The sequence below is a fragment of the Pristiophorus japonicus genome, chromosome 2 (genome assembly GCF_044704955.1).
Source record: "Pristiophorus japonicus isolate sPriJap1 chromosome 2, sPriJap1.hap1, whole genome shotgun sequence".
In the NCBI taxonomy this organism is placed as follows: Eukaryota; Metazoa; Chordata; class Chondrichthyes; family Pristiophoridae; genus Pristiophorus; species Pristiophorus japonicus.
The window spans coordinates 375,404,767-375,476,855 of record NC_091978.1 but is presented as its reverse complement, the minus strand read 5'-3'; the positions used below and the strand labels follow the sequence as shown (position 1 = coordinate 375,476,855).

Sequence of the window (72,089 nt, the reverse complement as noted above, 5' to 3'; positions counted from 1 at the left end):
CGCTGGGCTCTATCGCCCATTCCACATCACTGGGCTATCGCTTCGCCCATTCCACATCACTGGGCTATCGCCCATTCCACATCGCTGGGCTATCGCCCATTCCACATCGCTGGGCTATCGCCCATTCCACATCGCTGGGCTATCGCGCATTCCACATCGCTGGGCTATCGCCCATTCCACATCACTGGGCTATCGCCCATTCCACATCGCTGGGCTATCGCCCATTCCACATCGCTGGGCTATCGCCCATTCCACATCGCTGGGCTATCGCTTCGCCCATTCCACATCACTGGGTTATCGCCCATTCCACATCACTGGGCTATCGCCCATTCCACATCGCTGGGCTATCGCCCATTCCACATCGCTGGGCTATCGCCCATTCCACATCGCTGGGCTATCACTTCGCCCTTTCCACATCACTGGGCTATCGCCCATTCCACATCGCTGGGCTATCACTTCGTCCATTCCACATCACTGGTCTATCGCCCATTCCACATCGCTGGGCTATCGCCCATTCCGCATCACTGGGCTTTCGCCCATTCCGCATCGCTGGGCTTTCGCCCATTCCGCATCGCTGGGCTATCGCCCATTCGACATCACTGGGCTATCGCCCATTCCACATCACTGGGCTATCACCCATTCCACATCGCTGGGCTATCGCCCATTCCACATCGCTGGGCTATCGCCCATTCCACATCACTGGGCTATCGCCCATTCCACATCACTGGGCTATCGCTTCGCCCATTCCACATCACTGGGCTATCGCCCATTCCACATCGCTGGGCTATCGCCCATTCCACATCACTGGGCTATCACCCATTCCACATCACTGGGCTATCGCCCATTCCACATCGCTGGGCTATCGCCCATTCCACATCGCTGGGCTATCGCCCATTCCACATTGCTGGGCTATCGCCCATTCTACATCACTGGGCTATCGCCCATTCCACATCACTGGGCTATCGCCCATTCTACATCACTGGGCTATCGCCCATTCCACATCGCTGGGCTATTGCTGGGCCCATTCCACATCGCTGGGCTATCGCTTCGCCCATTCCACATCACTGGGCTATCGCCCATTCCACATCACTGGGCTATCGCCCATTCCACATCACTGGGCTATCGCTTCGCCCATTCCACATCACTGGGCTATCGCCCATTCCACATCACTGGGCTGTCGCCCATTCCACATCGCTGGGCTATCGCCCGTTCCACATCGCTGGGCTATCGCCCATTCCACATCACTGGGCTATCGCCCATTCTACATCGCTGGGCTATCGCCCATTCCATATCACTGGGCTATCGCTTCGCCCATTCCACATCACTGGGCTATCGCCCATTCCACATCGCTGGGCTATCGCCCATTCCACATCACTGGGCTATCGCCCATTCCACATCGCTGGGCTATCGCCCATTCCACATCACTGGGCTCTCGCCCATTCTACATCACTGGGCTATCGCCCATTCCACATCACTGGGCTATCGCCCATTCCACATCGCTGGGCTATCGCCCATTCCACATCACTGGGCTATTGCTGGGCCCATTCCACATCACTGGGATATCGCTGGGCCCATTCCACATCACTGGGCTATCGCTTCACCCATTCCACATCACTGGGCTATCGCCCATTCCACATCGCTGGGCTATCACTTCGCCCGTTCCACATCACTGGGCTATCGCCCATTCCACATCGCTGGGCTATCGCCCATTCCACATCGCTGGGCTCTATCGCCCATTCCACATCGCTGGGCTCTATCGCCCATTCCACATCGCTGGGCTATCGCTTCGCCCGTTCCACATCACTGGGCTATCGCCCATTCCACATCACTGGGCTATCGCCCATTCCACATCACTGGGCTATCGCCCATTCCACATCGCTGGGCTATCGCCCATTCCACATCACTGGGCTATCGCCCATTCCACATCACTGGGCTATCGCCCATTCCACATCGCTGGGCTCTATCGCCCATTCCACATCACTGGGCTATCGCTTCGCCCATTCCACATCACTGGGCTATCGCCCATTCCACATCGCTGGGCTATCGCCCATTCCACATCGCTGGGCTATCGCCCATTCCACATCGCTGGGCTATCGCCCATTCCACATCGCTGGGCTATCGCTTCGCCCATTCCACATCACTGGGTTATCGCCCATTCCACATCACTGGGCTATCGCCCATTCCACATCGCTGGGCTATCGCCCATTCCACATCGCTGGGCTATCGCCCATTCCACATCGCTGGGCTATCACTTCGCCCTTTCCACATCACTGGGCTATCGCCCATTCCACATCGCTGGGCTATCACTTCGCCCATTCCACATCACTGGTCTATCGCCCATTCCACATCGCTGGGCTATCGCCCATTCCACATCGCTGGGCTATCGCCCATTCCACATCGCTGGGCTATCGCCCCTTCCACATCTCTGGGCTATCGGCCATTCCACATCACTGGGCTATCGCCCATTCCACATCGCTGGACTATCGCCCATTCCACATCGCGGGCTGTCGCCCATTCCACATCGCTGGGCTATCGCCCATTCCACATCGCTGGGCTGTCGCCCATTCCACATCGCTGGGCTGTCGCCCATTCCGCATCGCTGGTCTGTCGCCCATTCCGCATCGCTGGGCTTTCGCCCATTCCGCATCGCTGGGCTATCGCCCATTCTGCATCGCTGGGCTATCGCCCATTCCGCATCGCTGGGCTATTGCCCATTCCACATCGCTGGGCTATCGCCCATTCCGCATCGCTGGGCTATCGCTGGGCCCATTCCACATCATTGGGATATCGCTTCGCCCATTACACATCACTGGGCTATTGCCCATTCCACATCATTGGGCAATCACTTCGCCCATTCCACATCACTGGGCTATCGCCCATTCCACATCACTGGGCTATCACCCATTCCACATCATTGGGCTATCGACCATTCCACATCGCTGGGCTATCGCCTATTCCACATCACTGGGCTATCGCCCATTCCACATCACTGGGCTATCGCCCATTCCACATCACTGGGCTATCGCTTCGCCCATTCCACATCACTGGGCTATCGCCCATTCCACATTACTGGGCTATCGCCGATTCCACATCGCTGCGCTATCGCCCATTCCACATCGCTGGGCTATCACCCATTCCACATCACTGGGCTATCGCCCATTCCACATCGCTGGGCTATCGCCCATTCCACATCGCTGGGCTATCGCCCATTCTATATCACTGGGCTATCGCCCATTCCACATCACTGGGCTATCGCCCATTCCACATCACTGGGCTATCGCTTCGCCCATTCCACATCACTGGGCTATCGCCCATTCCACATCACTGGGCTATCGCCCATTCTACATCGCTGGTCTATCGCCCATTCCACATCACTGGGCTATCGCCCATTCGACATCACTGGGCTATCGCCCATTCCACATCACTGGGCTATCGCCCATTCCACATCGCTGGGCTATCGCCCATTCCACATCGCTGGGCTATCGCCCATTCCACATCACTGGGCTATCGCTTCGCCCATTCCACATCACTGGGCTATCGCCCATTCCACATCGCTGGGCTATCGCCCATTCCACATCGCTGGGCTATCGCCCATTCCACATCACTGTGCTATCACTTCGCCCATTCCACATCACTGGGCTATCGCCCATTCCACATCACTGGGCTATCGCCGATTCCACATCGCTGCGCTATCGCCCATTCCACATCACTGGGCTATCACCCATTCCACATCACTGGGCTATCGCCCATTCCACATCGCTGGGCTATCGCCCATTCCACATCACTGGGCTATCGCCCATTCCACATCACTGGGCTATCGCTTCGCCCATTCCACATCACTGGGCTATCGCCCATTCCACATCACTGGGCTATCGCCCATTCTACATCGCTGGTCTATCGCCCATTCCACATCACTGGGCTATCGCCCATTCGACATCACTGGGCTATCGCCCATTCCACATCACTGGGCTATCACCCATTCCACATCGCTGGGCTATCGCCCATTCCACATCGCTGGGCTATCGCCCATTCCACATCACTGGGCTATCGCCCATTCCACATCACTGGGCTATCGCCCATTCCACATCACTGGGCTATCGCCCATTCCACATCACTGGGCTATCGCTTCGCCCATTCCACATCACTGGGCTATCGCCCATTCCACATCACTGGGCTATCGCCCATTCTACATCGCTGGTCTATCGCCCATTCCACATCACTGGGCTATCGCCCATTCGACATCACTGGGCTATCGCCCATTCCACATCACTGGGCTATCACCCATTCCACATCGCTGGGCTATCGCCCATTCCACATCGCTGGGCTATCGCCCATTCCACATCACTGGGCTATCGCCCATTCCACATCACTGGGCTATCGCTTCGCCCATTCCACATCACTGGGCTATCGCCCATTCCACATCGCTGGGCTATCGCCCATTCCACATCACTGGGCTATCACCCATTCCACATCACTGGGCTATCGCCCATTCCACATCGCTGGGCTATCGCCCATTCCACATCGCTGGGCTATCGCCCATTCCACATTGCTGGGCTATCGCCCATTCTACATCACTGGGCTATCGCCCATTCCACATCACTGGGCTATCGCCCATTCTACATCACTGGGCTATCGCCCATTCCACATCACTGGGCTATCGCCCATTCCACATCGCTGGGCTATTGCTGGGCCCATTCCACATCGCTGGGCTATCGCTTCGCCCATTCCACATCACTGGGCTATCGCCCATTCCACATCACTGGGCTATCGCCCATTCCACATCGCTGGGCTATCGCCCATTCCACATCGCTGGGCTATCGCCCATTCCACATCGCTGGGCTATCGCGCATTCCACATCACTGGGCTATCGCCCATTCCACATCACTGGGCTATCGCCCATTCCACATCGCTGGGCTATCGCCCATTCCACATCGCTGGGCTATCGCCCATTCCACATCACTGGGCTATCGCTTCGCCCATTCCACATCGCTGGGCTATCGCTGGGCGATGTGACATCACTGGGCTATCGCTGGGCGATGTGACATCTCTGGGCTATCGCTGGGCCCATTCCACATCACTGGGCTATCGCCCATTCCACATCAATGGGCCGACAGTCATGATCCAGAAAATTGGCCGTGTTCCAGCGATCATGAAGGCTGAAACATCACCCATTTTTTGGGCTATAGCCAGCAAAGTGGAAAGTCTAGCACAACATTTTTAACTGAGCAATATAACAACACCCTCCCACCATCCCCAACAGTCAACATTCAACAATTCTTTTTTTAATAACAACAATAATATACAGCACCACCCTCCCCCTACCTGCGGCTCACTTTCCTCCTGTACCATGACCCTCCCTTGTCGTAAGCCCCTCCATTTCCCACCTACTCCCCAAGTAATGGGACCAAGGCATCTTGCAGCAGAACACCTCAAGGGCTGCTGCTGTGGGGGGGAGGGGGTGGGTGACATCGGCAGAATGACCTCTGTTGGGGGATAACCCCGATGTAGAAATAAATCCACTCCGAGACTACGTTAGAGAGTTGAAAACACACAGTTTATTAAATATAAGGTACCAGGGGAACCGCAGTCAGTGACTTAACTTGGGATTACAAACAATGAGCATTTAAAGCCGTAAACCGCACACGTCACTGCTTCTACATCTGTCATTGCAAAAAGATCTACACAATAGAATTTTTTTTCGTCTTTGTCCGGGCTTACTTCCTCATCTTCAGCCAGTGTCTGGTGCTTTGGTTTCTTTCTTGTTCATCGTCTTGTGACCTTTTTGCAATTGCTTATCTCATTCTGTCATATTACATAAATACAAGCACAGCAATTTTGCATTACCGCAATTAACCCTTCGATCCCTCATTTGGCCGAAATTTTTCTGATACATATTTCTAGGCCAACGTATACCCGGTCTTCATGCAGAAGTTGGTGATGTGATGTGCCGGTTCCTGAGCCCCAGGGTATCCACTCCGGGGTCCAGGTTCCCATCTCCTGTCGCACCTCATTCTGGTGCTTGTAAAACCTCATCATGTAGGTGTTTTGGGCGTGTGTACGCCACCTTCTGAGACACCGCTCGGTTCTCGTAGTTTGAGGGCGGTTGGGTTACAGTCTGCTCGATAGTAAAGATGACAGTGCTTCGCTTATACAACATTTAAGTAACATACATAGGCAATACAGCATTATTACCACCACCACAAAGATAGCCAGACCTTGGATTAGTGACGTTCCCATAGATCCTAACCACCCTGAGAACCAGTCCTACAACGTGGAGGCTGGTGGTTGCTTAAGCTTTTTAACCTCTTCTTGGATATACCCTGCCAGATCGGTAATTTCTCCCGAGCTATCCGGGATGTATGTACAACATTCGGCCCCGATGAGGGCACAGGTTCCCCCCTTTTTCTGCCAACACATAGTCAAGGGCCACCTGGTTTTGCAGAGCTACTGTGCGGAGGGCTACCATCTCTGCATTAACCTTAACTAGGGCTTAGCTGTATCGTTGGCCACCTGTTCCAGGACGGAAGCCATGTTAATGGATTCCCTTGCCAATTTACCCGCTCCATACCAGGGAGATGCAATGGCCCAGAATCTTTCAGTTCCGTGATGGCTCGTCTGGCTCTCCGGTGGAGGTCCTTCAGAGAACCCAGGTGATACATGTAGGGTACAATATAAGCCAGATAACAAGAACCCATCCATTCTCGGGGCAACCAGGGGTAGGCCCTGTGACTGCACACAAAATGAGTCCCGTTGCTGGATGTATACTTATTTATCACTGGGGGGTCCCATTGGATCGAAAAGTCACCGTTTCCATTTAATGACGGGAGTGTCACCCTACCCCCTTTGGCAGGTAAGGTAAGGCTATATGTGCAGTTACTGTACCCCACAATAGGATCTTCCGGTCGTCCCTGCCTTGTGAGGCATAGCCCCCCTCTCTGTCCCTTCTTACACCTTGTTCTCAGGAACGGTGGTAGATAGGAATCGTTATAGGTTGATCGTCTCCACCCACTACACTGTTCTGGATTATACCCTTGACTTTTCAGTTTTATTATGGTGCTACCGTCTGCCTCCATGGCATAAGAGCCAACGCGTGTGGATCCTGTTCTAACTCCAAACATCCAGCTGGCCGTCTCATTATCACTAAATGGGATTGATTGTAGGGGGATTCCTTCCTCCGAGTGTGTGGGGACATGGGCACAGACCCAACAGCTGGCAACATTGGCTTTCTTGGCATAGGTGTTTGACATGTACAAAAAGGTGTTCACATACAACTCTCTCTTGGTCCATGGGGGTACTCTGGCCTGAGTCCTCCCTAGGCTACATATTACAATTACACAAAAAAACAAACCGCACATAATATCGCGTAACACATTCATCTTGGATCGTCTTTATTTCTTCCGGCGTTTTCTGCTGATGCGTCCGCCTTCAGTTTCCTAGAATGTGTATGAAGACAGGGTTATTTGTTTTGTTCGCTTGTGCTGGGGTCGTTGGATTCATATTCTTTGAGCTGAGACCAATGTTTCCATCGGCCAACCCCACCCATATCTATGCAGGCACACGTATCTCCGCTAATTAGGACTTCAAATGGGCCAGACCAACGGGGAGCAAACCCCGTTCGTCCTGGCAGACATTTTACCACTACCTTCACACCAGCTGTGGGACCTCCCCCTGGTCCTCCAATTCCTTCTGTTCATCCCGGCCTGCCTGCTGTTCCCTCACTTCCTTCCTCAATTCCTTAAGTTGCTCACTCAGTTCCAAGACGTACTTTCTAATCCGATCCCTCAGGGGTCCTATGTCGGATCCCCCGATTATGATTCCTTCCGGCAGGTGCATCGCCCTGCCTGTCATCAACTCATGGAGTTAATCTCATCACTCGGTTAGGAGTTGCCCTTTGTCTCATCACGATTGTGGGTAGTAAATCCGCCCAAGCTTGTCCCCTCTCTTGGATGGCCTTTGCTGGGGCTGTTTTAAGTGTCCTGTTCATACATTCTACCTTCCCAGAGCTTTGCGGGTGGTAGGGGATATGAAACTTCTGTCTAATACCCAACATAGCACACACCTCCTTCATTATTTCTCCAGTAAAATGGGTTCCCTGGTCGGAATTGATTTGGATAGGGACGTCCCAACGTGGGATTACTTCCTCTGCCAATATTCGGGTTACCGTGATTGCGGTGCAGTTTCACGTGTCGAACGCTTCTACCCACCGCGTAAACTGATCTATTATTACTAGACAGTATTTCTTGCCCCTTGAGGATGGTAAAGGTCCCGTGAAGTCTATCTGTATACACTCCCACGGCCCCCTTGGTCGTGGTTGGTGAGCCATTCTAACCTTAACGGCCTTTCCTGGGTTGTGCTGGGCACATGTGACACATTGCTGACAGTACTTAGCTACGTCCCGTCTCATTCCTGGCCACCACCAACCCCCAGTTATGTTTGTTATCATGATGTTCCGTCCGACATGACTGATGCCGTGGTGTAGTTCCAGGAGCATTTGTCTAATACAAGCCGGGGCTATCACCTTCCCATCTTTCCTCCATACAAAGTTGTCACCCTGACTCCCTCCTTTTGTACCACAATCTTTCTTTTCTTCATCACTTACATCGGCATGCAATCTCACAATGTCTATATCTTCCCTGGTAATGATACGACATACAACTTCTTCCTGCACTTCTAAGGATATACTTACTTCCTGTGCCGCTTTATCCGCTGCTTCATTGCCCCGTTGGACATTGTTTACTACTTTCTGGTAAGCCTTAACCTTGATCACCGCTGCCTCTGCGGGTTTAATGGCGGCGTCTAATAGTAGTCTGATTCGGCCCTCATGTTTGATAGCCTCCAGGCCCGAAGTGACGAACCCTCTCCTTGCCCAGGCAGTATGTAGCCATGGACTACCCCGAAGGCATAGCGGCTATCCGCATATATATTTGCCCACCGGCCTTCGGCCAGTTGGAGGGCTTCAGTCAGGGCAGTGAGTTCAGCTATTTGGGGCGACAGTCCTCCGTCTAACATTCCCGTTCGGACAGTGTTTAGTGCTTTGTCTACCACCGCCCATCCCGTATGCAGGGTCCCCTGAATATATTTCCGGGACCCATCCACGTACAGGATCAGCTTGGGGTTTTCAAGGGGAATCTCACTTATGTGTCCAGGTGAGTCTTCCCATTCCGGTGCCTGGCACTCATGAGGCTCACTCACGGATAAGAGGCCCTCTGCCGGGTTCTCTCCGTGTCTCGTACAATTTTTACTGACCCATCTAAGGGAAGTAATACTGCTTCCCATTTGGCCCGGCGGACGTTGGACACGGAGTGCAATTTCCCGGTGTTGAGCATTTCCACCAAGGTATGTTTGGTATGTAGTATAACCTCCCCTGTCATTACTACTGACTCACTAACTTTCACCGCCCATGTTGCACAGTCCAAGGCTGCTACACATCTTGACAGACCTCCTGCCACGGGCAACTGTTGGGTGAAATAGTACGCTACTGGGCGGGCTCAGTCTCCATGCATTTGAGTAACTACTGCTCCGTAAAATGCGCCCTCGTTTTCACAATGAATGTGAAACGGTGCGTTCATATTTGGCAGTCCTAGGCCTGGTGCCGACATCAGGGCTTCCTTTATCGGGCCGTATGCTGTTTCTTGTTCCGGGCCGCACTCCACACTTTCTAGAGCTGGTTTTCCTCCCTTAACAAGTCTCTGTATGGGTTCCACGATTGCTGCGAAGTTAGCTATAAAGTTCCTACAGTAGTTAAAGAGTCCCAATACTTTGCGCACTCCTCGGACCGTTTTCGGTCGGGGCATAATGCGCATTGCTTCCTTTCTGTTGTGGGGCATTGTTTTTGTCCCCTGCGACAGTTGGTGTCCCAAATACTATACCTCCTTCAATCCGATCTGAGCTTTCTTGGGATTTACCTGAAATCCCACTTTCTTTAAGGCTTCTAGGGTTTCTATTAGAGCCCCCATATGTCCTCTCTCGTCCTCTGAGGCAATCAACAGATCGTCACATATTGAAGGATGGTACTTCGGTAGGGGGCTAAATCTACGGTCTCCAAGGCTCGACTCATAGTTCGATGAAATATTGCCGGACTATTGTGAAAACCCTGGGGCACTCATGTCCAAGTGTACTGCCTATCCCCGACCGTGAATGCAAATTTATCTTGGGACTCCTGGGCTAATGGTATGGACCAAAATCCATTAGCTATATCTAAGACCGTGAATATTTTATGTTCTGGTTTTAGTCCATTAAATATGGTCGCTGGGCTTGCTGCGATGGGGTGCTGGCAGGGAGTTACTTTATTTAACGCCGTATAGTCTATGGTCAATCGGTATGATCCATCTGGTTTCTTTACGGGCCAGGTTGGGGGTTCGTAGTGCTTTCGGCTTTCCGAAGGACACCGCTCTGTGAGAGGTCCTGCACTATTTGTTTTACGGCCTCTGGGGCTTCAGGTTTAATGGGGTATTGCTTATTAGGAGTGTGCTCGGGCCCAGGAATGACCACTGGCTTGGTCTTTACAAGCCCACAATCCTGCTTTGATTGAACCCACACTTCCCTGATTTGTTCGCATAATGGGCCGTAGGCTCCTGCTGTATCCCAATCTCGGGTGAGAAGTTGCACACTTCCGACCTTTGCGTGATTGTACAAATTAGTCTGTTCCCCGTACATCGTGATTTTGTGTCCTCCCTTATTTCTCCAAACTATTCTCTTACTCTGTGGGTCTATATTGCCCCTAACTGTTCCAGGAGGTCGATCCCCAATATGGTCCCTTCTGCATTTGGCATACATAAAATTGTGCCGGGATCAGAATACCGGCTATCTCCAATAGAATTACTTCACTCTGGTGGACTTTGGTGGCAGATCCTCCCACGCCAGTTATATAGACCACATGTTTAGTTGTGGGTAAGGGAATATCTGTCATAGATACCGATGCTTCGGTATCCACTAACATATCACACTGCCGGCCCCCTAACAGCGCTGTTATGTGAATACGCGGATCCTCTCCCTGCCCCACGGGGGCCGCTGGCCTTCAGTCTATTCCTAAGTCCCTCAGTGCTGTGATTAGCTGCTGTCGGTTCATCTCCTCTACTCTGAGGCCTGACTGACTATTTCTTTTCTCCTTGGGCGCCCAACATTTATCAGTGGCATGTCCCTTTTTCCCACAATTGTCACATCGGACAGTTGGTCTTTTGGGGCCCCTACATTCGGCGGCTAAATGACCCCTCTTGCCACAGTTGTAGCATTCCCCTCGGCCCGCACTCTTACTACTCTTAGCCATGGCCACTTCTTGTTTTATTCCCCCAGAGTTAATGTGGCATGCCCACTGGACAGCTTGGTCACAGGTGTCCACGACTATCACCCCCATTTTTAAGATCTTTTGATGGTTGGCCGAAAGGCCGTCCTTAAACACTTTCATGAAGACTGGGTCATCTCTGTTCGGGGCCGCCTGTCCCGAGGATTCTTGGTATTGGACCCATCACCTCTCTCCGTAGTCATTGGCGTTTTCTCCCTTTTTCTGGCGGGTCTGCATTATCAATCTCGAATTTGGAGTGGATGCTCCCATTAAGGCCTGTACAGCCTGGACGCACCCCGTTCTAGCAGCGTCCCGTTGTGCCCTTGTGGCACCCACGGCAGGTATCCATGTGCCGTCACTGTGAGGGGGAGCTAGCCCTGTCCACTGGTCCTTTGGACACGTAGCCCGAACTATTTGGTGGAGATCTCACTCATGGATATCGTGGGCCTCATACAATTCTTATAACTTTTGGCAAAATTCTGCATTTCTCTTCCGTGGTTGTAGACTCCCCAAATCCTGATTCATCATTTGTTTTTCTGTGGGGGTGAAAGTGTGGTATTGATATCGGGGGTCCCCTCCCTGTATGCCCTGGGTTACCCTAAGAGGGGCTGCCCTTTCTGTATTTACTGAATTTGACCCTTCCCTCTCGGTCTCCTCATCAAAGGGAGGAGCTGAGGCTGCTACTGTGGCAACATAAGTCGGAGGGAGGTCATAATCTGATCCCCTCCCACTTGCCAGTTTGTTCATACCACTCTCTCCATTTCTTATTCTCGGTTTCTGTTTCCTTACTTTTCTCTACTAATTGTTTGGTTTTACTTTGTAACACACACAACTGATATACTGAAAGTACTCCGGCTTTCTTTGCCTTTTTCTGTTTCCATTTTTCCCACCAATTCTTTTGCTCCTTGGGGATAGCCAAGGGATCCCACCCATCTTTAATCATTTGATCTATTAAGCCCTTCTGGTCATCTGCATAGAACCTACTGAGAGACCCTCCCGGCCCCCATTCAAGGTCTTCCGTTGGCCATTATGTGATCTGACGTTCCCTCGCTTCCTCTGGGAATGAGTCTCTTCACGCGGGCCTTCTTCTACTCCGTCACTTATTTATTGCGATGGGATTATCCCTCAACTCTCACACCAGTTCATGTGTATCACAGTCACTCACAGGTTTCCACCGTCACTTTGTCCTCCCGGTGTTCCCTTCGACCTTGATCCTTGGTCATCACGTGGGGCATTTGCCCTCTTAATTCCGGCTCAAAGTTAGGTGATTGAGATAGTTTGTGACAATTGAAGTGACGGGGACACTCGTTTCTCTTACACACCACTTATCTTACTTATATTCTGCTATATTTCTACTCACTGTGTCTGTTATCAAACCTCTCCAAGTCTCACTTATTTGTTGGGTGTCCGGTAGCCTCACGCCTGCCGGTTCGACGTTCCAATTTCTGGGATGTCGTGAAATCCGACCTTATCCCCGTACATTCGAGTCTTGGTCAGGAGGGCTTACCGGTACACCCTTATCGCAGTGCCAAAACTGTTGGGGGAAAAGCCCGAGGTAGAAATAAATCTACTCCGAGACTACGTTAGTGAGTTTGAAAACACACACAATTAATTACATACAAGGATCCAGGGGAGCTGTAAAGGCTTCAACTCAATTTGGGATTACAAAAAATGAGTATTTAAAGGCATAAACCGCAAAGGTCACATGTCACTGCTTACCCATCTGTCATTGCAAAAAGGTCTACTCAACAATTTATTTTTCCCCCTTGTCCAGGGCTTACTTCCTCATCTTCGGCCAGCATCTGGTGGTATTCGTTTCTTTCTTGCTCATCGTCTTGTGACCTTTTCGCAATTGCTTATCTCATTCTGTCATAAATACAAGCACAGCAATTTTGCACTACTGCGATTAACCCTTCATCTCCAACATGAGCCGTTGTTGGAAACAAAAGGTCCATTATCAGTTAGTCGTCTCTGACTGTCTCTGTAACTGTCTTTAAATGCACCATTGACAAGTGTTGATGGCCCCATTACTGGCCGCATTGTCCCTTGCGATGGCATGAATCACCGTTCAGCTTGCCATTGTCTCTGTTGAATTCCCCCTTTGGGTTCGAATACATGCTCGGGCATGTCCGATTGCCCCTGTCTGCCTGGAGAACTGTGTCCCACGTTAACACTGTTGACTCCATATCCATTTGCTGCATTTAAATCAAGAATTTTGTCAAACGTCATTCTGGTCTCTTCCTCCCCTGAGATAAATGTCTGGGCTATCAGAGCCGCCGCTTCCAAGGTCAAGTCTTTGGTCTCAATCAGTTTCCTGAAAACCCCATTGTGCCCGATGCCCTCAATAAAAAAGTCTCACAGCATCTCCGCTCTGCATGCATCTGGGAACTTACATAGGCTCGCCAGTCGCCGGAAGTCTGCCACGAAGTCTGGAATGCTTTGCCCTTCTCGCCGCCGGTGGGTGTAAAACCGGTGTCTCACCATGTGCATGCTGCTCGCCAGTTTAAAGTGTTCCCCGATCAACTTACTGAGCTCTTCAAAAGTCTTGTCTGCCGGTTTCTCTGGCGCTAGAAGGTCCGTCATCAGGGAATACGTTCTGGATCCACAAACCGTCAGGAGATGAACCCTGCGTTTGTCGGCCGAATCCTGTCCCAGCCATTCCTTGGTGACGAAACTTTGCTGTAGTCTCTCAATAAAATCGTCCCAATCATCACCAACACAGTACCTCTCTTCTGTGCTGCTAGTGGCCATGCTCGCGTGGTTTAACTCCCAGTTTCTCATCGCCAATGATATGTCCTTACTCGACAGTATAAATGCATACCTGAGAGAAGGCCACTCTGTGACCAGTAACCTTTATTCGCCAGCACTGAAGTGATGAAGGTGGGTGGAGCTTCCCCTTTTATACCTGAAAGTCCAGGTTAGGAGTGTCTCCCACAAGTTCACCACCTAGTGGTCAGTGTTCTCACGGTTACAACTTAGGTCAGTTTATACATGGGTTACAATGACAGTGGAATACATGACACTCTCTCTCTCTCTCTCTCCCCCTCCATGTCTCTCCCACAACCCCCCGTCTCTCTCTCTCTCTTCCCCCCACATCTCTCTCTCTCTCCCTGCCCGCCCGCTGCCTCTCTCTCTCTCTCCCCGCCGTGTCTTCTCTCTCCCCCACCATCCCCCACAGTGATGGGATCAGCCCAAGTCAGCATGGATTTATGAAAGGGAAATCCTGCTTGACAAATCTTCTAGAATTTTTTGAGGATGTAATTGGTAGAGTGGACAAGGGAGAACCAGTGGATGTGGTCTATTTGGACTTTCAAAAGGCTTTTGACAAGGTCCCACGCAAGAGATTGGTGTGAAAAATTAAAGCACATGGTATTGGGGGTAATGTACTGACGTGGATAAAGAACTGGTTGCCAGACAGGAAGCAGAGAGTCGGGATAAACGGGTCCTTTTCAGAATGGCAGGCAGTGACTAGTGGGGTCCGCAGGGCTCAATGCTGGGACCCCAGCTATTTACAATATACATTAATAATTTGGCTAAGGGAATTGAGTGTAATATCTCCAAGTTTTCAGATGAACCTAAGCTGGGTAGTGGTGTGAGCTGTGAGGAGGACGCTAAAAGGCTGCAGGGTGACTTGGACAGGTTAGGTGAGTGGGCAAACGCTTGGCAGATGCAGTATAATGTGGATAAATGTGAGGTTATCCACTTTGGTGGCAAAAACATCAAGGCAGAATATTATCTGAATGGCGACAAATTAGGAAAAGGGGAGGTGCAATGAGACCTGGGTGTCATGGTACATCAGTCATTGAAAGTTGGCATGCAGGTACAGCAGGTGGTGAAGAAGGCAAATGGTATGTTGGCCTTCATAGCGAGAGGATTTGAGTATAGGAGCAGGGAGGTATTACTGCAGTTGTACAGGGCCTTGGTGAGGCCTCACCTGGAATATTGTGTTCAGTTTTGGTCTCCTAATCTGAGGAAGGACGTTCTTGCTACTGAGGGAGTGCAGCGAAGGTTCACCAGACTGATTCCCGGGATGGTAGGACTGACATATGAGGAGAGGCTGGATCGAATGGGCCTGTATTCACTGGAGTTTAGAAGGATGAGAGGGGATCTCATAGAAACGTATAAAATTCTGACGGGACTGGACAGGTTAGATGCAGGAAGAATGTTCCCGATGTGGAATTCCGTACTGCAGAGAGTTGTTGATGCCAGTTCATTGGGTATATTCTAGGGGGAGTTAGATATGGCCCTTAGGGCTAAAGGGATCAAGGGGTTTGGAGAGAAAGCAGGAAAGGGGTACTGAGGTGAATGATCAGCCATGATCTTATTGAATGGTGGTGCAGGCTCGAAGGGCCGAATGGCCTGCTCCTGCACCTATTTTCTATGTTTCTATGTGTCTATCTCTCTCTCTCTCTCTCTCTCTCCCAACTCCCCCCCACCCTCCTCCCAATCTCTCTCTCTCTCTCCCACCCTCGCCTCTGTCTCTCTCTCTCTCCCACCACCCACCGTCTCTCTCTCTTCTCTCTCCCCACCCCTCCCCACATCTCTCTCTCTCCCCCCGTGTCTCTCTCTCCCACCCCCCCGTGTCTCTCTCTCTCTCCCCTGTGTCTCTCGCTCTCTCTCCCCACCCCCCCAGACCTCTCTCTCTCTCCACCCCCCCAGACCTCTCTCTCTCTCTCTCCCACCCCCCGTCTCTCTCTCTCTCTCTCTCTCCCCACCCCTCCCCTGTCTCTCTCTCTCTCCCCACACCCCACTGTCTCTCTCTCTCCCCACATCCTCTCTGTTTCTCTCTCTCTCTCTCCCCCCCCCCGTCTCTCTCTCTCTCTCTCTCTCTCCCACCCCCCCATGTATCTCTTTCTCTCATCCCCTGTCTCTCTCTCTCTCTCCCCACTGTAGAGTTCTCAACTCTAGAATATATTCACACGAGGCATATACTGCAGACAAGGTCACTCATGACCTGCACCTTTATTCCCCGGACCAAGGAGTGCTGAGCCTGCGTGGAACCTCCCTTTAAGTACCTGGCTGACCAGGTAAGGAGTGTCACCCACAAGTTCACCCCCTGTGGTCAAGGTGTGTATTTCACAGTTGTATACATGTACAATGTTGTTACATATTGATTACAGTTATGTGAAGGTTACAAACATGACATCACCTCCCCCCCAATGTCTTTGGGTCAAAGATTGAGTCTTTCAGACGCTCGACGCTCTCTCGTGGAGCGCTGCAGTTGGGGCTCTGGTGGTTGAGCCTTGGCATGCGTCTCTGTCGCCTGAGTTGGTTCCAGCCTGTCCGGACTGGCCGCAGGGACTGTGCATGCTGGTGAATGTTCTTGTTGCTCGTTCACTGGCAGTGGTGTGGTTGACATCCCAAGGTCTATTTCAGGTTCCTCTGTGTCCATGCTGAACCTTATCTTTACCTGGTCCAGATGTTTGCAGCATATCTTCCCATTGTTTAGTCTGACCACTATGACCCTATTCCCCTCTTTGCCAATTACGGTGCCCTCAAGCCACTTGGGTCCTAGTGCATGGTTAAGCACTACTACCGGGTCATCCATTTCTATATACTTCCCCCTTGAGTTTCGATCATGGCACTCGGTTTGGGACTGCCGCTTGCCCTCAACAATGTCTGCCAGGGCTGGGTGAATGAGGGACAGCCGCATTTTGAGCGTGCGTTTCATGAGGAGTTCCGCTGGAGGGACTCCCGTGAGTAAGTGCGGGCGGGACCTATAGGTCAGCAGGAGGTGTGATAGGCAGTACTGAAGAGAGGGTCCTTGGATGCGGAGCATGCCTTATTTTATGACTTGGACCGCACGTTCTGCCTGGCCATTGGAAGCCAGCTTGAACGGCGCCGTCTGGACGCGTTTAATGCCATTACCCAACATAAACTCCTGGAATTCATGGCTGGTAAAACACGGACCATTGTCGCTGACCAGAATGTCCGGCAAGCTGTGGGTCACGAAAACCATACGCAGACTCTCCACAGTGATGGATGTCATGCACGAGTTTAATATGATGCACTCGATCCATTTCGAGTATGCATCGACTACAATCAAGAACATTTTCCCATGAACGGTCCCGCATAGTCCATGTGGATGCATGATCATGGCCTGGTGGGCCAGGGCCACAGGCTGAGTGGGGCCTCCCTGGGGGCATTGCCCAGCTGGGCACACGTCGTGCACCTGCAAACCCAGTGTTCCAGGTCTGAGTCCATCCCCGGCCACCATACATGTGACCGGGCAATGTCCTTCATTAGCACAATGTCTGGGTGCTCGCTGTGGAGTTCCCTGATGAATAATTCCCTTCCTTTTTGGGGCATGACCACCCGGCTGCCCCATAGTAGGTAGTCGCCTTGGATGTAGAGCTCATCCATCCGTCTGTGAAACGGTCTGACCTCCTCGGGGCACGCCCCGTGTGCGGGCGTCCAATCCCCAGTCAGGACTCATTTCTTTATCAGGGATAGGAGGGGGTCCCTGTTGGTCCAGAGTTTGATCTGGCGGGCTGTGATAGGGGAGCCTGCGGTGTCAAAAACCTCAACAGCCATGACCAACTCAGCGCTTTGCTCCGCTGCCCCTTCGGTGGTGGCCAGCGGAAGCCTGCCGAGCGCGTCAGCGCAATTTTCAGTGCCTGGCCGATGCCATATGGTGTAGTCATACGCAGCCAGCGTGAGAGCCCATCGCTGTATGCAAGCTGATGCATTAGAAACATAGAAACATAGAAAATAGGTGCAGGAGTAGGCCATTCGGCCCTTCGAGCCTGCACCGCCATTCAATGAGTTCCTGGCTGAACATGCAACTTCAGTACCCCATTCCTGCTTTCTCGCCATACCCCTTGATCCCCCTAGTAGTAAGGACTACATCTAACTCCTTTTTGAATATATTTAGTGAATTGGCCTCAACTTTCCGTGGTAGAGAATTCCACAGGTTCACCACTCTCTGGGTGAAGAAGTTTCTCCTCATCTCGGTCCTAAATGGCTTACCCCTTATCTTTAGACTGTGACTCTTGGTTCTGGACTTCCCCAACATTGGGAACGTTCTTCCTGCATCTAACTTGTCTAAACCCATCAGAATTTTACACATTTCTATGAGATCCCCTCTCATTCTTCTGAACTCCAGTGAATACAAGCCCAGTTGATTCAGTCTTTCTTGATATGTCAGTCCTGCCATCCCGGGAATCAGTCTGGTGAACCTTCGCTGCATTCCCTCAACAGCAAGAATGTCCTTCCTCAAGTTAGGAGACCAAAACTGTACACAATACTCCAGGTGTGGCCTCACCAAGGCCCTGTACAACTGTAGCAACACCTCCCTGCCCCTGTACTCAAATCCCCTCGCTATGAAGGCCAACATGCCATTTGCTTTCTTAACCGCCTGCTGTACCTGCATGCCAACCTTCAATGACTGATGTACCATGACACCCAGGTCTCGTTGCACCTCCCCTTTTCATAATCTGTCACCATTCAGATAATAGTCTGTCTCTGTTTTTACCACCAAAGTGGATAACCTCACATTTATCCACATTATACTTCATCTGCCAGGCATTTGCCCACTCACCTAACCTATCCAAGTCACTCTGCAGCCTCATAGCATCCTCCTCGCAGCTCACACTGCCACCCAACTTAGTGTCATCCGCAAATTTGGAGATACTACATTTAATCCCCCTCGTCTAAATCATTAATGTACAATGTAAACAGCTGGGGCCCCAGCACAGAACCTTGCGGTACCCCACTAGTCACTGCCTGCCATTCTGAAAAGTACCCATTTACTCCTACTCTTTGCTTTCTGTCTGACAACCAGTTCTCAATCCATGTCAGCAAACTACCCCCAATCCCATGTTCTTTAACTTTGCACATTAATCTCTTGTGAGGGACCTTGTCGAAAGCCTTCTGAAAGTCCAAATATACCACATCAACTGGTTCTCCCTTGTCCACTCTACTGGAAACATCCTCAAACAATTTGGCATTGACAGCCTTGCTGTCGGACAACAGGGATGTTAATGGCTTGTGATCCGTGTCTAACTCGGTCTACCGAAAAGATACTGGTGCATCTTTTTCACACCGTAAACGCAAGCGAGTGCTTCCTTTTCGACCATGTCGTACCCATGCTCTGCCTGGGAGAGCGACCTGGAGGCATAAGCCACCGGTTGTAATCGGCCGTTGTAATTTCCCTGCTGCAACACACACCCAACCCCATATGATGATGCATCGCATGTTAAAACTAGTTTTTGCAGAGGTCAGAAAAAGTCAACAATTTGTTAGAACAAAGCAGGTTCCGCGCCCTGTTGAAAGCCTTTTCCTGACAGTCCCCCCAGAACCAGTCACAACCCTTACGCAGGAGCACATGTGACGGCTCCAACAATGTGCTTAAGTTAGGCAGGAAGTTCCCGAAATAGTTCAAAAGTCCCAGGAACGATCGCAACTCCGATGTGTTGCTGGGCTGGGGCGCATGACGGATCGCCTCCGTTTTGGATTCGGTGGGCCGGATCCCGTCTGCAGCAACCCTCCTGCCCAAAAACTCGACCTCTGGGGCCAAAAACATACACTTGGCCTTTTTCAGCCATAGGCCTACCCGGTCCACTCAGCGTAGTACCTCCTCCAGGTTGTGGAGGTGTTCCTTGGTGTCTCGACCCGTTATTAGGATGTCGTCTTGGAATACGATTGTGCCGGAAATGGATTTGAGCAATCTTTCCATGTTCCTCTGGAAGATTGCGGCTGCTGAACGAATGCCAAATGGACACCTGTTGTAGATGAATAGTCCCTTGTGCGTCGTGATGGTGGTCAGAAGCTTGGATTCTTCAGCCAGTCCTTGAGTCATGTAGGCCAAAGTGAGGTCCGACTTAGTGAACAGCTTGCCACCTGCCAACGTGGCAAAAAGCTCCTCCACTCTCGGGAGCGGGTATTGGTCCTGCAGCGACACTCGGTTGATGGTGGCTTTGTAGTCGCCATAGATCCTGACTGAGCCATCCGCTTTAAGGTCAGGAACGATGGGACTTGCCCAGTCACTGAATTCAACAGGCGAAATTATGCCCTCTCTGAGCAGCCTGTCCAATTCACTCTCAATTTTCTCACGCCTCACATACGGCACCGTTCTGGCTTTGTGGTGCACTGGTCTGGCATCCGGGGTGATGTGTATCACTACTTTGGTGCCCTTGAACGTTCTGACACCGGGTTGAAACAGTGACCCGAATTTTTGTAGGACCTGTGAGCATGAACTTCGCTCCACAGACGAAATGGTGTGCACATCTCCGAATTTCCAGTTCATCTCGGCTAGCCAGCTCCTTTCCAAAAGCGCGGGGCCATTTCCCGGAACAATCCAGAGTGGCAGGCGGTTCTGTGATCCATTGTGTGTTACCACCAGGTTTGCACTGCCCAGCACTGGGATAATTTCTTTGGTGAACGTGCGTAGCTGCGTGTCAATGCGTTCCAGTTTGGGCCTTCTAGCTCTGTGTGGCCATAGTCTCTCAAATTGTTGGATGCTCATAAGGGACTGGCTGGCTCCCGTATCCAGCTCCATGCGCACCGGGATGCCATTCAATAAAACTTTCATGATCATGGGCGGCGTTTTAGTGTAACATAGAAACATGGAAAATAGGTGCAGGAGTAGGCCAATCAGCCCTTCGAGCCTGCACCACCATTCAATATGATCATGGCTGTGATCATGTCAGTACCCCTTTCCCGCTTTCTCTCCATACCCCTTGATCCCTTTAGCCGTAAGGGCCACATCTAACTCCCTCTTGAATATATCCAATGAACTGGCATCAACGATTCTCTGCAGCAGGGAATTCCACAGCTTAACAACTCTCTGAGTGAAGTAGTTTCTCCTCATCTCAGTCCTAAATGGCCTACCCCTTATCCTAAGACTATGTCCCCTGGTTCTGGACTTCCCCAACATCGGGAACATTCTTCCCGCATCTAACCTGTCCTGTCCTGTCAGAATCTAATACATTTCTATGAGATCCCCTCTCATCCTTCTAAACTCCAGTGTATAAAGACCCAGTTGATCCAGTCTCTTCTCATATGTCAGTCCAGCCATCCCTGGAATCAGTCTGGTGAACCTTTGCTGCACTCCCTCAATAACAAGAACATCCTTCCTCAGATTAGGAGACCAAAACTGAACACAATATTCCAGGTGAGGCCTCACCAAGGCCCTGTACAATTGCAGTAAGACCTCCCTGCTTCTATACTCAAATCCCCTAGCTATGAAGGCCAACATACCATTTGCCTTCTTCACCGCCTGCTGTACCTGCATGCCAATTTTCAATGACTGATGAACCATGACACCCAGGTCTCGTTGCACCTCCCCTTTTCCTAATCTGCCGCCATTCAGATAATATTTTGCCTTCGTGTTTTGCCACCAAAGTGGATAACCTCACATTCATCCACATTATACTGCATCTGCCATGCATTTGCCCACTCTCCTAACCTGTCCAAATCACCCTGCAGCCTCTTAGCATCCTGCTCACAGCTCACACCGCCAACCAGTTTAGTGTCATCTGCAAACTTGGAGATATTACCCTCAATTCCTTCATCCAAATCATTAATGTATATTGTGAAGAGCTGGGGTCCCAGCACTGAGCCCTGCGGTACTCCACTAGTTACTGCCTCCCATTCCGAAAAGGACCCGTTTGTCCCGACTCTCTGCTTCCTGCCTGCCAACCAATTCTCTATCCATGCCAGTACATTACCCCCAATACCATGTGCCTTGATCTTGTCCACCAATCTCTTATGTGGTACCTTGTCGAAGGCCTTTTGAAAGTCCAAATACACCACATCCACTGGCTCTCCCTTGTCCACTCTACTAGTTACATCCTCAAAAAATTCCAGAAGATTTGTCAAGCATGATTTCCCTTTCATAAATCCATGCTGACTTGGACCGATCCTTTCCAAATGCGCTGCTATTTCATCCCTAACAATAGATTCTAACATTTTCCCCACTACTGATGTCAGGCTAACCGATCTATAATTATACTTTTTCTCTCTCCATCCTTTTTTAAAAAGTGGTGTTACATTAGCTACCCTCAGTCCATAGGAACTGATCCAGAGTCGATAGACTGTTGGAAAATGATTACCAATGCATCCACTATTTCTAGGGCCACCTCCTTAAGTACTCTGGGATGCAGACAATCAGGCATTGGGGATTTATCGTCCTTCAATCCCATCAATTTCCCCCACACAATTTCCCACGTAATAAGTATATCCTTCAGTTCCTCCTTCTCACTAGACCCTTGGTCCCCTGGTACTTCCGGAAGGTTATTTGTGTCTTCCTTCATGAAGACAGAAACAAAGTATTTGTTCAATTGGTCTGCCATTTCTTTGTTCCCCATTATTAATCCATCTGAGTCCGACTGCAAGGGATCTACATTTGTTTTCACCAATATTTTTCTCTTCACATATCTATCGAAGCTTTTGCAGTCAGTTTTTATGTTCCCGGCAAGCTTCCTCTCATACTCTATTTCCCCCTCTTAATTAAACCTTTTGTCCTCCTCTGCTGAATTCTAAATTTCTCCCAGTCCTCAGGTTTGCTACTTTTTCTGGCCAATTTATATGCCTCTTCCTTGGAGTTAACACTAATTTCCCTTGTTAGCCACAGTTGAGCCACCTTCCCTGTTTTATTTTTACTTCAGACAGGGATGTACAATTGTTGAAGTTCATCCATGTGATCTATAAATGTTTGCCATTGCCTATCCACTGTCAACCCTTTAAGTATCATTTGCCAGTCTATTCTAGCCAATTCACGTCTCATACCATCGAAGGTACCTTTCCTTAAGTTCAGGACCCTAGTTTTTGAATTAACTGTGTCACTCTCCATCTTAATAAAGAATTCTACCATATTATGGTCACTCTTCCACAAGGGGCCTCGCACAACAAGATTGCTAATTAGTCCCTTCTCATTACACATCACCCAGTCTAGGATGGCCAGCTCTCTAGTCGGTTCCTCCATATATTAGTCAAGAAAACCATCCCTAATACACTCCAGGAAATCCTCCTCCACCGCATTGCTACCAGTTTGGTTAGCCCAATCAATATGTAGATTAAAGTCGCCCATGATAACTGCTGTACCTTTATTGCACACATCCCTTATTTCTTGTTTGATGCTGTCCCCAACCTCACTACTACTGTTTGGTGACTTGTACACAACTCCCACTAGCATTTTCTGCCCTTTGTTATTCCGCAGCTCCACCCATACCGATTTCACATCATCCAAGGTATTGTCCTTCCTTACTATTGCATTAATTTCCTCTTTGACCAGCAATGCCACCCCGCCTCCTTTTCCTTTCTGTCTATCCTTCCTAAATGCTGAATGCCCTTGGATATTGAGTTCCCAGCCTTGGTCACCCTGGGCCGCAACCGAGACTCCAGGATGGTATGTTGCTTCCCTGGTGCAAGGGTCAAGGATGTCTCGGAGCGGGTGCAAGACATTCTGAAAAGGGAGGGTGAACAACCAGTTGTCGTGGTGCACATTGGTACCAACGATATAGGTAAAAAAAAGGGATGAAGTCCTACGAGATGAATTTAAGGAGCTAGGAGCTAAATTAAAAAGTAGGACCTCAAAAGTAGTAATCTCGGGATTGCTACCAGTGCCACGTGCTAGTCAGAGTAGGAATCGCAGGATAGCTCAGAAGAATATGTGGCTTGAGCAATGGTGCAGCAGGGAGGGATTCAAATTCCTGGGGCATTGGAACCGGTTCTGGGGGAGGTGGGACCAGTACAAACTGGACGGTCTACACCTGGGCAGGACCGGAACCAATGTCCTAGGGGGAGTGTTTGCTAGTGCTGTTGGGGAGGAGTTAAACTAATATGGCAGGGGGATGGGAACCAATGCAGGGAGATAGAGGGAAACAAAATGGAGACAGAAGCAAAAGACAGAAAGGAGATGAGTAAAAGTGGAGGGCAGAGAAACCCAAGGCAAAAAACTAAAAGGGGCACTGTACAGCAAAATTCCAAAGGGTCAAAGTGTAATAAAAAGGCAAGCATGAAAGCGCGGTGCCTCAATGCGAGGAGTATTTGAAACCCAGGAGAGGGCCCTAAGCTAGTTAGAGTGGGTGAGAGCTCAGATGAACAGGACCCCAGGAAAGAATGCAAAAGGCAGGAGGCAACAGAGCAGAGTAGCACTGGGGTAAGTGTAAACCACAAGGTGATAGGAAGGGACAATATGTATGAATATAAAGGGGCTGCAGGAGGGGTCAAAACTAAAAATCATGGTTTAAAAACTAGTATTAAAACACTCTACCTAAATACACGCAGCATTCGAAATAAAGTAAATGAGTTGACGGCACAAATCATTACAAATGGGTATGATTTGGTGGCCATTACAGAAACGTGGTTGCAGGATGGCCAAGACTGGGAATTAAACATACATGGGTATCTGACAATTCAGAAAGATAGACAAGAAGGGAAAGGAGGTGGGGTAGCTCTGTTAATAAAGGATGATATCAGGGCAGTTGTGAGAGATGATATTGGCTTGAATGAACAAAATGTTGAATCATTGTGGGTGGAGATTAGAGATAGTAAGGAGAAAAAGTCACTGGTGGGCATAGTTTATAGGCCCCCAAATAATAACTTCACGGTGGGGCGGACAATAATCAAGGGAATAATAAAGGCATGTGAAAAAGGAACGGCAGTAATCATGGGGGATTTTAACCTACATATCGATTGGTCAAATCAAATTGCGCGGGGTAGACTTGAGGAGGAATTCATAGAATGCATACGGGATTGTTTCTTAGAACAGTATGTTACAGAACCTACAAGGGAGCAAGCTATCTTAGATCTGGTCCTGTGTAATGAGACAGGAATAATAAACGATCTTCTAGTAAAAGATCCTCTCGGAATGAGTGATCACAGTATGGTTGAATTTGTAATACAGATTGAGGGTGAGGAAGTAGTGTCTCAAACAAGCGTACTATGCTTAAACAAAGGGGACTACAGTGGGATGAGGGCAGAGTTGGCTAAAGTAGACTGGGAACACAGACTAAACAGTGGCACAATTGAGGAACAGTGGAGGACTTTTAAGGAGCTCTTTCATAGTGCGCAACAAAAATATATTCCAGTGAAAAAGAAGGGATAACCAGCTGTGGATAACCAAGGAAATAAAGCAGAGTATCAAATTAAAAACCAATGCGTATAAGGTGGCCAAGGTGAGTGGGAAACTAGAAGATTGGGAAAATTTTAAATGACAGCAAAGAATGACTAAGAAAGCAATAAAGAAAGGAAAAATAGATTACAAAAGTAAACTTGCGCAAAACATAAAAACAGATAGTAAAAGCTTTTACCGATATATCAAACGGAAAAGAGTGACTAAAGTAAATGCTGGTCCCTTAGAAGATGAGAAGGGGGATTTAATAATGGGAAATGTGGAAATGGCTGAGACTTTAAACAATTATTTTGCTTCGGTCTTCACAGTGGAAGACACAAAAACCATGCCAATAATTGCTGGTCACGGGAATGTGGGAAGGGAGGACCTTGAGATAATCACTATCACTAGCGAGGTAGTGCTGATCAGGCAAATGGGACTCAAGGTAGACAAGTCCCCTGGTCCTGAAGAAATGCATCCCAGGGTATTAAAAGAGATGGCGGAAGTTATAGCAGATGCATTTGTTATAATCTACCAAAAGTCTTTGGACTCTGGGGAGGTACCAGCGGATTGGAAAGCAGCTAATGTAACGCCTCTGTTTAAAAAAGGGGGCAGACAAAAGGCAGGTAACTATAGGCCAGTTAGTTTAACATCTGTAGTGGGGAAAATGCTTGAAGCTATCATTAAGGAAGAAATAGCAGGACATCTAGATAGGAAGAGTGCAATCAAGCAGACGCAACATGGATTCATGAAGGGGAAATCATATTTAACTAATTTACTGGAATTCTTTGAGGATATAACGAGCATGGTGGATAGAGGTGGGTGTACCGATGGATGTGGTGTATTTAGATTTCCAAAAGGCATTCGATAAGGTGCCACACAAAAGGTTACTGCATAAGATAAAGGTACGCGGAGTCAGAGGAAATGTATTAGCATGGATCGAGAATTGGTTGGCTAACAGAAAGCAGAGTCGGGATAAATTGGTCCTTTTCGGGTTGGAAATCGGTGGTTAGTGGTGTGCCACAGAGATCAGTGCTGGGACCACAACTGTTTACAATATACATAGATGACCTGGAAGAGGGGACAGAGTGTAGTGTAACAAAATTTGCAGATGACACAAAGATTAGTGGGAAAGCGAGTTGTGTAGAGGACACAGAGAGGCTGCAAAGGGATTTAGATAGGTTAAGCGAATGGGCTAAGGTTTGGCAGATGGAATACAATGTTGGAAAATGTGAGGTCATCCACCTTGGAAAAAAAAACAGTAAAAGTGAATATTATTTGAATGGGAGGAAGTACAACATGTTGCGGTGCAGAGGGACCTGGGGTCCTTGTGCATGAATCCCAAAAAGTTAGTTTGCAGGTGCAGCAGGTAATCAGGAAGGTGAATGGAATGTTGGCCTTCATTGCGAGAGGGATGGAGTACAAAAGCAGGGAGGTCCTGCTGCAACTGTATAGGGTATTGGTGAGGCCGCACTGGAGTACTGTGTGCAGTTTTGGTCACCTTACTTAAGGAAGGATATACTAGCTTTGGAGGGGGTACAGAGACGATTCACTAGGCTGATACCAGAGATGAGGGGATTACCTTATGATGATAGATTGAGTAGACTGGATCTTTACTCGTTGGAGTTCAGAAGGATGAGGGGTGATCTTATAGAAACATTTAAAATAATGAAAGGGATAGACAAGATAGAGGCAGAGAGGTTGTTTCCACTGGTAGGGGAGACTAGGACTGGGGGGCACAGCCTCAAAATACGGGGGAGCCAATTTAAAACCAAGTTGAGAAGGAATTTCTTCTGCCAGAGGATTGTGAATCTGTGGAATTCTCTGCCCAAGGAAGCAGTTGAGGCGAGCTCATTGAATGTATTCAAATCACAGATAGATAGATTTTTAACCAATAAGGGAATTAAGGGTTATGGGGAGCGGGCGGGTAAGTGGAGCTGAGTTCACGGCCAGTTCAGCCATGATCTTGCTTTCAGTTGCACGAGAGGCGTCGGGGGCGGAGTCCAGAGGACGCAGGTGCAGAAAAAACGCAGTGCATATAGTCACAGTGATTTAACAATGGGGATAGGGAACTAGGGAGCAATTAGCTTAACGTCGGTTGTTGGAAATGTAATGGGATCTTACTCAAAGACGGAACAGAAAAATATCTAGAAACCAAAACTATAATAAAGAATAATTAGTATTTCTTATGTTCTTATGTTCACTTTTTATAGAAAACTGATTATCATCACAGCAATATTAATGAAATGAAATTGAGAAAGAGCGCGAGCTACCTGTCTGAGTAGCAGCCAGGCAGAGGCACTGGCAGTCGATGGGGTCATGTATTTCACCATCTTGCAATGACTATAAGTATGTAACTGTAACTCATACATACTGTACCTGTACCCTTGTAATGCACACCCTGACCACAGGGAGTGAGCTCCTCACCTGGAATTTTAGGTATAAAAGGGGAGGTCCCACCCAGGATCAGCACTCTTCAGTCCTGGAAATAAAGTGAAGGTCACAGAGTGACCATGTCTGATATATACATGCCTCGTGTGAGTTTGTAACAAGGTGCAGAGACACTACAGATGGCTTGCCAGAATATTATCGGTGAGCTGATAAGGTGGCACTGCAAATACACAACAATCTTTTCCCTTTTTTGTCTCAGGCCAAGATGTTACAGTGCCACCACTGGAGAATGCAGCAATAGCAGATGGAACAAAAGCAAAATACTGCGTAACTGGAAATCTGAAATAAAAACAGAAAATGCTGGAAATACTCGGCAGGTCAGGCAGCATCTGTGGAGAGAGACACAGAGTTAACGTTTCAGGTCCATGACCTTTTGTCAGAACTGGAATAAGTTCAAGATGTAACAAGTTTTAAGCTGGGGCAGGGAGAGGGGGGAGGGGAGGGGAGGAGAAAAGGGAAGGCCTGTGATTGGGTGGGAGGCAGGAGAGGTTAAAGGACAGAGGGATGATGGTGCGAGGCAAAGGGTGGTATTGGGACAAGTACAGAAACAAACGATGAGATTAGAAGAGGTGTAGATGAGAATATCTGAATCATCATCATTTGCTGTCTGCAGAACTGGGGCAGAGAGTATGATGTGAAATTGTTGAACTTGATGTTGAACCAGGAAAAGTTCAAAGTGCCAAATCAACAGATAATCGAAAGAAGAATAGCAGATGGATCAGAAAAGTCCCAGGGCCTCCACTGAAGTTATTTTTTAAATTGGCACTTAGAAAGACCTGGGATGTGGGCGTTGCTGGCAAGGCCGGCATTTATTGCCCATCCCTAATTGCCCCTTGAGAAGGTGGTGGTAGGCTGCCTTCTTGAACCGCTGCAGTCCGTGTGGTGAAGGTGCTCCCACAGTGCTGTTAGGGAGGGAGTTCCAGGATTGTGACCCAGCGATGATGAAGGAACGGCCGATATATTTCCAAGTCAGGATGGTGTGTGACTTGGAGGGGAATGTGGAGGTGGTGGTATTCCCATGCGCCTGCTGCCCTTGTCCTTCTAGGTGGTAGAGGTCACGGGTTTGGGAGGTGCTGCTGAAGAAGCCTTGGCGAGTTGCTGCAGTGCATCTTGTAGATGGTACACACTGCAGCCAGGGGGCGCCGGTGGTGGAGGGAGTGAATGTTGAAGGTGGTGGATGGGGGGCCAATCAAGCGCCTACTTTGTCCTGGATGGTGTCGAGCTTCTCGAGTGTTGTTGGAGCTGCACTCATCCAGGCAAGTGGAGAGTGTTCCATCACACTCCTGACTTGTGCCTTGTAGATGGTGGAAAGGCTTTGGGGAATTCAGGAGGTGAGACACTCAGGTCCAGTTCCCTGCCCGCTCCCCATAACCCCTTAGCCAATGTCTTTAGCCAATTTTGTATCCATGCTGCCACTGTCCCTTTTATTCCATGGGCAAGCCTATTATGTGGCACTTTATCAAATGTCTTTTGGAAATCCATGTACACCATGTCAAACGCATTGCTCTCATCAACCCTCTCTGTTACCTCATCAAAAAACTCAATCAAGTTAATTAAACACGATTTGCTTTCTGTAATTAATCCATACTTGTCCAAGTGACTATTAATTTTGTCCCGGAATTTCATTTCTAAAAGCTTTCCCATTCCCGAGGTTAAAGTGGCAGGTCGGCACTGGGTGTAACCTTACACCCTTTTTTGATCAAGGTGCAACACTGGGGATTCTCCATCCCTCTGGCACCACCCCAGTATTTCTATAACTTGGATCCAACAGCTCCTCATCATAACAATGGGCATTTGTATAGTGTCTTCAAAGTAGGAAAGGGCCCCAAGGTGCTTCACACCGAGCTAGAGAAGCAGATATTAGGAGGGTTGATCAAAAACTTGGTCATAACTTAAGAGTATAAGAACTAGGAGCAGGAGTAGGCCATACGGCCCTTCGAGCCTGCTCCGCCATTTAATACGATCATGGCTGATCCGATCATGGACTCAGCTCCACTTCCCTGCCCGCTCCCCATAATCCCTTAATCCCTTGTCGGTTAAGAAACTGTCTATCTCTGTCTTAAATATATTCAATGTCCCAGCTTCCACAGCTCCCTGAGGCAGCGAATTTCACAGATTACAACCCTCTGAGAGAAGAAATCCCTCCTCATCTCAGTATTAAATAGGCGGCCCCTTATTCTAAGATTACGCCCCCTGGTTCTAGTCTCCCCTATCAGTGGAAACATCCTCTCTGCACCCACCTTGTCAAAACCCCTCATAATCTTATACATTTCGATAATATCACCTCTCATTCTTCTGAATTCCAATGAGTAGAGGCCCAACCTACTCAACCTATCCTCATAAGTCATCCCCCTCATCTCCGGAATAAACCGAGTGAACCTTCTCTAAACTGCCTCCAAAGCAAGTATATCCTTTCTTAAATATGGAAACCAAAACTGTACGCAGTATTCCAGGTGTGGCCTCGCCAATACCCTGTATAACTGCAGCAAGACTTCCCTGCTTTTATACTCCATCCCCTTTGCAATAAAGGCCAAGATTCCATTAGCCTCCCTGATCACTTGCTGTACCTGCATACTAACCATTTGTGTTTCATGCACAAGTACCCCCAGGTCCCACTGTACTGCAGCACTCTGCAATTTTTCTCCATTTAAATAATAACTTGCTTTTTGATTTTTTTCTGCCAAAGTGCATAACCTCACACTTTCCTACATTATACTCTATCTGCCAAATTTTTGCCCATTCACTTAGCCTGTGTATGTCCTTTTGCAGATTTTTGTGTCCTCCTCACACATTGCTTTTCCTCCCATCTTTGTATCGTCAGCAAACTTGGCTATGTTATACTCGGTCCCTTCTTCCAAGTCATTAATATCGATTGTAAATAGTTGGGGTCCCAGCACTGATCCCTGCGGCACACCACTAGTTACTGAATGCCAACCCGAGAATGAACCATTTATCCTGAATCTCTGTTTTCTGTTTGTTAAAGATCAGTGACTGGAGGACTGCTAACATGGTACCTTTGTTTAAAAAGGGAGAAAGAGATAGACCGAGTAATTATAGGCTAGTCAGCCTAACCTCGGCGGTGGGAAAATTATTGGAGAAAACTCTGAGGGCCAGGATACATCTTCATTTAGAAAGATACAGATTAATCGGGTCAGTCAGCATGGATTTGTTAAGGGAAGGCCATGTCTGTCTAACCTGATTGAATTTTTCGAGGAGGTAATGCGGAGGGTCTTTGAGGGTAGTGCGTTTGATGTAGTGTATATGGATTTTAGCAAGGCTTTTTATCGGGTCCCACATGGCAGCCCATGGGATCCAGGGCAAAGTGGCAAGTTGGATCCAAACTTGGCTCAGAGGCAGGAAGCAAAGGGTAATGGTTGATGAGTGTTTTTGTGACTGGGTGACTGGATGGATGTTTCCAGTGGGGTTCCGCAGGGCTCAGTACCAGGTCCCTTGCTTTTTGTGGTATATATCAATGATTTAGACTTGAATATAGGGAGTATGATTAAGAAGTTTGTAGATGATACAAAAAGTGGCTGTGTGGTTGATAATGAAGAAGAAAGCTGCGGACTGCAGGAAGATATTAATGTACCGGTCAGGTGGGCAGAACAGTGGCAAATGGCATTCAATCCAGAGAAGTGTGAGGTAATGCATTTGGGGAGGTCTAACAAGGCAAGGTTGTATACCTTAAATGGTAGGACACTGAAAATTGTAGAGGAACAAAGGGACCTGGGAGTGCAAGTCCACAGATCCCTGAAGGTAGCAGGCCAGGTAGATAAGGTGGTTACAAAGGCATATGGAATACTTGCCTTTATTATCGAGGCATAGAATACAAGAGCAGCTGGGTTATGCTTGAACTGTATAAAACACTGGTTAGGCCACAGTTGGAGTACTGCGTGCAGTTCTGCTCACCACATTACAGGAAAGATGTGATTGCACTGGAGAGGGTGCAGAGGAGATTTACGAGGATGTTGCCTGGACTGGAGAATTTTAGCGATGAGGAAAGATTGGATAGGCTGTTTTTTTTAATTTTGGATTAGAGGAGACTGAGAGGAGACGTTATTGAGGTGTATAAAATTATGAGGGACTGAGATAGAGTTGATAGGAAGGACCTATTATCATTAGCAGAGGACAACCAGGGGGCATAATTCAAAGTAATTGGGGGTAGATTTAGAGGAGATTTGAGGGAGTTTTTTTTCACCCAGAGGGTGGTGGGGGTCTGTAACTCACTGCCTGAAAGGGTGGTAGAGGCAGAAACCCTCACCACATTTAAAAAGTACTTGATGTGTACCTGAAGTGTCGTAACCTACAGGGTAACAGACCGAGAGCTGGAAAGTGGGATTAGCTCTTAATCGGTCAGCGAGGACATGATGGGCCGAAATGGCCTCCTTCCGTGCTGTAAATTTCTCTGATTCTATGAAGAGAGGGACCCCAACTGACTTACCGGTCCGACCTTCCATCCTTTATCTGGCGGTGTCCCTGCTGCGATGGTGCAGCCCAACACTCCACTTCTGTGCTGGGCTGTGACTGCGCCACCCCGCATCTCCGATGGTGACGTCTAGGTCCCTCATCCCACTGCAGGGCTCGCAGTGTCCCCTCCCCTTTAACGGGGGAGGTCCCTCATCCCACTGCAGGGCTCGCAGTGTCCCCTCCCCTTTAACGGGGGAGGTCCCTCGCCACACTGCAGGGCTCGCAGTGTCCCCTCCCCTTTAACGGGGGGGGAGGTCCCTCGTCCCACCACAGGGCTCGCAGTGTCCCCTCCCCTTTAACGGGGGAGGTCCCTCACCACACTGCAGGGCTCGCAGTGTCCCCTCCCCTTTAACGGGGGTGGTCCCTCGCCCCACTGCAGGGCTCGCAGTGTCCCCTCCCCTTTAACGGGGGAGGTCCCTCATCCCACTGCAGGGCTCGCAGTGTCCCCTCCCCTTTAACGGGGGAGGTCCCTCGCCACACTGCAGGGCTCGCAGTGTCCCCTCCCCTTTAACGGGGGGAGGTCCCTCGCCCCACTGCAGGGCTCGCAGTGTCCCCTCCCCTTTAACGGGGGAGGTCCCTCATCCCACTGCAGGGCTCGCAGTGTCCCCTCCCCTTTAACGGGGGAGGTCCCTCGCCACACTGCAGGGCTCACAGTGTCCCCTCCCCTTTAACGGGGGGGGAGGTCCCTCGTCCCACCACAGGGCTCGCAGTGTCCCCTCCCCTTTAACGGGGGGGAGGTCCCTCGTCCCACTACAGGGCTCGCAATGTCCCCTCCCCTTTAACGGGGGAGGTCCCTCGCCCCACTGCAGGGCTCGCAGTGTCCCCTCCCCTTTAACGGGGGGAGGTCCCTCGCCCCACTGCAGGGCTCGCAGTGTCCCCTCCCCTTTAACGGGGGGAGGTCCCTCGTCCCACTACAGGGCTCGCAGTGTCCCCTCCCCTTTAACGGGGGGGAGGTCCCTCGTCCCACCACAGGGCTCACAATTTCCCCTCCCCTTTAACGGGGAGGTCCCTCGTCCCACCACAGGGCTCGCAGTGTCCCCTCCCCTTTAACGGGGGGAGGTCCCTCGTCCCACTGCAGGGCTCGCAGTGTCCCCTCCCCTTTAACGGGGGGAGGTCCCTCGCCCCACTACAGGCCTCGCAGTGTCCCCTCCCCTTTAACAGGGGGAGTTCCCTCGTCCCTCTGCAAGGCTCGCAGAGTGCCCTCCCCTTTAACGGCGGGAGGTCCCTCGCCCCACCACAGGGCTCGCAGTGTCCCCTCCCCTGTAAAGAGGAGGTGGGCTCTGAGCTTGCATCAGTGCTACGTGGAGATGTAGAAGCGGGAATCTCCTGCAATGCACAGATGTTGGGGACTGGATTGCAGGACATTCCCCCTTCTCATCTCCATACTTAAATAACATTCCTGCTTCCCCTATGTGGGGCTTCCAGCCCCATCGGCTCAGAGGCAAATGCCAAATTCATGTCAATGGGCAGAATTTCTGAGCCTTTCCTGCGTTACTGGAACAATGGTCTTTCCTGTAACGGTCTCAACTAAGTTCCCTTAAGACTCTCGATGCCATCAATAACTTACATTGATAGACCTTTAATGTAGAAATCTGATCCAAGGCACTTCACAGATGCCTGAGCAAAATGGATGAGGAGCTGAAAAGGAGGTATTGGAAGGCTTAAGCAAAAACCTGCTAAACACTGGGGTTTAAAGGAAGATGTTGTGTCTGCAAGCATTCTAGTAATGACTCCACAAGGTAAGGTATTGCACTTGAACTGTTGGGACCTTACTCCATTTATTGCAGCTCCTGAGTAAGGGTACAGTAAGGTGAGCAACCTTTTATACCTGGTTATCTGCAGTGTGCAGGTGACCCCTAGGTCTCCACCAGTTGCCTCCTCTGGTGGTACAGGCATAGTGTATATAGTGTAAAGATACATTCACTGGTCTTATATAATTGTACATTGGGTGTACAGGGTATGTACATACACAACATCACTCCCCCCTAAGTCTTGTGCAACTGGGCTTTGCACAGTGTGCTCTGGCCCTCGACTTGAGTGCCCAAAGCCCTTGCAGTTTGTCTGAGTTTGGGAATGGCTCTCCCCCTGTGGACCCCCAAGTCCTTATTGCCACAACATTGGGAAATGGTCAGCAGTGGATGGTTGGAGGTTGCAGTGGGGGTTGCGTGGGTTCTGTATGTGATCCATGTGTGTCCATGGCTACATACATCCATTTCACCCCCCCCATGTACAGAGAATGGAAAATAAAAGTAGGATTGATTACATGACAATATGGCTTTAGCAGTAGTGGAATAATTATATGTTACAGGTAAGGTACATACGTGGTAACACAGTCTTGCCCCTGGGGTGTAGGTGCAGGTGGGTGAGCACGCTAGTTCCAGAGTAACCGGACTGTGTCCAGGTTGTCTGATGGCGGCGCTGTGCCCCCTGCCAGCTGGGTGGGCTCGGTTGCTCCCTTGGCTGGGTCTCGGGGCCTTTGCCATTGTCTAGTGGTGGGCAGAGCCACAGGAATGTGTGGCCTTCCTGTCCTCATTTGAGAGGTGCAGTGTCTCCCTGCTGCGATGGTTGGAGCTTGGTCATCCCAGGTCCCATCGAGAGGGCTGGAGGGTGCTGGCCTCTTGCTCCCAGTGCTGGCCCTGGTGGCCAGAGAGGTAGGGCCAATCTGGGGCAGGGTACCGGTAGTGGTGCCTGTGCCATCCGCTGATCGCTGGCCCTACAGTGGGTATGCTCCCACTGTGTGTGGCCACACTCCCTGGGGCATCATATTGGTCCCGGAGGTGCAGGCTACATGATCGGGTAGCCCGCTGGACCTGGGTGCTTCAAATGGGAGGTTGCCCTTGGTTTTGTCAGCGTGCATATTGAACCCGGCATCAGACATTATTCCATCGTTTACATTCATGATCCATTGGCTCCGATCGCTCTCAGGTACTAGTTCACATTTGTCAATTACATCTTTTCCCTCAATTTTCCATGTATATTACCGGCATCGCTGCACAATGTTACATTTAGATACTTGTATTCATAAATTACATATTTTCCACGTATCCGATGGGCATCGCTGTTCAACGGTACGTGTAGATACTTGCATTTGTTAATTATATCTCTCACATTAGTATCACCGGCATCGCTGTACAAAAAGTGGAACAGTCCCTTTAATTGTTTTGGGTTGCCGGTCCCCTTTAAGAGGGCCTTGCAATCTTTACCCCAATCCGGTTCGCTGCTCAGCATCACATGTTGCTTCCTCAACGCTGCTCCTCGTGGTCTGGTCGTGGTCATCTTGATTTCAGGCACTTCACCACGTGGTGCGGGCACCATCTTTTCTCTCTCCACGAGGTAGGCTGTGGTGATCCTTTTCTCCCCAGATTCTGCTACTGTAGCCGGGGATTTACCTTCTGCATCGATCTTCTCCCTTCGGAGCCCTGCCACGGCACAGAAGGTGAGGTCTGGTCGTTCGGGTTGGATCATCTCGCCGTTGAGTAGTGTGGTCTGTGTCGTTGCCGCGCAGTCGAGTTGGATGGTCTTCAGGTACTGCGATGGATCCAAATTTGGGACCGCATAGGACGTCGATCGCTGGGGCCTGGAGGCTTTCCCAACTCCAACAAATTTGGATTTGCTTCATCGATCTTCTTCCTAGCAGCGTTGGACCATCACCAGCAACGATCCACAAGGGTAGCTTGTGCATCACGCCACCGTAGGACACCTGGACATCCACACTGCCAACGACTGGGATGGTGTCATTTGTGTAAGTGAGCAGCTTCACCTGAATCAGTATCATTCTGGGTTGTACGATAGGATTGTCCCAGAGTATCTCGAAGGCCGTCTGGTTCATCAGCGATTGGCTCGCCCCTGTGTCGACCTCCATCGAGACTGGAACACCGTTGATTTCAACTTCCATTTTCAGCGGGGAACTCTCGGTGGAGCAGGTAAACACTCCGTCCACCTCTTCCTGAGGCAGAGCTGCCTCCTGGACTCTCTCTTCGTCTTCATCAGCACTGGAGCCCGGGTGATCGACCAACTCTTCAGCGACTCGGTGAGTAAAGTTTCTTTTACACATTTGCTGTAGATGGCCTTTAGTGTTACAGCCTTTGCAAGTATAGTCTCGGTATCGGCACTGGTGAGCTCTGCGATTTTCTCCACATCGCCAGCATGGGGCTGGCTGGTTGGCCACCTGCGGCGGACTCAAGGTTGCGGGGCTCGGGGTCGCAGTCTTGGCTCTGAAAGGCACCAGTCGGATCACTGTACTTGCCATGTTAGAGTCCTGGGGTTTAGTCATCATCCTTCTGGAATCGCAGGCCGAGGCCATGAACACTTGGCTCATACTAATTGCCTTCTGCAGGGTGATGGTGGTGTCTGCAGAGAACAGCCTGTGGAGGATACCTTCGTGGCCAAGTCCAATAACAAAGATGTCCCTCAGTGCTTCGGTGAGGTGGTCGCCAAAATCACACGGTGCAGCCAATCATCTCAGGTCTGCAGCATATTTTGTGATTTCTTGGCCTTCGGGCCATCGGTGGCTGCAGAACCGGTGTCTGGCTGTGAGGATGCTCTCTTTTGGCTTGAGCTGTTCCTGTATCAACTTTACGAGCTCCATGTACATTTTGGTTGTCATCTTCTCTGGGGCTCGCAAGTCCCTGACAAGACCATGGACGGTGGGCCCACAACTGCTGAGCAGGATAGCTCTGTGCTTGTCAGCCAGCGAGGTCGGTGTGTCTCCTGCCAGGTCGTTTGCGATGAAGTAGTGTTCTAGTCTTTCCACAAAGGCATCCCAATCTTCCGCATCAGTGAATTGTTGAAAGGTGCCAAGGTTAGCCATTTTTCACGTGGAAATTCGTAATCTCATCGCCAGTTGTTGCATCTGTAAGCACTCTAGTAATATGGTAAGGTATTGCACTTGAACTGTTGGGACCTTCGTCCATTTAATGCAGCTACTGAATGAGGTTACAGTAAGGTGAGCTCCCTTTTATACCTGGTTACCTGCAGTGTGCAGGTAACCTCTCGGTCTCCACCAGTTGCACCCTCTTGTGTTGCAGGCATATTGTATACAGTGTAAAGATACATTTATTGGTCTTATGTAACTGTACATTAAGTGTACAAGGTATATACATACACAACAGAAGACAGGGAAGTGGAGAGGCTGAGCAGTTTAGGGGGGAAATCTCAGAGGGTGGGGTGGGGATGGCTGAAGATATTGCTGCCAATGGTGAGGTGAAGGGACGGAGACAGGTGTAGCTTATAGCAGACAAGCAACTAGCAGGTTTTCAGACTATTCCTGAGCTTGATTCTAGGATAGGAATCTGAGCTGTAACACTTCTGTTGCTCCACAGTGAAACATGCATTGACCAATACGTTCCAGGTCTCTGAGTTCATTTATTTAATTTGTAAATTCACCACTTCTTTATTCCATTGCAGTTCATCATAATTAATTTGCAAGGTTCCCAATATACCATTTTCAGTTGCTTCATCAATGACCTTCCCTCCATCATAAGGTCAGAAGTGGTGATGTCCGCTGATGATTGCAGTGTTCAGTTTCACAACTCCTCAGATAATGGAGCAGTCCGTGCCCGCATGCAGCAAGACCTGGACAACATTCAGGCTTGGGCTGATAAGTGGCAAGTAACATTCTGGCCACACAAGTGCCAGGCAATGACTATCTCCAAGAAACGAGAGTCTAACCACTGCCCCTTGACATCCAATGGCATTCCCGTCGCCGAGTCCCCTACCATCAATATCCTGGGAGTCACCATTGACCAGAAACTTAACTGGACCAGCCACATAAATACTCTGGCAACAAGAGCAGGTCAGAGGCTGGCTGGCTTGATGTCTCACCTCCTGACTCCCCAAAGCTTTTCCACAATCTACAAGGCACAAGTCAGTGATGGAATTCTCTGCACTTGCCTGGATGAGTGTAGCTCCAACAACACTCAAGACGCTCGACACCATCCGGGACAAAGCAGCCCGCGTAATTTGTATCCCATCCACCACCTTAAACATTCACTCCCTCCATCACTGATGTACAGTGGCTGCAGTTTCTTTTCTGTAACCGTCTAAACCAAATTCCTTTAAGACTCGAGGGATACAAATTGCCTAGTGCCCTGTTTGGGGCGATAACATTTGCGGGAGCACAGAAGTATTGCTGGGCGCTACACAATTCAATCTGGTGCAAACTTCCAGTTTAGCACACCAGGAGGGAAATGGATCGCTAAATGAAGCACTACTGTTTCCCTTGGAGCACTAAACGGAGCAAGAGGGGCTGTAGTGGCAGAGCGTGGCCAATGTTGAGGGCAGCGTTGCCGGATTCACAGGTTCCTGCTCTCACTGAAAGGGAAGGGTCAACGCTGAGCTCATTTCAAGCTAAGGCTGGGAATGGTCGATGACGGCACTTGTGATCAGCGAAGTGCCGCCACAAGCAGTCTAAGAAAATGCAGGGCTGATCAATCGCGGCCTGGAAAACAATGAAAACACGTCAGTATGGGGACAATTTTAAATCAATGCTGCAGGGGGCGGAAGCCAATTTTATAACCAGGGCGATAACGGGTCGCTATGCGATGATGTCACGGTCTCCGGGTGTAGAGATTGCGGCGGTAAGTTTTAGCGCCATCACTAACCTGCCATGCAAGTTCGCGGGTGTCAGTACTCTCACTGCGCTAGGTCGGCATGCTGTGAGCGCCCCATTATCACCCCCCCCGGAGGCGCTAACAGGAAGCGCAAAAGAGGCCAATTTCTCCCCCTCGAAGTCAAGGAAGTGGAGAGGGAGAGGAATTTAGGGAGGGAACTCCAGAGAATGGGACCGGGTGGCTGAAGGTACTGCTGCCAATGGTGAGGTGAAGGGACGGGACAGGTGTCGGTTACAGCAGGCAAGCAGCAGACCGGTTTTCGGACCATTCCGGAGCTTGTAAGAATTCTGTTGCCACACACTGAAATATCTAGTGACCCAGCAGTGAGCGATAGGTTCCAGGTCTCTGAGTTCATTTATTGATATTTAAAATTCACCACTTCTTTATTCCATTGCATTTCATCATAATTAATTTGCAAAGTCCTTAAAATAGTTAGCAGCATGATGTGTCCTGATGGTGAAACAGGAAACGGACACACCTCACTCCTTACAAACACATTGCAACACTCAGCAATACACTTGGACAACATGTAACCAACTCCTGGGAAGTTTGCAGGGGACTGAATGCAGTGGAGTCGGTGCAGTGATTGGTCAGTTTACAACATTGGTTATAATTTGCCCTCCGGCCTTGCGTGCTCTGAAGTATATAACCATTGAACAGAACCAGTCAATAGACAGAGAAGAACGAGGTAGAAGTGTCCTCCACCGATCCAGATGACAAGATGAAAATCATTCTCTTCATTTTTGCTGCAGTCCGGATCCTCCGCTGTTCTGGCAAGTATTGAAGGGCGCTGTGGGATGATTGGAGCAAGAGCTGTTGTTCTGATCATCAGTTGGTCTTGTCCCAATGTTACTTAAACCTCTTTGCTTTTTGGTTCAGGAATACCGTGTGAAGCTTCTACCCGACCAGAGGTTCCACCAGCGCTAAATGCTACACTTACGAAGGTGAATGAGGAATCCACCATTAATAACCTCTTTACTGTGACCGGCTGTGAATTGGTAAATGTAAGTGCCATCGTATCCAACGGATTCATTTTTGTCTCTAGTAATAAAGGTCATTAATGTGAATTTATTCTGTGGAGTTAGCAAGGATTGTACTGTGACAAATTATACTACTGTCGAGAGATAGAAAATAATAATTTGTAGCGTTTTATAAAAGTAATGGAACAATTCGCTTTCTATATCTTTCTATAAATTAATGTTTGATTGCAATTTCTGTCCAACTAAACTACTTTATGATGTCAGTATTGATTTCTGATGCTTTTGTGTGAACTTTTAACGTGAAATTGCCTTGTAAAGATTATAATGGGATTTCCCTGTGCAAGCTCCACCTGAGGCTGCAGTTCCGCCGCAGTGACAGGTTCTGGCCACCAGTTGCCGCTGTGCAGCAACTCTCGCTTTGCTCTCCAACTCGTTCCACATCAGAATATTTCTATTGACAAACATTCACCATAAGCCCACTGACCCCACAGCTACCTGGGGATAGTCTATTGACAAACATTCACCATAAGCCCACTGACCCCACAGCTACCTGGGGATAGTCTATTGACAAACATTCACCATAAGCCCACTGACCCCACAGCAACCTGGGGAAAGTCTATTGACAAACATTCACCATAAGCCCACTGACCCCACAGCTACCTGGGGATAGTCTATTGACAAACATTCACCATAAGCCCACTGACCCCACAGCTACCTGGGGAAAGTCTATTGACAAACATTCACCATAAGCCCACTGACCCCCACAGCTACCTGGACTACACCTCCTCCCATCCCGCTATCTGTAAGGACTCCATTCCATTCTCCCAGTTGCTCTGTCTCCGTCGAATTTTTTCTGACGATGCCACCTTCCATAATAGTGCTTCCTTGTTCCTCAACCGAGGATTCCCCTCTACCGTGGTTGACACGGCCCTCGACCGTGAACTCATTGAATGGCGGTGCAGGCTAGAAGGGCCGAATGGCCTACTCCTGCACCTATTTTCTATGTTTCTATGTTTCTATGTTTCTATGCCATTTCCTGCACCTCTGCTCTCATCCCTTCCCCTACCTCCAAGAACCACAATACGGTTTCCCTTGTCCTCACCTTTCACCCCACCAGCCTCCACATTCAACGGAATATCGTCCGCCATTTCCGCCACCTCCAGTGTGATCCCACCACCAATCGCATCCTCCCCTCCACACCCCTCTCAGCATTCCGAAGGGACCGCTCCCTCCACAACACCCTGGTCCACTCCTGAATCACCCCCAACATCCACGGCACCTTCTTGTGCAAGCACAGGAGATGCAACACTTCTCCTTTTACCCCCTCCCTTCCCACTGTCCAGGGCCCCAAACACTCCCTGCAGGTGAAACAGCGATTTACTTGTACTTCTTTCAATGTAGTAAGTATACTGTATTCGCTGCTCATGATGTGGTCTCCTCTACATTGGGGAGCCCAAACACAGATTGGGTGACCGCTTTGCGGAACTCCTCCGTTCAGTCCATAAGCGTAACCCTGAGCTTCCGGTCGCCTGTCACCCTCCACTCCCACTCCCACTCTGACCTCTCCGTCCTCGGCCTCCTACACTGTTCCAATGAAACTCAACGCAAGCTCGAGGAACAGCACCTCATCTTTCGTTTTGGCACTTTACAGCCTTCTGGCCTCAACATTGAGTTGAACAATTTCAGAGCGTAACTGCTGCCCCCATTATTTTAGACGGCAGCTGTTGATGAGTTTGCCATTCACACCCTATCTAGAGCCACCTGTTGTTCCTTAACATATCCCATTACCATCTCCCTTTGCCTCACACCATCATCTCTTTTGTCCTTTAATCTCTCTGGCCTCCCACCCAATCACTGACCTTCCTTTTGATCTTCCCTCCCCTCCCCCCTTTCCCTGCCCCTACACCAGCTTAAAAAGCTGTTACATCTGAAACTTCTTCCAGTTCTGACAAAGGATCAGCGACCTGAAACATTAACTCTGTTTCTCTCTCCACAGACGCTGCCCGACCCGCTGAGTATTTCCAGCATTCTCTGGTTTTATTTCAGATTTCCAACATCTGCAGTGTTTTGCTTTTGTATCAGAATATTTCTGCCTGATATTGTATCATTATTTGTGCATTATATCAAACACCTTTCATTAAGTGTAGCGCTTTTCCTTTGGTTAGATTATTGATTTTGGAGAACGTATAGTCGAGGTGGATTTAATTATTGATGTCCAGGAAACAGAATGCCCCAAAGATTCTGGATTGGACCCGGCAGGATGTCCACTGAAACCTATCCCACAAGCTGTGAGTATTACAACGTTTGCTGTTTGTTTCCGTGTAGCAATCAATCCTGAGACTGGAGGCTCTCGTGTGATGGTAAAAAGTCACAATGTGGAACATTGGAAGTTTAGTCCTCTGTCGGTTGGTATTTCTCACTGGCCTCCACCCAGCAGAAACCAATAAAGCCCCCACCCATCTCTCCACATTGTAGGGGTAGTTTTGCAAGGCTGTGCTGTCAACATTGAACCTCAATAAACACAAGCTGGGATCAGAAATAGGGTCATTATACTGTAAACTATAACCCTGGTTTTGCACAGTAGTCCTCCCAATAACTCTCCTCCATTGGCCAGCTGGCTGGGACTGCCTTTGATTGGTTCCCTTTCCTATCCAATAGTAGCCAGAGCATCTCCAGCAATGGCTGCTCTTCCTGTCTCCACACAGCTCCCTCTGGAATGTATCCCTGGTGCCCTACACTTTCTTATCTCCATGCTGCCCCTTGGCAACAACATCATTGGTACTTTGTTCGCAAAGTACCAGGTGGTCCCGGAGGAACGTAGACTTGCGCTCCGAGGCCGAGTTGTGCAGTCCCGCGTGGGGAGCCCGCGTATTCCAGGAGCGTATTTACAGCCTGCGATCACATGGGCCGGACCTCCCAATGGGAATGGTACATCCCCATTGACAGTAATGCTGAGTTCCGTGTGTGTGGATATCACTATTTCTATGGATGTGGTACCTCCAAAAACACAAACATTTAAAATAAATAAGAATAACACTTTACATATTTAAAATTAATTGAAATGGAATTTAATTAATTGTTTTAGACAAAAATTTATTTTTTGGAATTTTTTAATATATTTTTAAAGGGATAAAAACAAACGTGCCTTAATGGACACGGTTTTAAATATAAAAATTATTGATAACATTTTATATTTCTATCTTTTAATACTCTTACACTGGTAACAGCTGGCCTTATTCCTGCTTTTACCAGGGGTAAGAGTTTGAAGGACATTCACTGTACAAGAGCTGGGCAAATAGCCCAAATCTCCGCCCGGGAACCGGCGCTTGCGGAGCCTCTCGGGGTGCGTGTGCACATCGTACACGGCCGAAGGGACTGCGATTTTTGGCCCGTGGTGTTAGGTTCAAACATGTATGCTGACGACATTCAGCTCGACCTCACTTCCATCTCTCTCACCCCCCGCACGGCCGCTGTGTGTTCAGTCTGTTGTCCAACACCCAGTCCTGGATCGGTTGCAATTTACTTCAGTTAAACATTCTGAAGATTGAAGTTATTGTCTGTGCCCGCCCACCCCCCACCAGCCTCCTTGCCCCACCCCTCACCCCCCAAACCCCCACGCCCCCCCCTCGCCCCCCCGCCTCCTTGCCCCTCTCCTCCCCCCCACCCGCTCGCCTCCCCACCCCCCTGCCCCCCTCGCCCCCCCAAACCCCCATGGCCCCCCCCTCACCCCCCCCACCCCCACGCCCCCCCTCGCTCCCCCCAACCCCCACGCCCCCCCTCGCCCCCCGCCTCCTTGCCCCTCCCCTCCCCCCCACCCGCTCACCTCCCCAACCCCCTGCCCCCCTCGCCCCCCGCCTCCTTGCCCCTCCCCTTCCCCCCACCCGCTCGCCTCCCCACCCCACTGCCCCCCTCGCCCCCCCAAACCCCCACGGCCCCCCCCTTCACCCACACCCACCCTCGCCCCCCCGCCTCCTTGCCCCTCCCCCCATCCCCTCACCCCCCTCCCCCCCCACCCGCTCGCCTCCCCACCCGCCTGCCCCCCCAACCCCCACGGCCCCCCCCCCACCCCCCTGCCCTCCCCTCCCCCACCCCACCCGCTCGGCCCCTCCCCCACAACAAGCTCTGCACCCTTGCCAGTGATTCCATATTCCGTCACAGCTACTGACTCAAGTTGTACCAGACTGCTCGCGATGTCGGAGGTCTATTTGACCCCAAGCTGAAATTCAGCTCATTCGAAACTCTGCTGTCTGTATCTGACTTCACACAATTCCCGTTGGTCCAACACGCCTGGGCTGACTGATCTGCATTGGCTCCTGATCCCACAACACCTTGCATAGCACCCTTTGTTCAGGCGCTACAGGTGCCGAATTGGGTCCAAAATGGTGTTTGAGCAGTGCGCACACATGTCTGGTGCGAGTCGCACTGAACGGCATCTCGGTGTGGGCAATGGGGAGGTGGTTAGGAGCAGCACTGGAAGTATGGTAAAAGGCAAATCGTGACGTCAGTCAGCGTGTAATGCTGGGGATGGGGAAGGGGGCGCGGGGGGGTGATGTGGTGGTGAGGTGTGGGGGATGGGGCGTAGCGGGGGGGGGATGTGGAGGTGAGGTGTAGGGGGTTGGGGGTGGGGTGTGGGGGTGAACAGGGAGGGGGATGGGGGTGAGGTGTGGGGGATGGGGGTAAGGTGTGGGGGATGGGGGTGAGGTGTGGGGGATGGGGGTGAGGTGTGGGGGATGGGGGTGGGGGAGGGGGTTAGGGGGGTTCCACGTTGTGAACGTGACCTCTCTCTGACCTGGTCTTTACTTTAGTGATGTTGGCTGTCCCTCTCTCCCTCGCTAATAATGCCCTTTCTCCCTCCCTCTGCAGTGACTATTCCAGAACTCTGCCAACCGAATCCTTCTCCTGTAATAATTCCCAGTCCCCTCACCCCTGTACATGCTGACCTTCACTGGCTCCGATTCCCCCAGTGCATTGATTTCCAAATCCCCCTCCGTATTTACACATTGCTCCAGAGCCTTGCTCTCCCGTAGCTCACCCTGTCTCAGTATTCTGAAAGTTACTGCCACATCCCTTGGCCCTGCTGCCCTCTCCTCATCTTCAAAAGCCTCCTCAAAAATCGACCATTTCAACCACACCTTTAGTTCCCTCACCGAAGTCTTGCTCCCTTCTGTAAATTACCTGGGGTCTGTCTCCATCTCTCTCTCTGTAATTCCTGCTGCCTGACCCCCGCTCCCTGCAATAATGTCCCATTGTCTGTCTCCCGCTCTCCCTATTCAATCATTACCTGCTGTCTGTCTCTATTGTTCCCTATTTAATGATTGCCTGGTATCTGGCCCATCTCCCTCTCTCTCTCTCTCTCTCCATGTGTAATGATGTTCTGCTGTCTGCCTCCATCTATCCCTCTCTCTCTCTCTCTGGGAATCTCTGGACTTCTCTCCCTCAGAACTCGAACCTTGAAACCTTTCCAGTGCACGCCAACTTGCAGATGCTTCATATTTAGGCCCCTGTTAAAATGGAGCCCGACGCGGTGGTGGTGTCATGGGGTGGGGGGGAGGGGGTGTCCATGGGGGTGGCGGGGGGGGGCGGTGTCCATGGGGGGGGGGGGTCCGGGGTGTGTGTGTCCTTGGGCCGGTGAGGCTACTGACCCCAGTCTCAATACACTGACCCCAGTCTCAGGCCATTAACAGCAAGCCAGGACACCCAAAATGGACCCCATAGATTTGAAAGGAACGCAGTGGGGATGAACCAGGGCAGCAGTGTCAGGTGAAGAGGGATTAGTACAGGACAGGACATGAGCAATGGGAATTTGAATCTGTTGCAGCTTACGAAGGATGGAGTTTTGGAGACCAGCAGGAAAAGCGTTGAAGCAATTGAGCCTGGGGGTGATAAAGGCATGGATAGGGATGGAGCTGAGCAATATTACAGGAGGGAAACAGATGATTTGATGAGGGAAGGATGTGAGTTTGAAGTTGAGAGTGAAACAGGCTTTCGCCAGCAGAACCTGCCTGAGCAAGACACTAAGGAAGGATTTAAGGAGCACGGTGTGTGGCTGCTCTCTTCAATTCTGAACCTTCAACCAAATCCAACATGTCGAAACCCAACTGCTCAACAAGAGGTTTGAGACATCGGAGTCCAGAAAGGGGGCTGTTTATTCATTGGTTTGATTGGTGGCTGTCCTTTATCCCGACTGGTGTCGAGGTATTTTGCTCTGATGGGTTTGATTAAGGAAATTGTTCCATCAGAAAAAAACCATCACAAGTGGGCACCATTCACCCAACTGAAAGAGGTTTCACTTTGTAAAGGGATTCTGCAACTTTATCTGTGACTGCTCGTAAAACAGCCCCACAGGGGCACAGCCTGCTTTTCTCATTAATAATTCCTGCAACTTGTCAATCAATGGCTCATTTAAAAATGTTCCCTGTTATCGCTCCGTGGGTATAAACGCTGAAACATAGAAACATAGAAAATAGGTGCAGGAGTAGACCGTTCGGCCCTTCTAGCCTGCACCACCATTCAATATGACCATGGCTGATCATTCACCTCAGTACCCCTTTCTTGCTTTCTCTCCATACCCCTTGATCCCTTTAGCCGTAAGGGCCACATCTAACTCCCTCTTGAATATACCCAATGAACTGCCGTCAACAACTCTCTGCGGCAGGGAATTCCACAGGTTAACAACTCTCTGAGTGAAGAAGTTTCTCCTCATCTCAGTCCTAAATGGCCTACCCCTTATCCTTAGACTGTGTCCTCTGCTTCTGGACTTCCCCAACATCGGGAACATTCTTCCTGCATCTAACCTGTCCTGTTCTGTCAGAATTTTATATGTTTCTGAGATCCCCTCTCATCCTTCTAAACTCCAGTGAATACAGGCCCATTCGATCCAGTCTCTCCTCATACGTCAGTCCTGCTATCCCAGGAATCAGTCTGGTGAACCTTCGCTGCACTCCCTCAATAGCAAGAACGTCCTTCCTCAGATTAGGAGACCAAAACTGAACACAATATTCCAGGTGAGGTCTCACTAAGGCCCTGTACAACTGCAGTAAGATCTCCCTGCTCTTATATTCAAATCCCCTAGCTATGAAGGCCAACATACCATTTGCCTTCTTCACCACCTGCTGTACATGCATGTCAGCTTTCAATGACTAATGTACCATGACACCCAGGTCTCGTTGCACTTTCCCTTTTCCTAATCTGCCGCCATTCAGATAATATTCTGCCTTCGTGTTTTTGCCCCCAAAGTGGATAACCTCACATTTATCCACATTATACTGCATCTGCCATGCATTTGCCCACTCACCTAACCTGTCCAAGTCACCCTGCAGCCTCTTAGCGTCCTCCTCACAGCTCACACCGTCACCCAGCATAGTGTCATCTGCAAACTTGGTGATATTACACTCAATTCCCTCATCCAAATCGTCAATGTATATTGTAAATAGCTGGGGTCCCAGCACTGAGCACCCCACTAGTCAAATGCTGGTACACAATCCCACAGAGAAGGCACAACATTGAGCTGCCTGATTCTGCTCTGTGAATATTAAGTGATTCTGAGTGACTGATTGTCACATCTTCATCAAAGGCTTTAAGCAGAATGGGTGCTGGTAATGGAGCTCTGTTACATCAAATCTATGGCACAGAGTCAAATATTTAATAATTCTGCCAAATAATGTCATAATGGAATGAGATCAGTGCAGTAGTGAGAAATGATATTGGCTCAGAAGATCAAGATGTAGAATCAGTTTGAATGGAGATAAGGAATAATAAGTTGAAGAAGTCACTGGTGGGCGTAAGTCTATAAGCCCCCTAACAGTAGCTACACTGTTGGATAAATTATAAATAAAGAAATAATGGAGGCTTGTAAGAATGGTACAGAAACAATCATGGGCGATTTTAAGTTTCATGTTGATTGGACAAATCAAATTGGCCAAGGTAGCCTTGTGGAAGCGTTGATAGTGTGTATCCGGGATAGTTTCCTTGAGCAGTACGTTGCGGAACCAACCAGGGAGCAGGCTATCTTTGATCTGGTACTGTGTAATGAGACAGGATTAATAAATTATCTCATAGTAAAGGATCTTCTAGGAATGAGTGATCATAACATGGTTGAATTTCAAATTCAGTTGGAGGATGAGAAAGTTGGGTTCCAAGCCAGTGTCCGAAGCTTAAATAAAGGCGACTACAAAGGTCTGAGGGCAGAGTTGGCTAAAGTGGACTGGGAAAATCATCATAGGCAATCCCTCGGAATCAAGGAAGACTTGCTTCCACTCCCAAAGTGAGTTCTCTGGTGGTTGAACAGTTTGAGACGAGAGCCACAGACTCTGTTACAGGTGGGACAGACATTCGTTGAGGGAAGGGGTGGGTGGGGCTGGTTTGCCGCGCACTCCTTCCGCTGCCTGCGCTTGACCTCTTCACGCTCTTTGCGTTGAGACTCGAAGAGCTCAGCGCCTTCCCGGATGCACTTTCTCCACTTCGGGCGGTCTGTGGCCAGGGTCTCCCAGGTGTCAGTGGGGATGTCGTACTTTACCAGGGGGGCTTTGAGGGTGTCCTTATAATGTTTCCGCTGCCCACCTTTGGCTCGTTTACCATGAAGGAGCTCCACATAAAGCATTTGCTTAGGGAGTCTCGTTTCTGGCATGCGAACTATGTGGCCTGCCCAGCGGAGCTGATCGAGTGTGGTCAGTGCTTCAATAATGGGAATGTTAGCCTGGACGAGGACACTGATGTTATTGCACCTGTCCTCCCAGGGGATTTGCAGGATCTTGCGGAGACATCGTTGGTGATATATCTCCAGCAACTTGAGGTGTCTATTGTACATTGTCCATGCCTCAAATCCATACAGGAGGGCGGGTATTACTACAGCCCTGTAGACCATGAGCCCGGTGGTAGATTTGAGGGCCTGGTCTTCAAACACTCTTTTCCTCAGATGGCCGAAGGCTGCACTATGCACTGGAGGCGATGTTGAATCTCCGCATCAATGTCTGCCTTTGTTGATAAGAGGCTCCCGAGGTTTGGGAAATGGTCCACGTTGTCGAGGGCCGCACCGTGGATCTTGATGATTGGGGGGCAGTGCTGTGTGGCGAGGACAGGCTGGTGGAGGACCTTTGTCTTACGGATGTTAAGCGTAAGGCCCATGCTTTCATATGCCTCAGTGAATACATCGACTATGTCCTGGAGTTCAGCCTCAGAATGTGCGCAGACGCAGGTGTCGTCCGCGTACTGTAGCTCAACGACAGAGGTTGGGGTGATCTTGGACCTGGCCTGGAGGCAGCGTAGATTAAACAGCTTCCCACTGGTTCTGTAGTTTAGTTCCACTCCAGTGGGGAGCTTGTTGATTGTGAGATGGAGCATGGCAGCGAGGAAGATTGAGATGAGGGTTGGAGCAGTGATTGTGACCATTTTTTTAAAAGGGGACAAGTCCGACTGTGGCAACTACAAGGGAATCTCCCTGCTATCAGCCACTGGGAAATTGTCACTAGAGTTCTCCCCAATCGTCTTCTCCCTGTGGCTGAGGAGCTCCTCCCGGAATCACAATGCGGATTTCGTCCCCTATGGGGCACAACGGACATGATCTTTGCAGCGTGACAGCTGCAGGAAAAATGTAGGGAGCAGCACCAGCCCTTATACATGGCCTTTTTCGATCTTACAAAGGCCTTTGACACCATCAACCTTGAGGGTCTATGGAGCGTCCTCCTCCATTTCGGATGCCCCCAAAAGTTTGTCAACATCCTTCGCCTGTTTCACGATGACATGCAGGCCGTGATCCTTACCAATGGATCCATTACAGACCCAATCCACGTCCGGACCGGGGTCAAACAGGGCTGCGTCATCGCTCCAACTGGGGAAATAGATTCAAGTGTAAGACTGCTGATGAGCATTGGCAGACATTTAAGGAGATATTTCATAACACTCAACAAAAATATATTCCAGTGAGAAGGAAAGACTTTAAGAGAAGGGAAACCCATCCGTGGCAAGACTTTAAGAGAAGGGAAACCCATCCGTGGCAAGACTTTAAGAGAAGGGAAACCCATCCGTGGCTAACTGAGGAAGTTAAGGATGGGATCAAATTGTAAACAATGGCATACAATGTTGCGAAGATCAGTGGGAGGCCAGAGGATTGGGAAGGTTTTCAATAACCAGCAAAGGTCGACTAAAAAATAATAAAGAGAGAGAAGATGGATTATGAGAGTAAACTAGCAAGAAATATAAAAACAGACAGTAAGCGCTTCTAGAGATATATAAAAAGGAAGAGAGTAGCTAAATAAATGAGACTGGGGAATTAATATTGGGGAACAGGGAAATGGCAGAGACTTTGAACAAATATTTTGTATCGGTCTTCATGGTAGAAGACACTAAAAAGATCCCAATAATAGATAATCAAGGGGCTATAGGGAAGGGACACTTAAAACAATCACTATCACTAAAGAAAAAGTACTCAGTAAAATAATGGGACTAAAGGTGGACAAGTCCCCTGGACCTGATGGCCTACATCCTAGGGTCTTAAAAGAGGTGGATGCAGAGATAGTGGATCCATTGGTTATATTCTACCAAAATTCAACAAATTGGAAAACTGCAAATGTAATGCCCCTATTTAAAAAAGGAGGGAGACAGAAAGCAGGAAACAGTTAGCCTAACATCTGTGGTTGGGAAAATGTTGGAGTCCATTATTAAGGAAGCAGTAGTGGGACATTTGGAAAAACATAATTCAGTCAGGCAGAGTCAGCATGGTTTTATGAAGGGAAATCATGTTTGATAAATTTTCTCGAGTTTCGACCTCACTCGACTCTTTTTTCTCCTCGTCCACTTTCTTCCCACATCCGCGACTCCTCCGACGCCCTCCGTCACTTTAACAGTTTCCAGTTTCCCGGCCCTAACCGTCTCCTTTTCACCATGGACGCCCAATCCCTCGACACTTCCATCCCCCACTGGGATGGCCTGAGGGCACTCCGCTTCTTCTTCGAGCAGAGGCCCAACCAGTCCCCATCCCCCAACCTCCTCTGCCTGGCTGAACTTGTTCTCACATCTCTCCAAATTAAAGGTGTTGCTATGGGAACCCGCATGGGTCCTAGCTATGCCTGCCTTTTCGTGGGATATGTGGAACATTCTTTGTTCCAGTCCTACTCAGGTCCCCTCCCTCACCTCCTTTCTAGGTACACTGAAAACTATATTAAATATATTCAGTGACTTGACCTCCACAGCCTTTACCACAGAAAGCTGTGGAGGCCAAATCACTGAATATATTTAAGAAGGAGATAGATAGATTTCTAGATACAAAACGTATCAAGGGTTATGGGGAGAAAGTGGGAATATGGTGTTGAGATAGAGGATCAGCCATGATCTTATTGAATGGCGGTGCAGGCTCGAAGGGCCGAATGGCCTACTCCTGCTCTATTTTCTATGTTTCTGTGTATCGGTGCCATTTCCTGCTCTCTCCCTGAACTAGAAAATTTCATTCACTTTGCATCCAATTTCCACCCTTCCCTCATCTTCACATGGTCCCACTCCAACTCTTCCCTTCCCTTCCTCGACTTCTCTGTCTCCATCTCTGGAGATATGCTTTCGACCAGTATCCACTATAAGCCCACTGACTCCCACAGCTGCCTGGACTACACTTCCTCCAAACCCACATCCTGTAAGGACTCCATTCCATTCTTTCAGTTTCTCCGTCTCCATCACATCTGCTCTGATGACGCCATCTTTGACACTAGTGCCTCTAATATGTCTTCCTTTTTCCTCAACCAAGGATTCCCCTCCACCGTGATTAACATGGCCCTCAACCGTGTTCGTTCTATTTCCCGCACCTCAGCTCTCACCCCTTCCCCTCCCTCTCAGAACCCTCTCAGGGTTCCCCATGTCCTCACCTTTCATCCCATCAGCCTCCACAGTCAATTTCCGCCACGCCCAGCATGATCCCACCACCAATCACATCTTCCCCTCCCCTTCACTCTCAGCATTCCGAAGGGACCGCTCCCTCTGCGACACTCTGGTCCATTCCGCAGTCACCCCCAGCACCCCCTCCCCTTCCCACGGCACCTTCCCGTGCAAACACAGGATGCAACACCTGCCCTTTTACCTCCTCCCTTCCCACTGTCCAGGGCCCCAAACACTCCTTCCAGGTGAAACAGCGATTTACCTGTACTTCTCTCAATGTAGTATACTGTATTCGCTGCTCACGATGCGGTCTCCTCTCCATTGGGGAGACCAAACGCAGATTGGGTGACCGCTTTGCGGAACACCTCCGTTCAGTCTGTAAGTGTGACCCCGAGCTTCCGGTCGCCTGTCACTTTAATTCCCCTCTCCACTTCCACTCTGACCTCTCTGTCCTCGGCCTCCTGCACTGTTCCAATGAAACTCAACGCAAGCACGAGGAACAGCATCTCATCTTTCAGGAAGGCGAATGCAATGTTGGCCTTCATTGCGAGAGGGATGGAGTACAAAAGCAGGGAGGTTCTGCTGCAACTGTACAGGGTATTGGTGAGGCTGCACCTGGAGTACTGTGTGCAGTTTTGGTCACCTTACTTAAGGAAGGATATACTGGCTTTGGAGGGGGTACAGAGACGATTCACTCGGCTGATTCCGGAGATGAGGGATTACCTTATGATAATAGATTGAGTAGACTGGGTCTTTACTCGTTGGAGTTCAGAAGGATGCGGGGTGATCTTATAGAAATATTTAAAATAATGAAAGGGATAGACAAGATAGAGGCAGAGAGGTTGTTTCCACTGGTCGGGGAGACTAGAACTAGGGGGCACAGCCTCAAAATACAGGGGAGCCAATTTAAAACCGAGTTGAGAAGGAATTTCTTCTCCCAGAGGATTGTGAATCTGTGGAATTCTCTGCCCAAGGAAGCAGTTGAGGCTAGCTCATTGAATGTATTCAAGTCACAGATAAATAGATTTTTAACCAATAAGGGAATTAAGGGTTATGGAGAGCGGGCGGGTAAGTGGAGCTGAGTCCACGGCCAGATCAGCCATGATCTTGTTGAATGGCGGAGCAGGCTCGAGGGGCTAAATGGCCTACTCCTGTTCCTAATTCTTATGTTCTTATGTTCTTTCAATTAGGCACTTTACAGCCTCTGGCCTCAACATCGAGTTCAACAATTTCAAAGCATAACTGCTGCCCATCTTCAGCTCTGTACCCCGCCTCCCCCCCTCGAGCTTATCTTTTATTTCTCTTTGTCTCCCATGGCAGTTGGTCATTATCCTGCCATTCACACCCGATCTCGACTAATGTTTGTCTAACTCCTGGCATTACCATTTCAAGTCGGCCCATCGTCCCTGTTGTGTCTCTAATCTCTCCTGCTTCCACCCTATCACAGACCTTCCCTTTTCTTCTTTCCTCCCCTCCCCCTTTCAGTGCTTAAGAATCTGTTGTTTCCGAACATCAGCTGTTCTGACGAAGGGCCATCGACCCGAAACATTAACTCTGTTTCTCTCTCCACAGATGCTGCCTGACCTGCTGAGATTTCCAGCATCTTCTGTTTGTATTTCAGATTCCAGCATCTGCAGTGTTGTTGTGTCCTTAGATGCTCTAATAATGACTCCACAAGGCACTATGTTGTACTTGAACTGTAGTGACCTTAGTCCTTTATTAGTTAACTCCAGAGTGAGGATCACACCTGGTGGCCTGCCTTTTATACGAGGCCAGGCACACCTGTACAGGTAACCTACAGGTCTCCCACTGCTGCGCCCTCTGGTGGCACACCTTGTAATAGTACAAACAGTAGCCATGTTGGATACATGACATCACTCTCCCCCAAGCCTTTAGTGCAACTCGCCTGTGCATTGACTGTGCTCTGGACTTAGCTCTATCAGGTTGACCCTTGGCGGGTCGTTTCTATCTTGGGTGAGTGGTTGTTGCAGTAGAGTGCTGGTGGTTGCTGTGAGTGTGTGTCCCTGACCACTCCATTCTCCCCCTCCCACATATAGGTTATGCCGGAGGCTCAGTGCGTTCATATGCATTCAAGTTCAGAAAAACAAGTTTGCATTCATTTGTGGTTCATTGTGAGACCGGTACGTTAGACTGGTGAGATCCATTGTCGATGCGAACTGGGGATCGTTGACCGGTGTGTAAGGACAAACTAGTTCCTGAACTGCTGGATGGTGTTCCTGCAGTCTGGTGGTGGCGTGGTGCCCAGGGTTGGCAGTGGGAGCCCGGTTGGCTCAAGTTGCCTGCTCTTGGGGCTGTTGCCATGGTTCCTAGCATTGGGCAGGTTCGCAGATGCCCGTGACCACCCTGTCCTTGAACCCTGGGTCACTGCTGCTCCCTAAGGAGCTGTCGTCTAGCAGTGCACAGGGAACTGCTAACTCGCTGGCCTGGGCGTTGTTTGGTTTGGGATCCTGGCTGGTCCTGGTCCCTTTTTGGGAGAACTGTAGCGAGTGACCCTTCGTTTCCGGGTATGGCCTTGGTGGCGATGGGGTCTGGGGGCTGTGCCTTAGCACGGTTTGCTCTTTCAGGCTCGTGGCGGTTGGTGCCATCGGGTGCCTGAGAGGTGGAGCCGATCAGGGGCAGGGTATAGATACCGGTGCCCATTGCCCTGCTGAGATCGCTTGCTCTGCAGCTTGTGTGTATTGGCTGCTTGTGGCCACACTCCATGGTGCATCACTCTGGTCCCAGGGACGCAGGCTACTACATTGGGTAGCTCGCTGGACCTGTGTGCTCCCGATGGGCGTCTGCCCGCTGCATTGGCTGCATGCAGTTGAAATCCTACATTACACAACTTTTCATTACTTATGGTGGATACTCTGTAGCTCCGATCTCGATCAAGTGACTTTTCCTCGCCAGTTGCATGTACACAACTCTGATCAAAAGTTACACATTTTGTCTCTAACTCACAGTTGCTATTACATTGATTGAGAATGTGGAACTGGCCCTTTAAGTGTGGTGGGTTGCAGGCCTCCTTTAAGAGAGCCTTGCTATCTTTACCCCAATCCTCTTCTCCGTTTGGTACCACGTGTTGCTCCATCAGCGCTGCACCTTGTGGTCTGGCCATCGCCATCTTTTTCTTCAGTGCATCATCTCGTGGTTTGGGCGCCATCTTTCCTCCATCCACGATGTCGACTGCGGTGATCCTCTTCTCCCCGGGTTCTGCCACTGTAGCTGGGAAGTCACCTCTGGATCCTATTTTCTTCCTCTGGAGTCCTGCCACTGGAGCCTGGGAGGTGCGTTCGAGTCGTCTCAGCTGGATCATCTCCACGCAGTCGTGCTGAGCGGTCTGTACCTCGGGTGCTGTGCTGGTCTGCTCTCTGGTGCTGGGTCCACCCTCAGGTGGGGGCTTGCTTTGCCTCTGAGCGCGGAGGACGTCGATCGCTGGAGGGGTGAAGTCTTCTCCATCCACCTTCAGCTGAGCAACGTTGGTCCATCACCTGCAATAATCCACAGAGGTAACTTGTGCACCGCGCCATCATGGAGTACCTCTACATTCGCACTACTGGGATAAGTTCATCGGTGTAGGTGTGCAGCTTCTCCTGAACCGGGGCCAACTTGGGTCGTTCAGCTTGATTGTCCCATAGCCTCTCAAAGGCTTCTTGATTCATTACTGACTGGCTCGCCCCCGTGTCCACTTCCATGAAGACTGGAACGCCGTCTACCTCGACTTCCATCCTCAACGGGGAACACACGATGGTGCAGGTAAACATGCTATATACCCCATCGTGGGGCTGAGCTGCCTCTCTGACTATTGTTTCATAATCCACGCTGGATTCATGGCCATCTGCAAACTCTTCATCAACACACTGAGTCATATTTCTCTTACACATTTGCTGGAGATGGCCCTTTGTGCTGCAGCCCTTGCATACATAGTCTTTAAAGCAGCACTGGTGACTCCTGTGATTCCCTCCACAATGTCAGCATGGAGCTACTCGATTAGCCCCCCTCGGCGGACTCTCTGTTAAGGGACTCTGGAGCCTGTTCTCTCTTCCCTGCGTCTAAAAGACGCCACTCTGTGCACAGTACCTGCCGGGTTTGAGTCCTGAGGGTGAGACATCTGCCTAGAGCCGCAGGTCGAGGTCATGAAGGCCTGGCTCACAGAGATGGCCTTCTGCAGTGTGACTGTGGTATCTGTCGACGGTAGCTTATGAAAAAGGCCCTCATGGCCGATTCCAATGACAAAAATGTCCCGCAGCGCTTGGGTGAAGTGATTACCGAAATCACACGGTGCCACCAGCCTCCTGAGGCCTGCGGCGTATTTCGCGATTTCCTGCCTTCGGGCCGTCGGTGGGTGTAGAACCGGTGTCTGGCTGTGAGGATGCTCTCCTTGGGCTTGAGTTGCTCATGGATCAGTGTTACGAGCTCCTTGTATGACTTGGCTGTTGTCTTCGCTGGTGCCAGCAAGTCCCTGACGAGGCCACAGACGGTGGGCCCACAACTGGTTAGCTCTGCACTTATCGGCCAGTGTGGCCGGGCCGCCTCCTGCCAGGTCACTTGCTGTGAAGAAATGGTCGAGCCTCTCCATAAAGGCATCCCAATCATCACCATCGGTGAACTGCTGCAACGTACCAAGGGTAGCCATTTTCGTGTGAAAGTTCATAATCTCGTCGCCAGTTGTTGTGTCCTTAGATGCTCCAATAATGACTCCATGAGGCAATGTGCTGTACTTGAACTGTAGTGACCGTAGTCCTTTATTAGTTAACTCCAGAGTGAGGATCACACCTGGTGGCCTGCCTTTTATACTCGGCCAGGCACACCTGTACAGGTAACCTACAGGTCTCTCTCTGCTGCGCCCTCTGGTGGCACACCTTGTAATAGTACCATGAGTGGCCATGTAGGATACATGACAGTGAATCAGGTTCTCTCTCCACAGCTGCTGCCTGACCCGCTGAGATGTCCAGCATTTTCCGTTTTTATTTCAGATTCCAGCATCCGCAGTATTTTGCTTTTGTGTTGCTGGAGTTCTTTTTGGATGTGCATCATTAAGGAAGTAGTAGCAGAACATTTGGAAAAGCATAATTCAGTCGAGCAGAGTCAGCATAGCTATATGAAAGGGAAGTCATGTTTGACAAATTTGCTGGAGTTCTTTGAGGATGTAACGAGCAGGGTGGATAAGGGGGAACCAGTGGATGTGGTGTATTTGGATTTCCAGAAGGCATTCGATAAGGTGCCACGTAAAAGGTTACTGCACAAGATAAAAGCTCACGGTTGGGGGTAATATATTACCATGGATAGAGAATTGGCTAACTAACAGAGAACAGAGAGTTGGGAAAAATGGATCATTTTCCGGTTGGTAAACAGTAACTAGTGGGGTGCCACAGGGATCAGTGCTGGGGCCGCAACTATTTACAATCTATGTTAATGACTTGGATGAAGGGACCGAGTGTAATGTAGCTAAGTTTGTTGATGATACAAAGATGGGAGGGAAAGCAAGTTGTGAGGAGGACACAAAGAATCTGCAAAGGGATATAGACAGGCTAAGTGAGTGGGCAGGCATTTGGCAGATGGAGTATAATTTGGGAAAGTGTGAGGTTATCCACTTTGGCAGGAAAAATAAAAAAGCAAATTATTTTTTAAATGGAGAGAGATTACAAACTGCTGCAGCACAGAAGACCTGGGGGTCCTTGTGCGTGAAACACAAAGTGCCAAAATTGCCCCGTCCTTAAGCCCTGTTACCACCACAAATCGGCGGCCAGGCTGCGGAGTGGAGTGACTGCCGACTTTTCCCGGAATGGCTGCTGATATCCCCATTGCCCTGCCGAACTTTCCCGGCTCCCGGCAGTGCCCTGATCGTCCCTATCCCACCGCTTCACTGCTGCCGATCCGTGCAAAGCGTGTCATCACCATGGCCCCGCTGATCTGACACCGCCCTCCCTGCGATAGTGACATTCCCCTCTGAAAATCTTCCGGTGGTCCAGTGAGGCTGTCCCTTTGGCAATGGCAGTGGGGCTTCCCTTAAAGGGGAGGGCACACTGCCGCTGCTGCCATGTTTTTTTATCAACCCGACAATTATGCCCCTGGGTTCGGCCGGCCACCAACAGGCAGCCTGGCACACACCCCCTTTTTGGGGGCCAGGCCGCTGGCCTGGCTGAAACCCTCCCTGGTGCCTCAGTGGGCGGAAGTTTTAAAATGGCGGAGGCTCTCCCCTTTAAGTGAAGGGGCGAGCTGTGATGACGCGGCGCCGTGATGACATCATCGCGGCGGTCACTCCGCACCGCTCCCCACTTCCGCCCCTCGGCTGTTGTCACCGCCCCCATTAATAGTGACTTCCGGATCCAAGGGAAAAAAACAACAAAGAGCAGAATTTCACTCAAGAGGCGACCTGAACTGCAGCTGCAGTTAAAAGCCATTCAAACAGGGAGCATGCACCCCGTTTCAGGCGGGGGGGGCAGTATCCACCCCAAAAAGTTAGTATGCAGGTACAGCAAGTGATCAGGAAGGCAACTGGAATGTTGGCCTTTATTGCAAGGGGGATAGAGTATAAAAGCAGAGAAGTCCTGCTACAACTGTACAGGGTATTGGTGAGACCACACCTGGAGTACTGCGTACAGTTTTGGTCTCCGTATTTAAGGAAGGATAGACTTGCATTGGAGGCTATTCAGAGAAGGTTCACTCGGTTGGCTCCTGAGATGAAGGGGTTGACTTATGAGGAAAGGTTGAGCAGGTTGGGCCTATACTCATTGGAGTTTAGAAGAATGAGAGGTGATCTTATCGAAACGTATAAGATACTGAGGGGGATCGAGAAAGTGGATGCAGAGAGGATCTTTCCACTCAAAGGGCAACCTCGAACTAGGGGGCATAGTGTCAGAATAAGGGGTCGCCCATTTAGAACTCAGATGAGGAGTAATTTCTTCTCAGAGGGTTGTAAATCTGTGGAATTCTCTGCCCCAGAGAGCTGTGGAGGCTGGGACATTGAATATATTTAAGGTGGAGACAGACAGATTTTTGAACTTAAGAGATTGAAGGGTGATGGGGAGCGGGCAGGGAAGTGGAGTTGAGCCCAAGATTAGATCAGCCATGATCTTATTAAATGGCAGAGCAGGCGCGAGGGGCCGAATGGCTGACTCCTGCTCCTATTTCTTATGTTCTTATGGTGTTAGACGAAAGGGGTACAGGGCATGGTGTGAGAAGGGAGGGGAAGGGTACAGGGTACATGATGTGGGAGGGGAGGGGTACAGGGCTTGATGTGAGAGGGGAGGGGTACAGGGCATGGCGTGAGGGGGAGGGGTAAAGGTCATGGTGTGAGGGGGATGGGTACAGGGCATGGTGTGAGGGGGAGGGGTACAGGGCATGGTGTGAGGGGGAAGGTTACAGGGCATGGTGTGAGGGGGAAGGGTACAGGGCATGGTGTGAGGGGGAGGGGTACAGGGCATGGTGTGAGAGGGAGGGGTACAGGGCATGGTGTGAGGGGGGAGGGGTACAGGGCATGGTGTGAGGGGGAGGGGTACAGGGCATGGTGTGAGAGGGGAGGGGTACAGGGCATGGTGTGAGGGGGAGGGGTACAGGGCATGGTGTGAGAGGGGAGGGGTACAGAATGCACGGTGTGACAGTAAGGGGGGTGGGGTACAACAAAGAAAGACATATTTCAGGAAATATCAGAATTATAATTTCTCTGCAGAGCTTCAGGATTTTGCTGCAACAAATCTGAGTCCCCAATCCAGCTCTGTCAGTGGCCTCGCTTTTCTGATGGGTTCAGTGATCAGTTCCATTAAGCAAGGCAGCTCTGTCATTGTTCACCCTCCCCCATCCACTGCTTTAGAAATGCTGGATATCAGAAGGCAACAGCCTTGCTGACGCCCAGTGTTGGTAAGGTGTTAATGGTCGGAAACATGGCAGGGCACAGAGTCCTGTCTCTAATCTACCATTTGTTTTGGGAGCCCCTCCGTCCCTCTCGACGGATAATCCTGGATGTGGCAGTGCAGCTCAGGGAGCAGCAAAGGAATAACGAGGATTGGGTCTCCGACACTGAGCCCCTTGTAAGGTCTCCCTCACTGTGGGACTATCACAACATCACATTAATGTGTAATGCAACATTACCCTGATCATCAAACAGTATCCTGTCTTAATAAAACCCCTTGATGTTTACAGTATTGGCCACTCAGGCACGTGGCCATTAGTTAAATATTCCACTGTCGATGCCCACTCACTATTACACACTGTGCCTGGTGTGGTACTCTGTTACTGAATCACAATATCAACCTTTCTATCTGTAGGCAACTGCTACTTGCACCAGCCAGGTCACATTTCAAAGTGACGTGATCACCACTGTTGTCGTGACATGTGTGAACACATCCTTAACAACAACTGTCGCACCAACAACTGATGCACCAACAACAACTGGTGCACCAACAACAACTGATGCACCTACAACAACTGATGCACCAACAACAACTGACGCACCTACAACGACTGACGCACCAACAACGACTGACGCACCAACAACGACTGACGCACCAACAACGACTGACGCACCAACAACAACTGACGCACCAACAACAACTGATGCACCAACAACAACTGACGCACCTACAACAACTGACGCACCAACGACAACTGGTGCACCAACAACAACTGATGCACCAACAACAACTGACGCACCTACAACAACTGGTGCACCAACAACAACTGACGCACCAACAACAACTGGCGCACCAACAACAACTGACGCACCAACAACAACTGATGTACCTACAACAACTGTCGCACCAACAACAACTGACGCACCTACGACAACTGACGCACCAACAACAACTGACGCACCAACAACAACTGACGCACCAACAACAACTGATGCACCTACAACAACTGATGCACCAACAACAACTGACGCACCTACAACGACTGACGCACCAACAACGACTGACGCACCAACAACGACTGACGCACCAACAACGACTGACGCACCAACAACAACTGACGCACCAACAACAACTGATGCACCAACAACAACTGACGCACCTACAACAACTGACGCACCAACGACAACTGGTGCACCAACAACAACTGATGCACCAACAACAACTGACGCACCTACAACAACTGGTGCACCAACAACAACTGACGCACCAACAACAACTGGCGCACCAACAACAACTGACGCACCAACAACAACTGATGTACCTACAACAACTGTCGCACCAACAACAACTGACGCACCTACGACAACTGACGCACCAACAACAACTGACGCACCAACAACAACTGACGCACCTACGACAACTGACGCACCAACAACAACTGACGCACCTACAACAACTGACGCACCTACAACAACTGACGCACCAACAACAACTGACGCACCAACAACAACTGATGTACCTACAACAACTGTCGCACCAACGACAACTGTCGCACCAACAACAACTGTCGCACCAACAACAACTGTCGCACCAACAACAACTGACGCACCTACAACAACTGTCGCACCAACAACAGATGCACCAACAACAACTGGCGCACCAACAGACGCACCAACAACAACTGACGCACCAACAACAACTGGTGCACCAACAACAACTGACGCATCAACAACGACAACAACGAGATCATCATCGTCGTCGTCATCATCATCATCATCATCATCATCAGAAAGCAGTGAATCATCCGAGAGATGCAGAGTAAGGGTATATCACAGATATATTTTAAATTGATGCTAACTGAAACAATGGCGTACAAAGTCCTGAACCCCTGTGCGAAACAATACGCCAAGTACAGCGAAAGACCCCTGGTTCTGGACTCTCCAGACAGGGTAAACAACCTCTCAGCATCTACACTTTCAAGCCCTCCATGAATTTTATATGTGTTGCTGACAGTATCTCTCATTCTTCTAAACTCGGGATAATATAGGCCCAATCTACTCAATATCTCGTCATAAATCAGCCCTCTCATCCCAGCAATCAATCTGATGAACCTTTGTTGCACGCCCTCTAAGGCGAGTTTTCCCTCAGGAAGGAGAGTGTACACAGTACTCCAGGTGTGATGTCATCAAGCCCTACATAATTGCAGCCAGACTTCCTTACCCCTATACTCCAACCCCCTTGTATAAAGGGCAACATACCATTTGCCGTCCTGATTGCTGCTGTACCCACATATTAACTTTCTATGATTGGTGTACAAGGACACCCAAATCTCTCTGAACACCAACATTTACCAGTCTCTCACCTTTTAAAATAGATTCTGCTTTTCCATTCTTCCTCCCGAAGTGTATAATTTCACACTCCCCCACAATATAGCTCTGGCCCATACACAACGGAAGCTCATGGAAAGTTTTTGAATCCATGGCCTTTCTGAACAGGCTATAAATTTAAGCCTAAAGTTTAACACACAACAGGATCTAAACTTATTTTGTTTTTTCAAAATTTAAAGCGTTTTTTAATTTCTGCTCACTGAGACATACAATTGCCTGAAATCCCAGCTTCCCCAGGTCCGCATGGGGTGCGTATGGGGTGCGTACAGGGTGTGCGTACAGGGTGTCCGTGGGGTGCGTACGTGATGCGTACAGGGTGTGCGTGGGGCGCATACATGATGCGTACAGGGTGCGTACAGGGTGTGCGTGGGGTGCGTACGTGATGCGTACAGGGTGTGCGTGGGGTGCTTACGGGGTGCGTACAGGGTGGGGTGTGCGCAGGGTCCATACGAGGTGTGTACGGACCCGAGAAGGCATCGCAAAAGCTGGTTTTCAGCGCACAACGTGCATACACTGAAAACCGGATTTTCCGATTGGTCACGCTCCAGCTCAACAGATCCTCCACATTTCGGAAGCCAGGGCATGCACATGGGCAAGATTGCGGTATTTACCCACTCTCCCAGCCCCACCGACAGTGCAGCACTCCCCCAGCACCACCGACAGTGCAGCACTCCCCCAGCACCACCGACAGTGCAGCACTCCCCCCAGCACCATAGAAACATAGAAAATAGGTGCAGGAGTAGGCCATTCGACCCTTCGAGCCTGCACCACCATTCAATAAGTTCATGGCTGAACATGCAACTTCAGTACCCCATTCCTGCTTTCTCGCCATACCCCTTGATCCCCCTAGTAGTAAGGACTACATCTAACTCCTTTTTGAATATATTTAGTGAATTGGCCTCAACAACTTTCTGTGGTAGAGAATTCCACAGGTTCACCACTCTCTGGGTGAAGAAGTTTCTCCTCATCTCAGTCCTAAATGGCTTACCCCTTATCCTTAGACTGTGACCCCTGGTTCTGGACTTCACAAACATTGGGAACATTCTTCCTGCAACTAACCTGTCTAAACCCATCAGAATTTTAAACGTTTCTATGAGATCCCCTCTCATTCTTCTGAACTCCAGTGAATACAAGCCCAGTTGATTCAGTCTTTCTTGATATGTCAGTCCCGCCATCCTGGGAATCAATCTGGTGAACCTTCGCTGCATTCCCTCAATAGCAAGAATGTCCTTCCTCAAGTTAGGAGACCAAAACTGTACACAATACTCCAGGTGTGGCCTCACCAAGGCCCTGTACAACTGTAGTAACACTTCCCTGACCCTGTACTCAAATCCCCTTGCTATGAAGGCGAACATGCCATTTGCTTTCTTAACCACCTGCTGTACCTGCATGCCAACCTTCAATGACTGATGTACCATGACACCCAGGTCTCGTTGCACCTCCCCTTTTCTAATCTGTCACCATTCAGATAATAGTCTGTCTCTCTGTTTTTATCACCAAAGTGGATAACCTCACATTTATCCACATTATACTTCATCTGCCAGGCATTTGCCCACTCACCTAACCTATCCAAGTCACTCTGCAGCCTCATAGCATCCTCCTCGCAGTTCACACTGCCACCCAACTTAGTGTCATCCGCAAATTTGGAGATACTACATTTAATCCCCTCGTCTAAATCATTAATGTACAATGTAAACAGCTGGGGCCCCAGCACAGAACCTTGCGGTACCCCACTAGTCACTGCCTGCCATTCGGAAAAGTACCCATTTACTCCTACTCTTTGCTTCCTGTCTGACAACCAGTTCTCAATCCACGTCAGCACACTACCCCCAATCCCATGTGCTTTAACTTTGCACATTAATCTCTTGTGTGGGACCTTGTCGAAAGCCTTCTGAAAGTCCAAATACACCACATCAAATGATTCTTCCTTGTCCTCTCTACTGGAAACATCCTCAAAAAATTCCAGAAGATTTGTCAAGCATGATTTCCCTTTCACAAATCCATGCTGACTTGGACCAATCATGTCACCTCTTTCCACATGCGTTACTATGACATCCTTAATAATTGATTCCATCATTTTACCCACTACTGATGTCAGGCTGACCGGTCTATAATTCCCTGTTTTCTCTCTCCCTCCTTTTTTAAAAAGTGGGGTTACATTGGCTACCCTCCACTCCATAGGAACTGATCTAGAGTCTATGGAATGCTAGAAAATTTCTGTCAATGCATCCGTTATTTCCAAGGCCACCTCCTTAAGTACTCTGGGATGCAGTCCATCAGGCCCTGGGGATTTATCAGCCTTCAATCCCATCAATTTCCCCAACACAATTTCCCGACTAATAAGGATTTCCCTCAGTTCCTCCTTCTTACTAGACCCTCTGACCCCTTTTATATCCAGAAGGTTGTTTGTGTCCTCCTTAGTGAATACCGAACCAAAGTACTTGTTCAATTTGTCTGCTATTTCTTTGTTCCCCGTTATGACTTCCCCTGATTCTGACTGCAGGGGACCTACGTTTGTTTTTACTAACCTTTTTCTCTTTACATATCTAAAGAAACTTTTGCAGTCCGTCTTAATGTTCCCTGCAAGCTTCCTCTCGTACTCGATTTTCCCTGCCCTAATCAAACCCTTTGTCCTCCTTTGCTGAGTTCTAAATTTCTCCCAGTCACCAGGTTCACTGCTATTTCTGGCCAATTTGTATGCCACTTCCTTGGCTTTAATACTATCCCTGATTTCCCTTGATAGCCACGGTTGAGCCACCTTCCCTTTTTTATTTTTATGCCAGACAGGGATGTACAATTGTTGTAGTTTATCCATGCAGTCTCTAAATGTCTGCCATTGCCCATCCACAGTCAACCCCTTAAGAATCATTCACCAATCTCTCCTAGCCAATTCACGCCCCATACCTTCAAAGTTACCCTTCTTTAAGTTCTGGACCATGGTCTCTGAATTAACTTTCATTCTCCATCCTAATGTAGAATTCCACCATATTATGGTCACTCTTTCCCAAGGGGCCTCGCACAGCGAGATTGCTAATTAATCCTCTCTCATTACACAACACCAAGTCTAAGATGGCCTCCCCCCTAGTTGGTTCCTCGACATATTGGTCTAGAAAACCATCCCTTATGCACTCCAGGAAATCCTCCTCCACCATATTGCTTCCAGTTTGGTTAGCCCAATCTATATGCATATTAAAGTCACCCATGATAACTGCTGCACCTTTATTGCAAGCACCCCTAATTTCCTGTTTGATGCTCTCCCCAACATCACTACTACTGTTTGGAGGTCTGTACACAAGTCCCACTAACGTTTTTTGCCCTTTGGTGTTCTGCAGCTCTACCCATATAGATTCCACATCATCAAAGCTAATGTCCTTCCTAACTATTGGATTAATCTCCTCTTTAACCAGCAATGCTACCCCACCTCCTTTTCCTTTTATTCTATCCTTCCTGAATGTTGAATACCCATGGATGTTGAGTTCCCAGCCCTGATCATCCTGGAGCCACGTCTCTGTAATCCCAATCACATCATATCTGTTAACATCTATTTGCACAGTTAATTCATCCACCTTATTATGGCTACTCCTTGCATTAAGACACAAAGCCTTCAGACTTGTTTTTTTAACACTCTTTGTCCTTTTAGAATTATGCTGTAGTGTGGCCCTTTTTGTTTCTTGCCTTTGTTTACTCAGCCTTCCACTACTGCTTTTTACCTTTCTACCATCTGTTTCTGACTCCATATTATTACACCCTATCTCGCTGCATAGGTTCCCATCCCCCTGCCATATTAGTTCAAACACTCCCAAACTGCATTAGCAAATGTTACTCCTAGGACATCAGTTCCGGTCCTGCCCAAGTGCAGACCGTCCCTTTTGTACAGGTCCCACTTCCCCCAAAACTGGTTCCAATGTCCCAGGAATTTGAATCCCTCCCTCTTGCACCACTACTCAAGTCACGTATTTATTCTAACTATCCTGCTCCCTCTACTCTGATTAGCACGTGGCACTGGTAGCAATCCAGAGATTACTACCTTTGAGGTCCTACTTTTTAATTTAACTCCTAGCTCCCTAAATTCAGCTTGTAGGACCTCTTCCCAGTTCTTGCCTATATCGTTGGTACCTACATGTACCACGACAACTGGCTGTTCACCCTCCCTCTCCAGAATGCTCTTCAGCCGCTCCGAGACATCCTTGACCCTTGCACCAGGGAGGCAACATACCATCCTGGAGTCTCGGCTGTGGCCGCAGAAACTCCTATCTATTCCCCTTACAATAGAGTCCCCTATCACTATAGCTCTCCCACTCTTTTTCTCACTCTTCTGTGCAGCAGAGCCACCCATGGTGCCATGAACCTGGCTGCTGGTGCCTTCCCCTGGTAAGTCTTCTCCCCCAACAGTATCCAAAACGGTATATCTGTTTTGGAGGAAGATGACCGCAGGGGACTCCTGCACTACCTTCCTGCTCTTGCCTTGTCTCTTGGTCACCCATTCACTATCTGTCCTAACCCTTACCTGCGGTGTGACCAACTCACTAAATGCGCTATCCACAACATTCTCAGCATTGCGCATGCTCCAGAGTGAGTCCATCCGCAGCTCCAGTGCCGTCATGCGGTCTGTCAGGAGCTGCAGCTGGACACACTTCCCGCACACATAGTAGTCAGGGACACTGGAAGCGTCCCTGACTTCCCACATAGCACAGGAGGAGCAAGACATGGGTCAGAGCTCTCCTGCCATGAGTTAACCCTTAAATTAATTTACTTACTAAAATTTACTGAAACACCAAACAGCTACTCAGTAGTTCGCTGCCAATTAAACCAATCTAAAAGTCAGTCTAAAAGAGAGTTATACTTACCAGTCGAACAGCCAACCATTTACCAGCTTGGCTGTGACGTCACCTCTCAATTTCGCAACCCTCTGTCTTTGTCTGCAACTGGTTGGGTTGGTCTCTGGGCCTCCGTCTCCTACTCTCGCACTCCTTATCAGCTGCTCTAGTGTCAGCACTGGTAGGAAAAACAAGACAAAACAGCACCTGCCACCCCCGCTTGCCCGAACTCACCCACTTACCAAACTCACAAATGCCACTCTATGCTGCTGCACTCCGTGCTCTGAACGAGTTGCCTCTTTTTAAACTGTATCTAGGTCAGATGACTCACTACTGGTCAGTCGTTTACAGAACTGGTTTTAACTAGCTGCTAACTGCCTCCTACTGGAGAGTTTTTCTCTGCCTAAACCTGAAAGATTCCCAACTATTTAAATTTTCCCCTTTAAATTAAACTGCTATTTACTTAGAAACTACTGGCAATTGCCACTAACAATTTACTCCAGCCTCCAAATGGTTTCAAGAGAATAACCCTTAAAACTCACCCACTTACCAAACTCACAAATGCCACTCTGTTCTGTTGCACTCCATGCTCTGCACGAGCTGCCTCTTTTTAAACTGTATCTAGGTCAGACAGCGACAGTGCAGCACTCCCCCACCGACAGTGCAGCACTCCCCCAGCGCCACCGGCAGTGCAGCACTCCCCCACCGACAGTGCAGCCTCCCCCAGCCCCACCGACAGTGCAGCACTCCCCCAGTCCCGCACTGAACCTTGGGCTGGATAAAGCTCTCCACCCCATGCCGTGGGGATTGATCCGAGGATCGGTGCACTCCGAGGAAGAAGCTCCGGTCCTGAGCCACGCTGACACACCTCTGTCCGATGCAGAGTTAAACCGAGGGAGGGCACCTGAGCATTGACAGGTTTAACTGCAAATGTGACTTGATTGGTTCGTCAGAGGGCCATTCTTCAGATATTTAATATTAATGTTCTATTCCAGAAAAATGTACATAAAAAGAAAATTCTGTTTTCTGGACTGAGATATAAATAATGCCATTTGATTTAGAAGCGTCGCAGAGGACGGAGAAACTGGCGTTGCAGGAGGAAAAAAGGTTCAAAAGCAAAAAGCCGGGGTCGGGGGAGACGTGGTCGGAAGGGAAGAAGGAAATCTCATGGTTGGAGGCACGGATCGAGCTCTGAAACTGGTGCAGACAGATAGACAGATCGCAAGACTGAATGAACCGCAGAGAGTAAAACACAGATTCAGTAAGTATCACCAGAGATTATGTGTCACTTTTTGAAGAGTAAATTCTCCTTAATTTTGTCCCATTTCTGTGGTCGCAATATTGCATAGAATTACAACCTGTAAACAGGCCGTTGGACCCAGCTGGTCTGTGTTGGTGTGGATCCTCCAGCGAGTAATGGTCCTGATCCCATTTGCCGGCTCAGTTCCCAAATCCCACTATCCTGCTCTCCTTCAGCCTCCTATATAACCAACTAACCCATCCTCAAATGTTGATCAAGTCTATGGATTTGATTCTTCCTGTACTATTTTGATCTTGTATATTTCTGTAAGGCCACCTCTCTGATGCCTCCTTTCAAAGCTGAAAAGCCCAAAGTCTTTCCTTATAACTCAGTTCTCTGACAACAGGATCAGACTCTTTATCTAAACTGCCTCAGGATTTGAATGTCTGCCTCGTGTCTCAGTGACCAGGGCTGGACACTGAACTCCAAGTGTGGTCTGACCAGTGTCTCAGTGACCAGGGCTGGACACAGTGCTCCAAGTGTGGTCTGACCAGTGTCTCAGTGACCAGGGCTGGACACTGAACTCCAAGTGTGGTCTGACCAGTGTCTCAGTGACCAGGGCTGGACACTGAACTCCAAGTGTGGTCGGACCAGTGTCTCAGTGACCAGGGCTGGACACTGAACTCCAAGTGTGGTCTGACCAGTGTCTCAGTGACCAGGGCTGGACACAGTGCTCCAAGTGTGGTCTGACCATTAGGCCTTGAGCACGACTTTCCCTGACTAACACTCTGCTGTTTGAGTGATGTGGCTCAGAATTCCATTTATTGTTTGATCGTTGCCCTGCAATGATTGGACATGTTCAGGAGTCTCCCTTACCTGTACCTGTGGACCCACATTTGGTATTGTGAGCAAATTTTACAATATGTTGAAATCCTTTTTAATGACAGCAGAGAACCGAGGACAGGACCTGCATAATCCAATAGTCAATAATCCCAAGAGAGCTTTTCCAACTTAGAGCAAGACTGTACCGTGCAGGTGTGAGAGTCATCGAGTGCGATGGAGTGTGAGCAGCATTTGCCCATATTGGAGGATCGATCAATATTTGTGTGTGAGGATGAAACAAATCCTCCCAATTTCTGTTAAACTTGCTTCACTCACGCAGCTGTGTGTGAACAGAGTTAAAAGGCTCCATGTATCCATGCTTGGTGATTGTAGTAAGAGCAAGTGACACATCCCGTGGGAAACTCATTTCCTTGCCAACATCAGCCCCTTTGGACACATGTAGAAAGTGACTCTCGTTTTACGGAGAAAGGCTTTTCAGCTCACTGAATGTTCACCAAAATCCGCTAGAAAAATGGTTAACTGACATTCAGCTGAAAGTATTGGAAAGACCCACTGAATTAATGTTGCTGATTAAATTACAGATGCTGTAAGAAAGCTGAAGAGTGGATGAAGATCTCTGGGCAAAGGTGGTGAACATGAAGAAAATTCTACATGCCTTAAACTGTTTAATTTCAAAGCATTATTTTTCACATTTAATTATACATAGTTTAATGATTAATTATTAGTACTTCATGCTCTAGTTTATTATACTGGTGGTCATGATAGTTTCTGTCATATATGTAACCTTAATGTAACACCACTGCAATACTATATATATTTGAGAAATGCATACCTTGACCACGGGGTGAACTTGTGGGAGACACTCCTCACCTGGTCATCCAGGTATATAAAGGGAGGTCCCACACATGGGCATCACTCCTTGGTCCTGAGAATAAAGGTGCAGGTCACAGAGTGACCTTGTCCATAGAATGTGCCTCGTGTGGATTTGTGGTATTGTGTAAGGACTTTACAGTGGTGACGAGAAACGGGAATCAACGACCCCACGAGAATGGCCACCTGTAGCACAGAGGAACGGTACTGTGTTGGTGAGGACTGGGACGATTTCATTGAGAGGCTTCAGCAAAGCTTTGTCATGAAGGACTGGATGGGAGATGCAGCGGCCGACAAGCAAAGGGCTCATCTACTGACCAGCTGTGGACCTAAGACTTACGCGCTCATGAAAGACCTGCTAGCACCCGAGAAGCCGGCGGACAAAACCTTTTAAGAGCTCAGCAAGCTAATCAGTGAGCACCTCAAACCGGCGAGCAGTGTACACATGGCCCGACACAGATTCTATACCCACCGATGGCGGGAAGGACAGAGCATACCAGACTTCGTGGCGGACCTCCGCCGCTTGGCCAGCCTCTGTAAGTTCACAGACGCCTGCAAGGGGGAGATGTTAAGGGATTTCTTTATTGAGGGCATTGGTCATGCCGAGATTTTCAGAAAGTTAATCAAGACCAAGGACTTGACTTTGGAAGCGGCGGCGTTGCTGGCTCAGACTTTTATGGCGGGGGAGGAGGAAACCAAGATAATATACGTGCGCAACTCTGACTCCAACGTGGCGATGGATCAGGGGGTCAATATCATAAATGCGACTCAGAGCCCAGCAGGCAGGCAAGGGCAGTTCGACACACCCCAGGCAGCAATAGATCCCAGAACAGGTTTTCAACACAGACAATGGCAGGCTGAACGGACATTATGGCATCCCAGTGGACAATGTATTCTGGGATGGGGCCATTGACACCCACTAAGAGGGTGTTCAACAGCAGTCAAAGGGACAATCAGCAAGGAATGCCGGGTAACAGCTCTTTTGTTCACAACAATGGGAATCTCAGCTCATGCTGGAGGTGTGGGAGCAGACATGCTGCCAGGACTTGCAGGTTTCAACAGTTCGTCTGCAGAAATTGTAACCTCACTGGCCATTTAGCTAGAATGTGCAGGAAGCCTGCAACCAGGCTAATTTACAAAGCGGATGGAGCAGAAGAGGGGTCTGCGAGGCAGGATGACACGTGGGGCAAATCAATGGATGCTGAAGTTCAGCGGGTTCATGTGGCAAACATTCACAGCTCATATACCAAAATGCCACCTATGATGATGAAGGTCCTATTAAACGGCATCCCGGTATGCATGGAGCCAGATACAGGGGCCAGCCAGTCACTCATGAGCGTTCAACAATTCGAAAAGCTATGGCCACTCAAAGCCAGCAGACCCAAACTAGAACGCATTGAGACTCAATTACGGACATACACCAAAGAAATCATTCCAGTGTTAGGCAATGCTATGTTGGCTGTCACACACAATGGATCAATGAATCGGCTGCCGCTCTGGATTGTCCCCCGGGCAATGGTCCCGCACTGTTGGGGAGGAGCTAGTTAGCTGAGATGAACTGGAAATGGGGGGATGTGCATGCAGTATCATCTGTGGAGCGAAGTTCATGCTCACAGGTCCTACAGCAATTTGAGTCGCTATTCCAACCTGGCGTCGGGACGTTCAAAGGTACCGAAGTAGTGATACGCATCACCCCGGATGCCAGACCAGTGCACCACAAAGCCAGAGCTGTGCTGTATGTGATGCGGGAAAAAATTGAAAGCGAATAGGACTGTTTGCTGAGAGAGGGCATCATCTCGCTCATTGAATTCAGCGACTGGGCAAGCCCCATTGTCCCCGTCCTAAAAGCGGATGGCTCGGTCAGGATCTGTGGCGACTACAAGGCCACTATCAACCGGGTGTCCCTACAAGACCAATACCCACTTCCGAGAGCGGAAGATCTTTTTGCCACGTTGGCAGGTGGCAAACTGTTCACCAAGTTGGACCTCACTTCAGCCTACATGACCCAAGAACTGGCCGACGAATCCAAACTACTGACCACAATCACCTCGCACAAGGGACTGTTTGTTTACAACAGGTGTCCGTTTGGCATTCGATCAGCGGCCGCGATCTTTCAAAGAAACATGGAAAGCCTGCTTAAATCCATTCCTGGAACGATTGTATTCCAGCACGATATCCTCATCACGGGTCGAGACACCGAGGAACACCTCCACAACCTGGAGGAGGTGCTACGCCGACTGGACCGGGTAGGCCTGCGACTCAAGAAGTCTAAGTGTGTGTTTTTGGCCCGAAGTCGAGTTTCTGGGCAGGAGGGTTGCTGCAGATGGGATTCGGCCTACCGAATCCAAAACACAGGCGATTTGACGAGCAC

General features: G+C 49.5%; 1 protein-coding gene across 5 annotated transcripts; it reads left to right on the top strand.

Annotated features, from left to right (window-relative positions):
• The first annotated feature begins 39,341 nt into the window (after positions 1 to 39,341).
• On the top strand, positions 39,342 to 69,817 carry LOC139251262 (cell surface glycoprotein 1-like). Of its 5 annotated transcripts, none has more exons than XM_070873240.1 (7): positions 39,342 to 39,639; positions 39,746 to 39,870; positions 42,012 to 42,134; positions 59,976 to 61,070; positions 61,227 to 61,385; positions 67,827 to 68,026; positions 69,430 to 69,817. In XM_070873240.1, the coding sequence occupies exons 1-6, from the start codon at positions 39,588 to 39,590 to the stop codon at positions 67,977 to 67,979; spliced, it is 1,707 nt and encodes a 568-aa protein (XP_070729341.1). In that variant the 5' UTR covers positions 39,342 to 39,587; the 3' UTR covers positions 67,980 to 68,026; positions 69,430 to 69,817. The 5 variants fall into 5 exon arrangements, with proteins under 5 accessions (XP_070729341.1, XP_070729340.1, XP_070729339.1 ...); XM_070873239.1 differs by having other exon boundaries at positions 59,976 to 61,080; positions 61,117 to 61,385; XM_070873238.1 differs by having other exon boundaries at positions 59,976 to 61,198; positions 61,229 to 61,385.
• Positions 69,818 to 72,089: the final 2,272 nt, after the last annotated feature.

Coding starts and splice junctions, on each gene's coding strand:
- LOC139251262 (XM_070873235.1), top strand. CDS start 39,588: ATGAAAATCATTCTCTTCATTTTTGCTGCAGTCCGGATCCTCCGCTGT. Junction 39,871..42,011: donor CCGGCTGTGAATTGGTAAAT/GTAAGTGCCATC, acceptor TCCTTTGGTTAG/ATTATTGATTTTGGAGAACG. Junction 61,386..67,826: donor CCGAGAGATGCAGAGTAAGG/GTATATCACAGA, acceptor CATTTGATTTAG/AAGCGTCGCAGAGGACGGAG.